Genomic DNA, 65,185 nt, shown 5'->3' with positions numbered 1-65,185 from the left:
GTGGTGAAGAAGTCCGGCGGAGCTTCGCTAAGCGTGCGGGAAGTGGAGGAGCGGGGCGGCTAGGGTTTGGGGAGAGGGGGGCGCCGGCCACTATAGGGGTGCGGCCACCTTGGTGGTCTTTGAGGTGGCCGGCCCCCTCCCCCTTATCCCTCATTATATAGGTGGAACCCCAAGAGGTGGTGTCCAAGTCTTCGAATAAGACCCGAACCAAATCCTTCCATAGGAGGGGGCAATCCTAGCCCAACTAGGACTCCCACCCAAAGGTGGGATTCCCACCTCCCATGTGGGGGGTGGCCGGCCCCTAAGGGGAGTCCACTTGGGACTCCTCCCCCACTAGGGTTGGCCGGCCATGGGGGGTGGAGTCCCTTGTGGACTCCACCTTCCTTGGTGGTTTCTTCCGGACTTTTCTAGAACCTTCTAGAACCTTCCATAGAACCTTCCGCGACATTTTATTCACATAAAATGACATCCTATATATGAATCTTATTCTCCGGACCATTCCGGGACTCCTCGTGATGTCCGGGATCACATCCGGGACTCCGAACAAATATTCCAACTTCATTCCATATTCAAGAACTACCATTTCAACATCCAACTTTAAGTGTGTCACCCTACGGTTCGAGAACTATGCGGACATGGTTGAGTACTCACTCCGACCAATAACCAATAGCGGGATCTCGGAGATCCATAATGGCTCCCACATATTCAACGATGACTTTAGTGATCGAATGAACCATTCACATACATTACCAATTCCCTTTGTCTCGCGATATTTTACTTGTCCGAGGTTTGATCTTCGGTATCACTCTATACCTTGTTCAACCTCGTCTCCCGACAAGTACTCTTTACTCGTACCGTGGTATGTGGTCTCTTATGAACTCATTCATATGCTTGCAAGACATTAGACGACATTCCACCGAGAGGGCCCGAGTATATCTATCCATCATCGGGATGGACAAATCCCACTATTGATCCATATGCCTCAACTCATACTTTCCGGATACTTAATCCCACCTTTATAGCCACCCATTTACGCAGTGGTGTTTGGTGTAATCAAAGTACCTTTCCGGTATAAGTGATTTACATGATCTCATGGTCATAAGGACTAGGTAACTATGTATTGAAAGCTTATAGCAAATAACTTAATGACGAGATCTTATGCTACGCTTAATTGGGTGTGTCCATTACATCATTCATATAATGATATAACCTTGTTATTAATAACATCCAATGTTCATGATTATGAAACTAATCATCCATTAATCAACAAGCTAGTTTAAGAGGCATACTAGGGACTTCTTGTTTGTCTACATATCACACATGTACTAATGTTTCGGTTAATACAATTCTAGCATGATATATAAACATTTATCATAAACATAGAGATATAAATAATAACTACTTTTATTATTGCCTCTAGGGCATATCTCCTTCAGATGGCATTCTCATGCGCAATCTGCTGAGAAATTTTGTCGCGCAAAGCATTTTCAGCATTTTGGAGCCTTTTGCGAAGATCTTCAACAGGAGCAGCATCTTGCTCAGCCTTCTCGCGAGCTTTTTCGCTTTGCTCAAGCTTAATAGCCAAAGCATTAGCGCGTTGTTCGGCTTTGTCAAGGGCCTCTGAAAGGAAGGTCAAAATGCGAGAATCCGCTGTCAGAACACAAAAAAGGCTTGCCGAGAAAAATGGATTACTAAGAGTAAAGCGAGACTTACCTCTCAAATCTTCGGCTGCGTCGCGAAATCCAATAAATTGGGTGCCAAGTTTGATGAGATGCTTCATCACAGGCTGTAAAGGAATTAGTGGGAATCAAGTTCAGCAAAGGAAAAACTCGACAAACAAGCAAACATAGACTGGTAGAACAAAATACCGAATCAAGAAGGAAAAAGAACTTACATCATTCAAAGAAGGAGTCGAGGAACCCCCAGCAGCAATCTCATGGCTCTCTCCAGCCCTAGTCCTTTCCCTCTTCGGTGAAGGGGCTCGGGGGATGGTTGTAGGAGTCGACGTTTCCACGTTTTGTTGAGGGGGAGGGGAGGATTCCTCGGCAACGCGGAGTGCTTCGGAAAGAACCACAGTGTTCGACGTGCTCGTTGGAGCCGCGCCATGAACTGCGGTTTCTTTTTCCTCCTCTTCGCCACTGTAAACATAGAGAAGTGAGCAGGCCAAACAAACAAGAGTTACGCAAAAAATAGCAACAAAGAAACTTACGAGCTAACGGAGCCCGCGTCATCGTAAGGGTTGAAGGTACCATCTTCTTGGGGCGACATTTCTTCGGCAGCTGGTTCAGTGGGCTTGGAGCTGCCGGAATCTTCGACTTCATCCCTCTTCCTCTTGTTCCTTGGAGAAACATCGAGAGGAGGAGATTCGAAGCGGCCGGATTCAGAAGCTTCTGATTTAGTTTCTTTTTTAGAGGAAGCCGCGGATTTGTGAGATCCCGCGACTTCACTCTCAGGACGAGAGGATTCTCGCGACTCGTCATTAACGATGGTTCGCTCATCCACCTCTCCACCTTTAGGGAGGGGAGGAAGATAAGATAGAATTTGATGGTTCTATCGGATGAAAAAGCAACACCAAGGTAAAAATAAGGAAAAAAGAAAGCAGTCGAAAAATAGCAGTACAACTCGAGAGAAAAGTTACTTACTTCGGGAAGGGCGTGGCTGCCACTGTATGGCTCCACGCGACAAGAGGTTGGAACCTCATGCTTCTTGCTCAGCGAAGAAAAGCGTCGAATAAGCCTCTCCAAGTCCTTCACGGAAAGGTCCTTGGACACGCGATCAACATCTTCCTCGCCAGCATACATCCAGAGGGGGTTTTTGCGAGCCTACAGAGGCTGCACCCTGATCCTAAGAAATAAGCAGTGATTTGAACACCCGACAGTTCTTCGCCGTGGGTGTTCTGGAGCTAGTGGATGCGCTTCATGAGAGCGTCTGTGGCTGTTTTTTCTTCGGCGGACACCTCAGCGTCCCAGGATTGGCGCCTGAGGATTTCTGCGGCACCATCAAAGGGAGCGATGTCGTACTCCTGGTTGCCGACGTATTCTTCTTGGATGTACAGCCACCTCCTGCGCCACCCTTGGACGGAGATGCAAACGCCGCCCACATTATAGACGACGTTGCGAGAGTTGTTGCGCCGGAGATAGAAAATGCGCTTCCACAAGCCCCAGTGAGGATGGGTCCCGAGGAAGCATTCGCACAGGGTGATAAAAATCGAGATGTGCATGATAGATTTAGGGCCAGCTGATGCAGCTGAACCCTGTAAACAAAGAGAAGTCCACAGAAAAACTCATGGATGGGGGTGGAAAGGTCGCGAATGATGTGGTCGATGAAAGTTACCCGGAATCCAATCGGAGGGCTCGGGAAGCTTTCGTTGCCAGGGAAGATCAGCGAGTCCTTCTTCATTAGGCCTAGCTTCTTGAGGGTCTTATGGTCTTGGTTGGAGATTTTGGATCTCTCCCATCCAGAGATCTCTAACTTCTCCATCGGTGTGTTGGTCCGAGGAGCGGTGTGCTTGGTCAGTTCGTGCGCGGCGGCATGGAACTGAGCTTTGGTGGAGGGAAAAGATGAACGGAGGCACGAGCGCGGAGAGCTTGGGGATGACAATGACGGAAGAGGAGATAGAAGAGAGATGAACGGCGCAATGACGGGGGAGAATGAGGACGAAGGCGCAGCTTTATAGCAAGCCACCGAGCCGTCGCGCCGTTGGATGAAAAGGAAATGGATCTGGCGCCCTACGCGTGTTGACAGGGGTATAATTGTCTTTTCACTTCGAATTAACTGGACAGGCGTTACAGCACGCGTGCCGGAAATTGCGGAGGACGTGTGATGGCGTGTAACACACACGTTCGTTGGGAACCCCAAGAGGAAGGTATGATGCACACAGTAGCAAGTTTTCCCTCAGAAAGAAACCAAGGTTTATCGAACCAGGAGGAGCCAAGAAGCACGTTGAAGGTTGATGGCGGCGAGATGTAGTGCGGCGCAACACCAGGGATTCCGGCGCCAACGTGGAACCCGCACAACACAACCAAAGTACTTTGCCCCAACGAAACAGGTGAGGTTGTCAATCTCACCGGCTTGCTGTAACAAAGGATTAGATGTATAGTGTGGATGATGATTGTTTGCAGAAAATAGTAAAGAACAAATATTGCGAGTAGATTGTATTCGATGTAAAGAATAGGACCGGGGTCCACAGCTCACTAGAGGTGTCTCTCCCATAAGATAAATAGCATGTTGGGTGAACAAATTACAGTCGGGCAATTGACAAATAGAGAGGGCATGACAATGCACATACATGATATGATAAGTATAGTGAGATTTAATTGGGCATTACGACAAAGTACATAGACCGCTATCCAGCATGCATCTATGCCTAAAAGTCCACCTTCGAGGTTATCATCCGAACCCCTTCCAGTATTAAGTTGCAAACAACAGACAATTGCATTAAGTATGGTGCGTAATGTAATCAATAACTACATCCTCGGACATAGCATCAATGTTTTATCCCTAGTGGCAACAGCACATCCACAACCTTAGAACTTTCTGTCACTATCCCAGATTTAATGGAGGCATGAACCCACTATCGAGCATAAATACTCCCTCTTGGAGTTAAGAGCAAAAACTTGGCCGAGCCTCTACTAATAACGGAGAGCATGCAAGATCATAAACAACACATAGGTAATAGATTGATAATCAACATAACATAGTATTATCTATCCATCGGATCCCGACAAACACAACATATAGCATTACAGATAGATGATCTTGATCATGTTAGGCAGCTCACAAGATCCAACAATGAAGCACATAAGGAGAAGACGACCATCTAGCTACTGCTATGGACCCATAGTCCAGGGGTGAACTACTCACTCATCACTCCGGAGGCGATCATGGCGGTGAAGAGTCCTCCGGGAGATGATTTCCCTCTCCGGCAGGGTGCCGGAGGCGATCTCCTGAATCCCCCGAGATGGGATTGGCGGCGGCGGCGTCTCAGTAAGGTTTTCCGTATCGTGGCTCTCGGTACTGGGGGTTTCGCGACGGAGGCTTTAAGTAGGCGGAAGGGCAGGTCAGGAGGCTTCACGGGGGCCCCACACAACAGGGCCACGCGGGCCCTATGCTGGCCGCGCCGCCCTGTTGTGGCGGCGCCTCGTGGCCCCACTTCGTGACTCCTTCGGTCTTCTGGAAGCTTCGTGTAAAAATAGGCCCCTGGGCGTTGATTTCGTCCAATTCCGAGAATATTTCCATTGTAGGATTTCTGAAACCAAAAACAGACAGTAAAACAAAGAATCGGCTCTTCGGCATCTCGTTAATAGGTTAGTGCCGGAAAATGCATAAATATGACATAAAGTATGCATAAAACATGTAGATATCATCAATAATGTGGCATGGAACATAAGAAATTATCGATACGTCGGAGACGTATCAACGTGTATCCCCCAGTTGCGCAACGTGTCAACGGCGCAGAGTTTTGGGCCCACAGATCAGAGAAATGGCAGAATTCTTGCCTTCCCAATACAAAGTTCGTGGCCATCGTCAGCCATGACGTCGCCATACGGAAAATATCTACTGGCCTTCTTTGGAAAAAATAGCGACAGGGAAATGTCGATGGTCCAAACAAAATAACTTCAGGAGCCTTTGATCAAATACAAGTATTTGTTCAAATGCTCGGGGGCTACTCTTATCAGGAGTATCATTCGTACTTCTGATAAGAGGATAATATGAAGGACAGAAATATATGGTTGTTCAAAGAAGACGAAAGTAGAGCCTACAGCCAAGTATAAATACTCGACTGTAGCCTCGGGGACTACTCCCATCGGGAGCGCTGGTCGCGCACCCGATAAGTTAAAGGTGGAACAGAAGTCGTGCTTTTAAAATATAGAGGGAAGCAACAATACAAGTTGAGCATACAACTTAGTATAAATACTCGGCTGTAGCCTCGGGGGCTACTCCCATCGGGAGCGCTGGTCGCGCACCCGATAGAATATGCAGAGGAAAAGATTGGCAGACAAAATACATGGAGAATGATTGTCGTCATACACCTTCGAGTTACATATAACTCGTCGTGTACTCCCATCGGGAGAATCAAGATATTATCATTATATGACTCGACAAAATTGGCTATTCCAACAGCCGGTAAAGGTACTCTACAATATATTCCTAGAGCGCGTCTGCCGCGATAAAACCTCTAGATGTCGTAAAACTTTACGAAGGTAAGACCCCGGGTTCTGTCCTGTGTGGCGTGGTATCGCACCCGAATGCGCTCTGCTACTTTTTTCCGTATCAACATATGCGAAGAAAATATTCCCAGTGGACGCGCTGTGGATTTTATAAATATGACTGGGATTCGATTCATGATTAAGTCGTGAAGCGGCACATGACGAATTACGCTAGTATTCCGGGGTCATGTCCATGGACTTGACCTTGAAGTAGGTTTTTGCGGGTTTCCCACAAGAGCAGTTAACTGGTACCTGATCCGTTAGATGAACCAGCCCCATCTACCATTATCCATGTACAAGATATATATCTCGAATAAATTGTTTATAAATAACTTGAAGAATTTATGGATGAATTTTATGATGGAGATTTTACTCGACTCTACGATTCAAGCAAAATCTCGGAGGCTACTGACATAGGCATCCCGGATGGGCCTGCCGAAGATGGTACCCGGGGTTTACTGAAGGCCCACGATCCTAAGTTCATAAAGCCCGGAAGCCCACTAAAGCATCGACTATGGTAAATAGAGATAGATTAGAAATAAAGAGACTTGTAACTTCACGGAACGAATTCAAAGAGTCTCCCAGCGTTTTGTAACTTGTGTAATACGAAATCCTCGGCTCCACCTCCTATATAAGGCGAAGTCGAGGGACAAAGAAAGGATCGATCTTATTATCAATACAACCCTAGCTTTTAGCAGTCGAGCACTTTTTCGGCTGAAACCTTCGAGATCTACTTGCCCTCTACTTCCGCGAAACACAAGTCTACAACTTGTAGACATTGACAAGTTAATCCATTGTCAGTTTAAGACACTACGAGGTTGTTGGAGATGAACGCCGCAAGGTTACGCCAGGTGGTTTCCAAGGATGCTATGCTCCATTGATTTTATGCACTCCAAGTGGAAGAACTGCCACATGGCATGGCACAAACGTTTCACGTGCCATGCCAAGGATCTAACCGTTATACTTGAGGCTGTTGCAGATCTAGATACATGATTTGGCATGCACATTTCGGTATGCTTGGATCTTGCAATGATATAAATGTGCCCAAGTAATCACCTCTTTTTGCAAACTTAGCCATGGGAGAATCATTGAAGGTGAAGTTTGAGCTCAATAGACATAAGTACAACAAGGACTACTATCTTATCAATGGAATATACCCATAGTGGACAATCAAACCCATTCGGGAACACCAAGGTAAGAAACAATCTCATTTTCATAGTGCTGAGTCTGCTGCCAGAAAAGACGTGGATATGGCATTTGAGATTTTGCAATCCCAGTTAGCTACTGTGCGTAGTCCAACTACTGTGCGTAGTCCAACTCAATTTTGGGATCAAAAAGTAGTAGGGGAGGATCATGATGGCTCTTGTGAGATTGCACAGTATGGTCATCGAGCATGAGAGCATCTTCAGTCGCGTCCCCCCAAACAGTTCCCCGAAACGGTGCCGAATTGAGCGTTTGGGGGATGTGTTTCGTTCGTCCCGTGTTTAGGGGACGTCGCTCTCCAGCCGCGTCCCCCAAATGCCGCCCCAATAATTAATTTTTTGTTTGTTTTTTTTTGTATTTTTATTTCAATAAAGAGAAGAAATATTTCAAAAACTAATACATAATTGGGAACATGGTTTACACGAAGACATAATTTGGAACATGGTTTTACACAAACTAATACATAGTTTGAACCATGGTTGACACAAATATAAAACATTGTAAAATAACTAAACCTAACTAGGCAGGGCATCGAAGGTTACGTGTGTTCGCTACCAAGAAAGAACCCTCGAGGGCACACCCAGTCACCCAAACTGGAAAATCCAGCTGGTGAGGCTGCCCCTGTTGGTTCTTCTGAGGAAGAACAACCAGAAATCTCCGTGCATATTTTCGTTGCGAAGAAACAACACTCGTCATTCGTCGTCCTCCTCGGCGCTGTCGCCACGGTAGTGTCGGCGGCATCGCGTATCGTCGAACACCTTGACGCTCATGTCCCTGTCGCCAAAGTAGGAGAACACGATCACGAAGCCGGCTTGGAGACGGTGGTAGCGCGCGAACCTATCTCAGCCGATGTGGAGGTACATCTTGCCGTGCGCGTCGTAGATCACGTCGACGATCCACCGGCAGTAGCCGCAGGCAGCCTCCCGCAGATGCAACGAGCCTGGGCACCCATCTTCGGCGACGAAGTCGGCGAAGGTGTCCGGCAACCTCTGGATGGCTTGTGGGTCACCCTTGAGGACGACGACGAACTCGATCAGCACGGGCCCCTCCTCGTCCTGCATGTCTGACGATGCAGACGACGGCGTCGCAGGCGACGGCGAGCGTGCAGCTCTGCGCAGCCACGACCACGGCTGCGAGCTTGGCCTGCGCCTCTACCAACCATGGCGTCGACTCTTGAGATGGTGGCGGCTAGGGTTGGGGAGAGAGGCGCTAGGGTTTGTGTGTGAGAGGGACGATGAGAGGCGGCCCTTTTTATAGGCTGGAGGGAGGCGGGGGAGCGGTGGCGCTCATTAACGCCGGCACGCAGAGCTAAGCGCGACGAGACGATTCGCTGCGCCTCTGCAGGAACTGCACCGTCGCTGCGCGCCAATAACTTCCGTCGCGAGGTAGGCGACGGTTAGGTTAAAATTCAATGTGTCGCTAACGCGTCGGTCCCTCCACTCACCGCCTCGCTTTTCGGTGTATCTGGCGTCTCCGGAGCGTCCCCTGTGTAGCGGGGACGGACTCAGGGTATCGGGCCGCGCCGGACGAAAAACGAGCTTGAAGAACGAGCTAGGAACATTTTTTTGTCCGACGCATCCCAAAATAGTAGGGGAGGATCATGATGGCTCTTGTCATACTGCACAGTATGGTCATCGAGAATGAGTAGCGTGACAAGGACTTAGACCATCGTTATGATTTCATTGATTCGAGAGAAGACCGAATCAACCACGTCCTCAAATACTCATCAGCAACTTAAAAGAAGATTTGGTTGAGGAGGAGTGGAAATGGAGTGGTCAACAACACACTTAAAAAAACGTTGACCAACGGGGGAATGATCCCTCCCTTGGCTATACGTTGTTAGGTAGGATGAGACTTTCCCGGTTTATTCGCTCCTGCAGCGAAATTATCGCGCATGGGGCAATCGAACCCGGGTGGCTGGCTGCGCACTCGCTTGCCTTGCCACTGAGCTAGAACTCAGTTCTCACACTTGATTTGCCATGTTTCCTGTTTCGGTTTATATAAATTTTGTGATTTGCTTCGTTGAAACTACTCGTTTCATCGATGGACATTTTGATGTAATAATTATGTACTACCTATTTCTTATTTTTGGGATTCAATTTACTTAATTTAAATTTATTATCGAGTAGGGTGATTAGACTACATATATATGCACAAAAGAAGTAAGGCTAGCAAGCAGTTTTTTTTTTAAAAAAAATTGCTTAACATTATTTCTATTCTTTCTATACCAAGTTTAGCAATTTAAAATATAGCAATGATATTGAAGATGCTCTAGGGACCATGTGTGAGAAAGAGGACTGTAATTTCTCTGAGACACAGATTAGCAGGTTTTCCTAGAAGCAGATTATGTCTGAATAAAAAGTTGCCAACATTTCCTGCACGACTGGATCGTTTGCGTGCGCCGGTCGCCGGTCGCAGCACCTGACAGGGCCAATTAACCGATATCCAGTCCGTGCGATCTTTCCGCCCTGATTCAACGGAAACGCAGAGCAGGGAAAGGCTGCAACTGCGGCAACTTCCGCTCCGCTTTCCGCAAACGTGGGCAGGCCGCCCGCCGTGAAGTCGCCGCCGCTTCCTCCAGCTCACTCTTCCAAGCTCCAAAAGTCGCCGCAACTCTGACCCGAGACCTCGCCGCGTCCGCCCATTCCAGCTCGCAATCCCAGCCTCTATCGCCCGCGCCGCCGGCAGCTCCGCCCGGCCCCTAAATCTCATCGTTGGCACCGCTAGATGCGAGAGTGATCGCCTCGCGCGCGTCGCCCCCGAGGCCCGCCGGCGTGATCGATGGGCAACACGTGCGGCGCCACCCTTAGATCCCAGTACTTCTCCAGCTTCCGCGGCGCGTCGCAGCGCCGCGACCCGGAGTACGCGCTCGTCGCCGCCGCCGATGCCGACACGCCGGCAGGCAAGCGGCCCTCGCGCCCGGCGGCGGCGGCGGATGCGGCCGCGCCGCCTCCCGCCTCCGGCATGCGCCGGGGCTCCCTCGCCCCCGCGGAGCTGACGGCCAACGTGCTCGGCCACCCCACCCCGAGCCTCCACGACCACTACCTCCTCGGCCGCAAGCTCGGGCAGGGCCAGTTCGGCACCACCTACCTCTGCACCGACCGCGCCACGGGGGCGGACTACGCCTGCAAGTCCATCGGCAAGCGCAAGCTCATCACCAGGGAGGACGTCGAGGACGTGCGCCGCGAGATCCAGATCATGCACCACCTCGCCGGCCACCAGAACGTCGTCGCCATCAAGGGCGCCTACGAGGACCAGGTATACGTCCACATTGTCATGGAGCTCTGCGCGGGCGGCGAGCTGTTCGACCGGATCATACAGCGCGGGCATTACAGCGAGCGCAAGGCGGCCGACCTCACGCGCATCGTCGTAGGAGTCGTCGAGGCCTGCCACTCGCTCGGGGTCATGCACAGGGATCTCAAGCCTGAAAACTTCCTGCTGGCCAACAAGGATGACGACATGTCGCTTAAGGCCATCGATTTTGGCCTTTCCGTCTTCTTTAAGCCTGGTCAGTCACTTCAGGCTTCAGTGTTACTAATGTTCAGAGTTTTCTTCAGCTTTTAATGTGGCTTTCAGAAGCAACCATTTCATTTGAATGGTCAAGAAGCAACCAATAGGATGTGGCCCTCCTTTCTCTTGACGTACCCGTTCACTTTATTATAGGCTGTTGCTGTATTCGGTTAAGTAATGCACTGTAGTAGTACATGTTATGGACCAGTTCTTGTATTCATTTGATTCATAATATTCTTATGAGCAATTCCTTTTCTTTTGTTTTATTACTTTGTAGGTCAAGTTTTCACTGATGTTGTTGGAAGTCCTTACTACGTTGCTCCAGAGGTGCTGCGCAAACGTTATGGACCAGAAGCTGATGTATGGACCGCTGGTGTAATTCTTTACATACTACTGAGTGGTGTACCGCCATTTTGGGCAGGTACAGCTTTATGTTTCATTTCGTTACTCCTATAAATTTTGGAAATGGTTACTAACTTTTTACTGCTTTCATATTTTGATTTTTTCTGAATGTACTTGTTGCAGAGACACAGCAGGGAATTTTCGATGCAGTATTGAAAGGCGAAATTGATTTTGATTGTGATCCCTGGTCTGTGATTTCTGACAGTGCGAAGGATCTTATAACAAGAATGTTGAATCCTCACCCAGCAGAACGTCTAACAGCACACCAAGTTTTATGTTAGTTACTTTCACCAATACTCGAGCTATTTTTTCTCCTCCATTAGTTCAGGTGCTTGGCTGAATAAATTTTTCTACGTGGTGCAAATAGAAGTATGCTGTAACTGCAATGAATGATTTTACTTTATTTTCTTGTAATGCCTTGATACAAAAATATCTGCTCAAGCACTACATTGCTCTTATTCTTAAGAAATAAGATTAGTTTGAGAGGATCGATTTCTCCTGCCAACTCATGAAAGCCTAAATTTCTAGAAATCTTCCATTTGGGATTTTTATTGTTCTCAGATATGTACCAATCAGCTCATGTTTGGTCAAAAGGGAAATGTAAAAACTGTAGAACCATAAAATATATATTTATAGCAGTTTAAGAAATATTTGTACAGCACAACACATTTACAAGTTTAAATCGTATATAAAAGAATCATTTTCTTGTTCAGGTCATCCTTGGATTTGTGATCATGGAGTTGCTCCTGATCGGCCACTGGATCCGGCTGTCCTTTCTCGCATTAAGCAGTTCTCGGCAATGAATAAGTTGAAGAGGATGGCTTTGCGAGTGAGTACCTTGACCTTTTTCTGTCGTTATTTTACCATTGTCGTAGTAAATTATCATGCACATGATAAAATTATGTCCATTCGCTGATTCGCTTCTACTCTCTATAATGTTCATTGCTTCTTCTCACCCTGTGTTACTTTTACCATTATAATTGCCTTTTGTAGACGGAGGTGGTGTTTTGGCTCGTAGGTGCATATGAAAAAAATATTTTTTCTCAAAAATGTTGAAAAAATCGGAAATAAAATTTCACGTGTACACGTGCACATTCTATGTTCTCACACAAGTTTTCGGGGAAAACAAACATTTTACATGGCTTGTGTACAAAAGACAAAAAATTTGTTTAGTGAATAGTTCTGTTAAAGCATCAAAATTTGTCTTTTTTACACGGGACACAAAAAATGTTCTTTTTTTCCAAAAATTTGTGTGGTAACATGGAATGTCTAAATATACATGTGAAATTTTATTTCAGAATTTTTTGACATTTTGAATTGTGTTTTCACATAATGGGTTCATATGCACCTATGACCCGAATTGCATTTCCGTTTGTAGACTAGTCTTTCTAATGCATTACATGGCAAAAACTTCTGATTACTCTTCTTAACATGATTAACTTTTTGTAGACTTCAATTGGATCCCCTTGTTTATAGGCGTTATAATATTTTCCGAGATAACTGATGTACTGATGTTACCCCCAAATTACCAGTCTGCCCGTTATTTACTTCCTTTTCTATAGTATACTTAGTAATCTGCAGTGCAACTCTTAATTCACTCCATTTTATTGTCTTATGGGGAAGTTTGCTTAGTTTAGTATTAATAGAGGATTTGTGTTTATTCTACCAGGTAATTGCTGAGAGCCTATCAGAGGAGGAGATTGCAGGATTAAAAGAAATGTTTGAGGCAATGGACACCGACCACAGCGGTGCAATTACATACGATGAGCTGAAAGAAGGCATGAGAAAATATGGTTCAACACTAAAAGATACTGAGATTCGTGATCTTATGGAAGCGGTAAGTTGAACTTGTTGCTAGCCTAGGTCCCTTTCCTGTTTGTTTTTAGTTCCTCTATGGGGCATCTTATATGTACCTTTGTGGGGCATCTTTAGCTTGTGAATATGAAAGGCCCTTAATATTTGGCCACTTGGTTCCTGCATATTCATATTTCATCCTATTTTTGGACCTGTCAGCTGAATAGGAATTAGGAAACATGCAATGCCGTTCTGCTTCCCCAGTTTTGCAATAGTTTGCAACTTTAGAAAACTATTATCAGCTTGAATGAATTGAATATAAGCGTCTTTGTTGACACAAAACTAATTCATTTAAGTGATGTATTCCAGAATTTTGAAGTTGACCATACTTTTCTTATTTTATGTTTACTCTGTTTGTCTTGTGATCTCCCAATCCATATGGGAACCATATATATGTTTCAGGCATTTTACAGCCAAAACTTATTTTTCTTTGAAATCTGTTTTTTCCCGAACAAACATGTGCTTATGTGCCTGTGAATGACTCATCTTCAGTCCAATATTGTCTCAGTGGTGGCTCGACCCCAAATCTTTCCTGAAGACCGTTTTTTTTCTTCAGATGTTACACATGATTATGCTCTGGAAATTTTAGGTAGTGAAACAACAGTTCCCAGGTCCTGGCACTACCACTGTTCTGTAAACCAATTTACCATCTCTCTTTTATACTCAGCATTTGTTTATGGTGTAGGATTTTAGAATCACTCCTAAAAGGAGTAACCTACACTAACCTTACATGTTCTTTTGGTTTCATTTGATTAACTTCAGGCGGATGTGGACAACAGTGGGACCATTGATTATATAGAATTTATTGCTGCTACATTGCATCTCAATAAACTAGAGCGCGAGGAGCATCTAGTGGCGGCCTTTTCTTATTTTGACAAGGATGGTAGTGGTTACATTACAGTGGATGAACTCCAGCAAGCTTGCAAAGAGCATAACATGCCAGATGCTTTTCTTGATGACGTCATAATAGAAGCTGACCAGGATAATGTAAGTAAATTTATGCTTGTAGTAGGCTTCAGTGAGCTCTTTTTTTAAACATCTCATGTACATGTGCGAATACACTATGGATAAGGACAATTTCATCGGAAATGATAATTTCACGAGTTGTACATAAACAGTTTTTTTTTTTCAAAATGGAGTTGCACACTAACAATGAAAATGTGACGATCTATAATTATAAATAGTGCAGCCACTGTTCCCTATTTTAGATGAACAGTTTTTTGTGCAGGCCATGTTTGAAAATATGTCCCCTTGAACTTTAGCGGGCTTATAGTGTATTCTAACATGCACGTGTTAACTTTTTTTTGTCTGATAAATTATTGGGTTGAGTGTGCTTTTTGTATGTGTGTGTGTGTGGCTCAAAGGCCGCTACATTTGGGCCACACATAGTGTATTTGCATTATGTACAGATGTACTCATACCCGTAGCTATCAAGCACGAATAGAGACTTCCAAAAATTCGTCCCCGAAAGAACACATAAGTTTACCTTTTTGAGTTCAAAAGCTTACTGGAGCTCAAGAGCTAAACATCTGAACTCATAATAGTCTGTTAGTTTCTTGTAACCCACACATGAAGTAGGATAGAGATATACTGAATCTTAATCATCTGTCCTGCATAAACTATCATATATTCTTTGTTAGAGTTTGGGATTGATATATACGTTTTTAGTGTGAAATGATATATAAGTATATAGTGTTAATTTGTTACTGTAATTTCTAAGCCTACTGTAGTTTGTGGTGCTGCTTCAAGACATATTTAATCAAAATGTTTGTGATTATATTCTTTGATCTAACTGCCCTTATTTTCTTTTATTTTATTTCCACCAGGATGGTCGCATTGATTATGGGGAGTTTGTTGCTATGATGACAAAGGGCAATATGGGGGTTGGGAGAAGAACAATGAGAAACAGCCTGAATATAAGCATGACTGCCTAAGAGATTCACCTGACGCACCCTGAACATCCATGAAGCACAGTTTGTGGAGCTTTGTTTAGGGCCAGCTTGGATTAGAGGTATTTTGTGTGTGTGCTTCGGTATTTAGCTTAGATTTAAACTGAATACCGGAGCACACACAAAATCCATCACAAATCTCCCTGCTAACGGACGCCTGCCTGCAATTTTTGCACGCTATCAGTTGTACATGTGGGTATGTGTTTCAGGGGATTCTAATCGCTGTTTCTTGTGTTCTAACTCGCGTTACTTTGTCGATGAAATGTGAGGGGGGAATCTCCCATGTCAAGGCGCTGTGGCATTTCGCTTGTCTCCGCAACGCTTGGTTCGGAGTTAGAGTTGGTCCACATTGTTTGATTTTTGGACTTCTGGACCCAAGCCCCGATTGCAATTCAGAAGCTAGTTAACCCCGTCTGCAATGCCTGCATGCTTTCTGCAACCGTTTATCTTGTTACGATACGAGCTACGTGGGACATGCTCTGTTCGTGAGGTCTGCAATATACACTTATACAGCCACGTTGATCATGGAGGCATACACAATCGCAATTCCATGTCGCTCTCGTGATGCCATGGAATCCCTGGAGCGATTTATATATGATCGGACCTTCTGCTGGGACCATATAATCAACTCATTTTTTTTTTATTTGGAAATCATACAACATGCTGGTATATGTTTCCATAACATACCTACAGCCCATATCTAAATCTCCAAAAAAAAAATCATTGTGTGATAAACCCCTTCTAGCCATCTGTCTGCCATCCCAACCCTTCCCCTAATGATCAGCTCGACTCCAATTTTGCATTTAAGGGGGGCCCAAGGTTTCCAAATAGGCTCGGCCCAGTAGCACAGAAACTTTGTTTCAAAATGGGCAAGATAAACATGTGCCACCCTTAATGGCATATGTTCCTTTCTAAAGGAAAGCCAACCTAATCTTATCAATATATTTAAAAACGCAAGGAGGTGGATCCAGCTATATCAAGCGGAAAATGGCGATGACATTCAAAACAGATTGCACTAAAATCAATCTCCCCCTTGAGTCAACATATAGGTCTTCTGTATTTCAAAAAAAAAAAGGGTCTTCTGTGCAGGATAGATCACCCTTTCTTCATTGGGTGTTGGAGATTAGAACTCTTTGTAATCAAGAGCATGAGTGTGTTTTTATAAAAGTGGAACGATCACAGGTTAGGGTTAGTCATGATCTTGCAAATATGCAAGGTTGGAACATCTTACTGATCTTTGGTTAGGTTCGCAAGCCGACTCTGAATTTTGTCAATCAAGATTTGAAAATCCACCTCGCCCTTTTTATAATGCGGGGGAAGACCAAGATAAGTGATTGGAATTTTTGCTACATTGCAATTCAAGAGCAGGCTGATCTCATTTGCACTTTCTTCATTGCCATAGAGAGGGGAAAGGGAGCTCTTGTTCATGTTGCATTTGAGTCCCGAAGCGTCCCAAAAAATATCCAACAAACGCTTAACCGACAAAGACTTATACGAATCAGCTTTGATGAAGAAGATCACGTCATCAGCGTAGACTACTAGCAGCTGTGGTATGATCTACACCTACGGAAAAGGAGCAGGAATTCCATTTTCTTCGGCCTTGGAAATTAAAAGGCCGAGAGCATCCATGACTAAGATGAAAGCCATGGGAGATAGAGCTTCTCCCAGTCTCCCTGCCTCCAACCCCCCAGCATGCCATATACTTTGGTCCTGGAACTCCACTGAGAAGGATACTAGCTGAAAACGAGGTGAGAACCATCGAGATCCATTCCCTACATCTTGCTCCAAAACCTTTTATCTCTAATGACATCTCCAGCGGCCGACGCAATGTCCGGGCTGTTAGCGGTGACACAAACACGACCCAAATTTGGGATCGAAATGCATCGGCGCGGACGCATTGCGTGACCTTGTATTCCTAGCCGACCCCGCATGTTAAGGACAACGAAATCAAACAGTGTTCGCTCGTGTCTCCCGCCTCTTCTTTGCAGCCCTAGGGCGACATCGCCACCCCACCGTCACCATGCCATACCGCCGTAGTCGACCAGGTCTCTCCGTGCCACGCCTCCTCCTCTGTCTAGGCTCGGAGCTAGGGTAGTGGAGAGGACCTACCCGCATCGCTCACGTCCTTGTAGGCCGCGCATCTGCAGGGAGCGCCTGCCGCCCTCGACGTCTAGGACATGTTCGGTAAATTGCCGGTATGATCCCGATGCACTTTTCAGACGCCACTTTCGGCTATTTTGTGCCAACTTGACTTGGTATTGATGCACTGTTGGTGCCTCACAGATGGACATCAGGAAATCACTCGAGAGGCTGCGTAGGGAATGCATTGACAGCTCTCCCGGTAAAGAGTCCAACGAGATGTCGCAAATCATGGTTGATGCGGCCTCCATCCTCCACGAGCACCATGACAAGCAAATGACAGGGTACCGGGGCTCGACGAAGGGCCTCCAGGGCAAGGTGTCGCGCAACCGAGTCGGCGGACATGCCTGGCTCTACAAAGATTACTTCCACCTCACCTATCCAGTGTACAAGGGGCACATGTTCCGGCGTCGGTACCAGATGCCAAGAGACATGTTCATGGTCATTCTACAGGCTACGATACCCTACTTCCAATGCAAGCCCGATGCCACTGGTAAGCTAGGTTTCACCTCTTACCAGAAATGCTCCGTAGCTATTCGCATGCTTTCGTATGGAATGTCTGGTGATATCTTCGATGAATACCTGTGAATGAGGGAGAGCACCTGCCATGAATTCATGTAGCGGTTTTGCCGAGCCGTGAATGGGGTGTTAGGTGAACTGTACTTGAGAGCCCCAACTGTTGATGACACTAGATGACTGTTGTCGATCAATGAGGCTAGAGCCTTCCCAGGCATGATCGGTAGCATAGATTGCATGCATTGACAGTGGAAGAACTGTCTATTTGCATGGTAGGGCCTGTACAACGGCCATACCGAGGGATACACTGTTATTAGGCATTGGCATCGCTAGATTTATGGATTCGGCACTCTACCCACAATGACACCAATGTGCTCAAGTGCTCTCTGGTGTTCAACGGGCTTATGGAAGGCACTGCTCCTAAGGTGAGCTATGAGATCAATGGCAATGCATATGACAAGCCATGTTATCTTGTTGATGGCATTTATCCTGACAGGATGACATTAGTGAAAGCAGTCTGTAATCCTCAAACAGAAAAAGACAAGAGGTTTGCCAAGGGGCAAAAGGCGTGCAAAAAAAGATGTCGAGCGGGCATGGTGTGCTTCAAGCTCGGTGGGCTATTGTTCTTCACCCAGGTAAAACATGGTCTCTTCAGACCACACATAACGTGATGACCTATTGTGTGATCATACACAACATGATCATCGAGACAGAGCGTTCTGATGGCCGTAATGAACACGGATGGGACTTTCGGGGTGAGTTGGTTGAGCCAAACCCAAGGGAAGGTACCTGGGAGGAGTTCCTAAATATATGAATGTTGCAGTCTCTAAAACATTTCCAAACGCCTCCAAAAGAATTTGATTGACCATCAGTGAGCATTAGTTGTGCATCAATAGATGGATGAGTAGCCTACTTTTATTTGTGGATTGTGGACTACACTTTATATATTGTAATGCTTGATGCATCTAGACTTCCACATTTATTTGGTTGTAATAATAAAGTATTGAGATACTCTATTTCACTGTTTTGTATAATTTTTTTCATATATTGCACATTTTCAGTGAAAATAAACCCTAACCGGCCTTGCTGGACATAATACATCAACCCGCTGGGTACCCAGAAGGAAATGGACAATCATGGCCAAAAGTACATTTCCGCGTCCGCGGCCCGACGCAAACAGATGCGCACGGTCATTTTTTTTTTGACCGAAATGCATCGGGCCATTAGGGATGCCCTAAAACCTCTAACACAAACTACATGCGACCGTATTGAACGCCTTACCAATATGAAATTATCGTGAATAGAACCTTGTAACGATCTTGAGTTAATCTTGAGCTAGTTTCGAGCTAAGAAAATAGTAAAATTTTCAATTTTGCATCCACATAAATAACCTTCCATATTCACTTAATCAAATCTCATCAAAATCAAAAGGAAGAAATCTCATCCACATTCTTCAATTATATATGCTCCTCCGTCCCACAAATGTTGTCCGAGATTTTTCAAAATTTGAATATATCTAGATACTAAATAGCAACTAGATATATTTAAATTTTGATAAATCTGAGACAAGCTTGATGCGACGAAGGGAGTATTCAAGTTGCCAAGCCAAATAAAGCGAGATAAGGTTGGCTCAAGATCAACTCATGTTTCAATCAAGCTAACTAATACTTGGCTCATTTGTTTTCGAGACGATCTCGGGATGAGCTAAAATAGCAAGTGGACTTCTAAAGAGTCGCCACTCCCACACAAATAGGGCCCTGGGCTGAATGCCTGAGTAGTTGTCGTCGCTGCCACACGCCTCACTCACTGCTCCCACTCCCACAATCACGCGCCACCTGCATGCCCGACGTTGACCGCGGCAGCTGGCCAACTTTGGGCACGCACAACACGTTCATGGCCTTGGACTTCGAGCGACGCGGCAGCCGCCAGTTGACCCCGGAAGGCAACTCGCACCAGCCGGGCCACCGCTGCAAAAGCGTGATCGGTAGACGATCCACGCGCACCTCCCGCCACCCCCTCAGCCTCAATAATACGACGAGCTCGCTCCATTTCTGTGGAGCGATCGAGCGAGATATGATTAACAATCTCGGTGCGCAGGTCAAAATCGATTGCCGATAGATCGATCAAGTGGCTCAGGCCTCGAGTCGGGCTAATGCGGCCGGCAACACTTGCAAGCATGGCCCCAGGCGAAGCTTCCGCTCCGACCTCCCGGCGCCTTTCGTGCCGTACGTCGACGGCGACGGCGACGCCTTCTTTACCCATCGGCGAGGAAGCATCCGGTCGATCCTACCGGAAGGGGCCTGGAAGCTTCAGGAATATCTCGTTGTTCATGCCGCGCGCCAGATATCTGGTGCTGCAACTTTATAAGATGTATTTTACGATCTAAAGATTGGATGGCATTGTGCCAGGTGCAAAGGCCATTGACGATGCGCGGACTTCGTTCCGCCATTGCGTAAAAGCAAGAGCTTGGCTTGCTCCAGGTTGGGACTGGGCTCCAGCCAGCCCACCTCACCTGCAGCCTCACCCTACCCAATCTCGCCACTTCGTCCACTGCGATTAATAGGTAACAAAAGTGCTATGGAGAGACACACGATCATGGATTAGCAATTTTGTATTATCTTATCTGAACTAGATTGCTGATTTGACCAACTGGCGCAGAGAGGCGCAACGGTACTGGTTGACTCCGAATAAGGTAGTGGCAAGTGTTCATGTGGTCCTTTTGCTTGCTCGCTGGCTGGACAAGTTTGTTCTTTTTCGGCCCGTTGTGGCCTTGTGCGTGCTTTAACTACCGAAACATGTGCTTATTTGTTGACATCAGGGAATTCCACTGGCTTACATAGTGCATTTGTTTTGGTCATGTGCCCTCTTCAGCCAATCATGCTTCAGCAATCACGAATAAGGCAGAGGTTCAGAGTCCAGGTGAGTCGACTCCTTTTGGAGCACAGGTGGGCAAGAGCCAGATACATATTTGCCAGTACTGGCATTCTACTCCCGCCCACATACATAGTAACTTTGAAGTTTCAGGGGTACTATGTTTCATATCCCTCCCTATTTACATGATGTACGCGTATCATTGCGGTGCAACTTTCACCATCAACTTGGCCAACATGTGCTATTGTTCTACAAGAAAATGTAGTGTTTAATTCATATTCAAACAAAGTAGACCATATAGTTGTGGACTTTTAATTGTAAGGATTCTCCTGCACTGTATTAATAGGACTTTCCACCCGCTCAATCCTCAAGAAGAAAAATCATTTGCTTCTTCTTTGGTACAAGCAAGCAATTGTTGGTGCGAGTAAAATCTTGCAGAACTCAAATGGCCGTGGCGTTTCAATCATGTACTTACCTAACCCTAGCTTTTCAAACCTTACAAATTAAAGACGCATTGGCAAGGTATCGGCTAATATTGTATTCGCTGTAGGAATGACAACTAGCTTTTACAGGACTTTGTAACATTTTCATGGGAGGAACTATTTGTTGGTTAAATTCTGGAAGTTGGTATATGCATACTTAGCATAATGGATCTACTATCTTTTTTTGAATCAATCAATATTTTCCACCAGTACTAAACATCGCTCCCTTGGTTGAAATTGGTGGCCCCAGACTTCTGGCCTAAAAACTCCACCAATAGGCAGCCCAACGACCCATCGGTGGAAGTTACAACCCTTAGTGTCAACTCGTCGGCGGAGATTCGTCCCAGTGGAGTGGACCATTAGGGTTTGGCTGACAATTCCAACGATAGACCCCTTAACACCTAGTAGTTGAAGTAATTTCAACATATGCCCGATCTACTTTCATTGTAGCAGTTCATGACCCGTCGGTGGTTATAAACATCAATTAGGGGGAACCAGTGACCTCAATGGAAGTCAATCACGAGGGGATATTTGTTCAAATATTGCTTGAACTTGGCATCATTGTTTGAGTCTGAAAATAGTTCTTTCTCTCCATTCATATGGTTTGTTCAACCGCTATCGATTCTACAACATTCTCCACCGGAGGAATATATAGTCCCATAAAACAAGGTCCTCTACTTATTTGTTGACATATGGCTTACATAGTGCACTTGTTTTGGTCATGTGCCCGCTTCAGCCAGTCATGAATGAAGCAGAGCTTTCATAGGGGCAAGAACAAGATACATATTTTTCAGTACTTGCATTCTTCGCATAACTTTGTAGCTTTTGGTATAATATTTCGTACTATGTATGTGGTATCTGTATGGTGCAACTTTCACCTACAACCTGGCCAACATGTGATAATGTGTTATATAAAATATAATGTTGAATTCATATTCAAACAAAGTTTCTGATGGATAACATACATCACATATTTTTCATGTATTGTTGGTCAACTTGATTATCGAAGTTCACACAAAACACCAGGCCATATTATTGTGGACTTTCCTCCGTAAGGATCCCCCTACATTGTACTTATAGGATTTTCCACGCGCTCAACCCTCGGGAAGGTAAATCATTTGCTTTTCCTATGGTACAAGTAAACAATCATTGGTGCAAGTAAAATCTTGTGGAACTCAAATGGGTGTGGCTTTGAAATATGTAATTACCTAGTCCTAGATTTAAAATCCTAGATTTTGAATCAATCAATCTTTTCCACCGTCAATGGATCGAGCCCGATTACTAGAAGTTTGTAGCTCAGACTTCCAGCTAAAAAACCTCCACTGATAGGAAGTCTAGCGGCCCATCAGTGGACGTTGCAAGCCTTAGTGTTCCTCTTAATGGAAGTGGCCCGTTAGGGTTTGGCTGGCAGTTCCACTATCAAGACCCCTAGCACCTATTAGTTGAAGTTATTTCAACATATGCCTTGTCTACTTTCATTGATGACAGAGGTTGACCCATTAGTGATTGTATACATCAATTAGGGGGAACCAACACTAGTAGGAAACTAGCTATAGGTGGGATGCTATTCTGTGGCGCACCAGTTTTGCGTGCGCCACAGCACCAGACAATGTGCGCCACTGAAATAGCGTACTTTTGTGGCGCACCTCACTCATATAAGCCACACAAATAAGTGGGCCTCATCCTCAATTATTGGTTTCACTATTAATGTGGCGCACGGGACCATGTGCGCCACAGAATTAAGACATTTTGTGGTGCACCGGGATGGTGCGGCACAGAAAATACACATTTCTGTGGCGCACTGATGGCGTGTAACTCACACGTTCGTTGGGAACCCCAAAAGGAAGGTATGATGCGCACAGCAGCAAGTTTTCCCTCAGAAAGAAACCAAGGTTTATCGAACCAGGAGGAGCCAAGAAGCACGTTGAAGGTTGATGGCGGCGGGATGTAGTGCGGCGCAACACCGGAGATTCCGGCGCCAACGTGTAACCCGCACAACACAACCAAAGTACTTTGCCCCAACGAAACAGTGAGGTTGTCAATCTCACCGGCTTGCTGTAACAAAGGATTAGATGTATAGCGTGGATGATGATTGTTTGCAGAAAACAGTAGAACAAGTATTGCAGTAGATTGTATTCGATGTAAAAGAATGGATCGGGGTCCACAGTTCACTAGAGGTGTCTCTCCCATAAGATAAATAGCATGTTGGGTGAACAAATTACAGTCGGACAATTGACAAATAGAGAGGGCATGACCATGCACATACATGATATGATGAGTATAGTGAGATTTAATTGGGCATTACGACAAAATACATAGACCGCTATCCAGCATGCATCTATGCCTAAAAAGTCCACCTTCGAGTTATCATCCGAACCCCTTCCGGTATTAAGTTGTAAACAACGAGACAATTGCATTAAGTATGGTGCGTAATGTAATCAATAACTACATCCTTAGACACAGCATCAATGTTTTATCCCTAGTGGCAACAGCACATCCACAACCTTAGAACTTTCACGTCATCGTCCCGAGATTTAATGGAGGCATGAACCCACTATCGAGCATAAATACTCCCTCTTGGAGTTAAGAGCAAAAACTTGGCCGAGCCTCTACTAATAACGGAGAGCATGCAAGATCATAAACAACACATAGGTAATAGATTGATAATCAACATACCATAGTATTCTCTATCCATCGGATCCCGACAAACACAACATATAGAATTACAGATAGATGATCTTGATCATGTTAGGCAGCTCACAAGATCCGACAATGAAGCACATGTGGAGAAGACAACCATCTAGCTACTGCTATGGACCCATAATCCAGGGGTGAACTACTCACTCATCACTCCGGAGGCGACCATGGCGGTGAAGAGTCCTCCGGGAGATGATTCCCCTCTCCGGCAGGGGTGCCGGAGGCGATCTCCTGAATCCCCGAGATGGGATTGGCGGCGGCGGCGTCTCGATAGGTTTTCCGAATCGTGGCTCTCGGTACTGGGGTTTCGTCACGGAGGCTTTAAGTAGGCGGAAAGGCAGGTCAAAGGGTGTCACGAGGGGCCCACACCACAGGCCGGCGCAGCCAGGGCCTGGGCCGCGCCGCCCTGGTGTCTGCCCACCTCGTGGCCCCACTTCGTCTATCCCTCGGTCTTCTGGAAGCTTCGTGCAAAAATATGACCCTGGGCGTTGATTTCATCCAATTCCGAGAATATTTCTTTGCTAGGATTTGTGAAACCAACAACAGCAGAAAACAGCAACTGGCTCTTCGGCATCTCGTTAGTAGGTTAGTGCCGGAAAATGCATAAATACGACATATAATGTGTATAAAACATGTAGATATCATCAATAATGTGGCATGGAACATAAGAAATTATCGATACGTCGGAGACGTATCAGCATCCCCAAGCTTAGTTCTGCTCGTCCCGAGCGAGTAAACGATAACAAAGATAATTTCCGGAGTGACATGCCATCATAACCTTGATCATACTATTGTAAGCATATGTAATGAATGCAGCGATCAAAACAATGGTAATGACATGAATAAACAAATGAATCATAAAGCAAAGACTTTTCATGAATAGTACTTCAAGACAAGCATCAATAAGTCTTGCATAAGAGTTGACTCATAAAGCAATAAATCAAAGTAAAGGTATTGAAGCAACACAAAAGAAGATTAAGTTTCAGCGGTTGCTTTCAACTTATAACATGTATATCTCATGGATATTGTCAATGTAAAGTAATATAACAAGTGCAATATGCAAGTATGTAGGAATCAATGCACAGTTCACACAAGTGTTTGCTTCTTGAGGTGGAGAGAAATAGGTGAACTGACTCAACATAAAAGTAAAAGAAAGGTCCTTCAAAGAGGAAAGCATCGATTGCTATATTTGTGCTAGAGATTTGGTTTTGAAAACATGAAACAATTTTGTCAACGGTAGTAATAAAGCATATGTATCATGTAAATTATATCTTACAAGTTGCAAGCCTCATGCATAGTATACTAATAGTGCCCGCACCTTGTCCTAATTAGCTTGGATTACCGGGATTATCATTGCAATACACATGTTTTAACCAAGTGTCACAAATGGGTACCTCTATGCCGCCTGTACAAAGGTCTAAGGAGAAAACTCGCATTTGGATTTCTCGCTTTTGATTATTCTCAACTTAGACATCCATACCGAGACAACATAGACAACAGATAATGGACTCCTCTTTTATGCATAAGCATGTAGCAACAATTAATGTTCTCATATGAGATTGAGGATATATGTCCAAAACTAAAACTTCCACCATGATTCATGGCTTTAGTTAGCGGCCCAATGTTCTTCTCTAACAATATGCATGCTCTAACCATTTAAATGAGTGGTAAATCTCCCTTACTTCAGACAAGACGGACATGCATAGCAACTCACATGATATTCAACAAAGAGTAGTTGATGTCGTCCCCAGAAACATGGTTATCGCACAACAAGCAACTTAATAAGAGATAAAGTGCATAAGTACATATTCAATACCACAATAGTTTTTAAGGCTATTTTGTCCCATGAGCTATATATTGCAAAGGCGAATGATGGAAATTTTAAAGATAGCACTCAAGCAATTTACTTTGGAATGGCGGAGAAATACCATGTAGTAGGTAGGTATGGTGGACACAAATGACATAGTGGTTGGCTCAAGGATTTTGGATGCATGAGAAGTATTCCCTCTCGATACAAGGTTTAGGCTAGCAAGGTTATTTGAAACAAACACAAGGATGAACCGGTGCAGCAAAACTTACATAAAAGACATATTGTAAACATTATAAGACTCTACACCGTCTTCCTTGTTGTTCAAAACTCAATACTAGAAATTATCTAGACTTTAGAGAGACCAAATATGCAAACCAAATTTTAGCAAGCTCTGTGTATTTCTTCATTAATGGGTGCAAAGTATATGATGCAAGAGCTTAAACATGAGCACAACAATTGCCAAGTATCAAATTATTCAAGACATTTTAGAATTACTACATGTAGCATTTCCCGATTCCAACCATATAACAATTTAACGAAGAAGATTCAACCTTCGCCATGAATAAGTAAAGCCTAAGGACATATTTGTCCATATGCAACAGCGGAGCGTGTCTCTCTCCCACACAATGAATGCTAGGATCCATTTTATTCAAACAAAAACAAAAACAAAAACAAACCGACGCTCCAAGCAAAGTACATAAGATGTGATGGAATAAAAATATAGTTTCGGGGGAGGAACTCGATAATGTTGTCGATGAAGAAGGGGATGCCTTGGGCATCACCAAGCTTAGACGCTTGAGTCTTCTTAATATATGCAGGGGTGAACCACCGGGGCATCCCCAAGCTTAGAGCTTTCACTCTCCTTGATCATATTGCATCATTTCCCTCTCTTGATCCTTGAAAACTTCCTCCACACCAAACTCAAAACAACTCATTAGAGGGTTAGTGCATAATAAAAATTTATATGTTCAGAGGTGACATAATCATTCTTAACACTTCTGGACATTGCATAAAGCTACTGGACATTAATGGATCAAAGAAATTCATCCAACATTGCAAAAGAGGCAATGCGAAATAAAAGGCAGAATCTGTCAAAAACGAACAGTTCGTAAAGACGAATTTTAAAATGGCACCAGACTTGCTCAAATGAAAATGCCCAAATTTAATGAAAGTTGCGTACATATCTGAGGATCACGCACGTAAATTGGCATATTTTTCCGAGCTACCTACGAGAGAGGCAGGTCGAAATTCGTGACAAGCAAAGAAATCATTACTGCGCGAGTAATCCAAATCTAGTATGAACCTTACTATCAAAGACTTTACTTGGCACAACAATGTACAAAACTAAGATAAGGAGAGGTTGCTACAGTAGTAAACAACTTCCAAGACTCAAATATAAAATAAAAGTGCAGAAGTAAAAACATGGGTTGTCTCCCATAAGCGCTTTTCTTTAACGCCTTTCAGCTAGGCGCAGAAAGTGTGTATCAAGTATTATCAAGAGATGGAGCATCGATATCATAAGCTCCCCCATCTGTAGTGGTACTAAGGGATTTGTCAATTTTAGGCCTATAATAATATTTTTTTGGTTTAGGCACTTTAGAAACATACATAAACTTTTGCTCCTTACCCACATAATCTTTCTCCTTAAACTTAAGAGAAGAAAAAGTTGAACCCAAAGTTCCCATAGCTTTTTCAAGTTCGCCAATCCTATTGATTTGATTATCATGGACAACACAAGTTCCTAGGACACTAATTCTTTCATCAATTCTTCCTAAGGATTTATCAAGTTCATCAGTTTTATCAAGTAACATTTCCAATTTAGTTTCAACACTTGGGAAATTTTTCTCTATGGTTTCCAATTTTTTCATAACATCTTCAAGAGAGGTTTCAATTTTAACTTCATTAACAGGTGGTATTTCAAATAAACTCTCAATAATGCAACTAGCTTCTAAAACAGGAGCGCCTAGGAAGTTACCTCCCGCGAGACAATCAAGAACATACCTATTCCAGCTAGAGATACCAACATAAAAATTCCTGAGTAGGATAGTGGTGGAGTGTTTCTTAGTGCACCTATTATGGGCATCACTAATTCTATACCAAGCATCTTTTAAACATTCTCCCCTTGTTGCTTAAACGAACGAACTTCAACTTCAGGATTACTCATTTTAGCAAGTAGTAAATAAAGCAAACTAGATAAAATAAATGCAAGTAACTAATTTTTTTGTGTTTTTGATATAGAGTGCAAGACAAGTAAATAAAGTAAAACTAGCAACTAATTTTTTTGTGTTTTGATATAATGCAGCAAACAAGAAAGTAAATAAAATAAAGCAAGACAAAAACAAAGTAAAGAGATTGGATTGTGGAGACTCCCCTTGCAGCGTGTCTTGATCTCCCCGACAACGGCGCCAGAAAAAGAGCTTGATGACGTGTAACTCACACGTTCGTTGGGAACCCCAAGAGGAAGGTATGATGCGCACGCAGCAAGTTTTCCTCGGAAAGAAACCAAGGTTTATCGAACCAGGAGGAGCCAAGAAGCACGTTGAAGGTTGATGGCGGCGGGATGTAGTGCGGCGCAACACCAGAGATTCCGGCGCCAACGTGGAACCTACACAACACAACCAAAGTACTTTGCCCCAACGAAACAGTGAGGTTGTCAATCTCACCGGCTTGCTGTAACAAAGGATTAGATGTATAGTGTGGATGATGATTGTTTGCAGAAAACAGTAGAACAAGTATTGCATATTGTATTCGATGTAAAAGAATGGACCGGGGTCCACAGTTCACTAGAGGTGTCTCTCCCATAAGATAAATAGCATGTTGGGTGAACAAATTACAGTCGGGCAATTGACAAATAGAGAGGGCATGACCATGCACATACATGATATGATGAGTATAGTGAGATTTAATTGGGCATTACGACAAAGTACATAGACCGCTATCAAGCATGCATCTATGCCTAAAAAGTCCACCTTCAGGTTATCATCCGAACCCCTTCCAGTATTAAGTTGTAAACAACAGACAATTGCATTAAGTATGGTGCGTAATGTAATCAATAACTACATCCTTAGACATAGCATCAATGTTTTATCCCTAGTGGCAACAAGCACATCCACAACCTTAGAACTTTCCGTCACTCGTCCTGCATTTAATGGAGGCATGAACCCACTATCGAGCATAAATACTCCCTCTTGGAGTTAAGAGCAAAAACTTGGCCGTAGCCTCTACTAATAACGGAGAGCATGCAAGATCATAAACAACACATAGGTAATAGATTGATAATCAACATAACATAGTATTCTCTATCCATCGGATCCCGACAAACACAACATATAGAATTACAGATAGATGATCTTGATCATGTTAGGCAGCTCACAAGATCCGACAATGAAGCACATGAGGAGAAGACAACCATCTAGCTACTGCAATGGACCCATAGTCCAGGGGTGAACTACTCACTCATCACTCCGGAGGCGACCATGGCGGTGAAGAGTCCTCTGGGAGATGATTCCCCTCTCCGGCAGGGTGCCGGAGGCGATCTCCTGAATCCCCCGAGATGGGATTGGTGGCGGCGGCGTCTCAGTAAGGTTTTCCGTATCGTGGCTCTCGGTACTGGGGGTTTCGTCACAGAGGCTTTAAGTAGGTGGAAGGGCAGGTCAAAGGGCGTCACGAGGGGCCCACACCACAGGCCGGCGCGGCCAGGGCCTGGGCCGCGCCGCCCTGGTGTCTGGCCACCTCGTGGCCCCACTTCGTCTATCCCTCGGTCTTCTGGAAGCTTCGTGCAAAAATAGGACCCTGGGCGTTGATTTCGTCCAATTCCGAGAATATTTCTTTACTAGGATTTCTGAAACCAAAAATAGCAGAAAACAACCAATCGGCTCTTCGGCATCTCGTTAATAGGTTAGTACCGGAAAATGCATAAATACGACATATAATGTGTATAAAACATGTAGATATCATCAATAATGTGGCATGGAACATAAGAAATTATCGATACGTCGGAGACGTATCACGCACATGAGCTCCATGCGCCATGGTTTTTTTTTTTTGCTCCCCACGCAACTCCATCCCCCTGATCGCATTTTTTAGCTCTGTAAAATACAAAAGAAATGGATAGAAATTTCAAAAAATAAAATCATTCGGGGTGCCCATGTATTATGTCATCTAGTACCACTGAGAATTAACAAACATGAATTTCGACAAATTTGAAAAGGGTAAAAAGTTACGGCAAAGTAAAGATTTTTGCTGCAAAAATAGAAAATTCGGAAAAAAAAAATTATGTGGCGCATGGAGCTGCCCATGCGCCATAGAATGTTACTCGTAAATTTGAATTTTCTGGCGCCCTCCTCCTCTCCTACACTTCACTTTCCACTTCTCCTTCTCTCCTCCACTTCTCCTCCACTTCTCCTCCTCCACTTCTCCACTTCTCCACTTCTCCTCATCTCCTCATTTCCTCCACTTATCAACTTCTCCTCCTCCACTTCTCCACTTCTCCACTTCTCCTCCCTCCTTTCCTCCATCCGACGACCCCCTCCGGCGACCTCCTCCTCCTCCGGTGACCTCCTCCGGCGACCTCATCCTCCTCCTCCAGCGACCTCCACTTCTGATCCTCCTCCACCTCCGGCCGGCCTTCTCCTCCTCCACCCAATCCGGCCGGCCTCCTCCTCCTCCACCCAATCCGGCCAGCCTCCTCCTCCTCCTCCACCCACCTCCGGCCGGCCTCCTCCTCCTCCACCCACCTCCGGCCCACCTCCTCCTCCTCCACCAACCCACTCCGGCCGGCCTCCTCCTCCTCCACCCACCTCCCATCCCATCCCACCCCAACCCACCAACCTACCCACCTCCAGCGACCTGCAACAATTTTTGTAAAAAAATCCGGCGACCCTAGATCTAGATCTAGATCTGGCCGCCATTTTTTTGAAATTAAAAAAAATTATGTGGCGCACCATCGCCGGTGCGCCACAGAAATAAAACTTTATCTTTCTGTGGTGCACCTTGCCTGGTGCGTCACAGAAATAAGACTTTCTGTGGCGCATGAGCAGGTGCGCCACAAAATTCTCGCCACACAAAAATAAGAATTCTGTGGCGCACCAGCCCATGCGCCACATAATATGGTTTTAGATGCGCCACACATGAGCTTTTTCCTACTAGTGCAATGCCCTCAATGGATCAATCAGGAGGGGACTTTGTTCCAATGGTGCTAGAACTTGGGGTGACATCATCGTGAGATTTTGAAAATATCTTCTTATCTACATTCATATGATTTGTTCGACAAATATAAATGATACATCATTCTCCACAAGAGGAGTCCTACAAAATGAGGGTCATGCACTGATCTTAATCAGAAGGGTCTTACAAACCCACACAACATGTGTCGTGATCATTTTACATAAATAAGAGACCGTATTTTGCATAAAAAACATTGTCATCATTGATCCTACATTGCACAGAGGAAGAATCAAAGGTGTCATATGGCTCACTGAGAGGGATGTACCTCTTTGTGTCAAAAAAAGAGAGGGATGTACCTCATATTAGTATGAACACTCAAAGTTGTTCAAAGTAACCAAGACGTGGCCTAGAGGGGGTGGATATGCAATTTAAAAAAATACAATTTAAGCTTAAATAAATGTAGAATAAAACTAACATTTAATTTAGCAAGCACAAAAACTATATATGCTAGACTCAACTATATGCACCAACAACTTATGCTAAATAAGCAATAAATTCATTGCAAAATATGTAACTTCAAACACGATAGTTATCACAAAAGTAGCTGCATAAATAAATAGGCACGGGTGTAGAAATAACTAAGTCATAGAGAGATGACAATGTATCCCAAAGTTCACTTTCCAAAGGAAGCTAATATCAGTTGGAGCAGTGTTGATGCACAATGCTCTCCAAACTCCATGATGGCTCACCGTATTCTGCGTGCGCTCAAACACAATTCAAGATGCCAGGGTGGTAACCAAACCTGTATAACAAGCTTGGGATAATCTCCACAACTTAATTAGAGGCTCCAAAAAAATTCCACCAAAATTTACACCACAAGATTGAGCTCTCCGGAAACACCAACCGTCTAGGGTTCCAAGTAACCAAGAAGAACAAGCCCTGGTAAAATCACCCAAGAGTAATAAGCTTCTTACTTTCACCCAATCAAATTTACATCGAAAACTCAAACGGGTGCAATCGATAGTGGCAAGAATAAAAGTTCAAGTCCTTGTCTTAAAAATCCCAACAAAGATAACACTATGAAGAAATGTGAGAGGAAGAACAAAAAAGGAGAACAATAAATTTATCCAAGATCTGGATATAACGATTCCCTTCACATATAGTATATCTTGATTGGTGGAAATGTAGATGTAGATATCCCCTCTCTTTTACCTCAAAAAGATGCAAGAAACATGGGAGGAATAAGAGAAAGTTAAAGCTATTAAAGGTCAAAAATGGAGGAGATAAAACATCTCACCCACTCTTGGGGAAGGAGGACTTTAATAGCCCCGCCCCCCATCTAGCCATCATAGCCATTTTACTCCGTAGTTTTTGACTTAGAAAGGTAGGAGTTTTGGCCTAGCCTGAATTTTGAAAACTTCCAGACCAACCTTTGGCCATATTTCTGGACCGGTTATAGAGAGTTGCACCACACGAGTGCAAAGAAAAGTAAAAAATTTGGGGTTTGACCCCAAAAGATTTGGTGTTTTTGCACACCGGAATTTCTAATGTAAACACATCGAAATTTCCATCCTCAAAAAGGCAGAAATAACTAGAATAAAAAATGCAATATATATGGAGCATCCGAACTCTTAATAAGATGCAACTAGGTTTGCTAAAAAATATTAAGAACCGTCAGGGGAGAAAAAACAATAAGGGGGAGATGTTACCTTCCCAAACGAAGAACCAGTAAAATCCCCAACATAAAAAATGCAACAAGTTTTTCATTTGAAAACAGTTTTATGAACTTGAGATTATCATGAAAATAACCACAAGCTCCGGCTCCTCACAAGGAACTGATCCAAATAACAACAACAAAATATGATGCCAAAGATTCAAATGTTTGAGCTCTCTACAAGCACCGACCAAGATACTCACTTGAGAGCCCTCTTGATATTATGACTATCGAACCAATAACTCGGACTGTCGCCAACCACTTTGAGACCGGTAATAGAAAAAACCTATCAAGATCATACATTTATCTTGCACATATTCCACTTGAGATAGGTGATGATGACCATGCATGCCTAAGTTGGGCCTCCTTTCTTGATTGCGCTTTTTTGGCGAAGTCTTGTGAAATATTCCCCCATATTTCACTATAGAAAAGCCTCACTTTGGAATGTCTTCACATGTCCATCATCACCAAATGGACGAAAAGCTTCAAGCATGTGATCTCTCCAAGATGGCTCATCTTGAACACCACTTATCAACCTTGTATCATTTCTTGTTTCTTCATTATATTGATGTCTCGAAGGTACACATCAGAGCTCATGCGATATTCTAGTTCAAGACATACTTGGCGTAGGCTCAACTCTCTTGTGACCAATCTTCAGATAACTCCTTGAAAAACGCATTGTTCATTACTTAATCTTCTTCTCGATAATTTCAAATATGCCAATTTGAATCAATGATCTTTATGCCAAATACTCAATCCATATCATTATCTTCATGGCATCCTACCTTGAATCGGTCTTCAAGCATTGGCATGAAATCTTGAATCCAACACATGGTCTTCAAGAAATGCCTATGGACAAACCTTTCATGAATAACACAATGCAAACATTCGTACACATAGATTGTCATTAATTACCAAAACCATACATGGGGTGGGGCATGCATACTCTTTCAATTGTCATCAACAATCACCTTATGTCATCCTTGCACAAATTGAGTTTACACCTATTCATGGGTCAACCATGCCTTTTCTTGTCTACGAAATGGGGGGTGGGGAATCCAATCGCGAGTCATCCTAATTTAATGCTGGTGACAATCGCGAGTCAACTTTAATAAAAAAAAGCGGCAATTGTTTTCCAGGTGGAGGAGACCGATGTGTCCCGTCGTCGTTGAGGCTTCCACACATGGTGGCATTAATGCACGCCAGTGATCCCGCCCTTTTCTTTCGCTTCCCATTTACATTGCCCGTCTAGATCGCCGGCTAAGATGGGCCATTGTGCTCCAACTCTAGAAGTTTTCACTTCTGTAAGAGCAAGATCTATGACCCTTGTTTTGTGTGTTTGATAACAACACTCGAACAATTCTAACCGTGCACAAAGATTATCTTTGATGGATTTGTAGGTGTACGGTGCCCTCGCTGAACACACTATGATCGGAAGACTGAAGCGTAGATCTTAGGTTTTCTGGTTTTGTGTGTGTGTCGTGAGGTAACATGGTAGGAGAGGAAAAGAGGAAAAAGCTGTTTTAGCCATAGCGGTACTACCGGTACCAGCAGGGGTAGTACCGCTACCCTAGTGGTACCGCCCGAGATACCGCTCTGAGGATTACATATGGAGATGTCCCACAGAACCCGTTACGGTACCTTTACGGTACCATGAGCGGTAGTACCGCTTGAGAGCGGTAGTACCGCCCACGGTACCGCTCAAGTACCGTAACGCGTTACGGTCATACCGCTGTGGTACCGTAACGCGTTACGGTCGTACCGCTGTGGTACCGCTTCGGTACCGCTTCGAGTCCAGTAAGCTCTGGACCCTGTTGCGGTACCTCGAGCGGTACCGCAAGCGGTAGTACCGCAATGTGTCCACGTGGACAAGTTCTGTGGGGATTCGAACTCAGAGCGGTAGTACCGCTTCCAGGAAGCGGTAGTACCGCTTAGGCAAAAATAGCACATAACGGTTGGATTTTGGAGGGACCTATATAAAGGCCCCTTCTTCCCCAGCTCCTTTTCAGCTCTTCTCTCTCCCTCTCCTCCATTGTTGCTGAGCTCAAACTTAGTGGATCTCTCTCCCTACCCAATCAATCTTGCCCATACTTTGAGGAGTGGTGGAGGAGACCCCGATCTATCGTTCTACCGAGAGAAATTTCACCAATTCGTGGTAGTCCTTAGTGGATCTTGGTGGTAGAGTTCCTATTGTGGAATCTTGAAAGAAGTGCATCCATGGAGGCTAGCTTGGTGTTGTACTAGCTCCATGGGTTTTTGGGAGCCTCCTTGTGGTGTGGAGCTCGCCCCAACCTTGTGAAGGAATCACCGCCTCGACCGGTGCCTTAGTGGAGAAGGGGGAGCACCTTTGTGGAGCTCTCTCGAGGAAGAAGGTGAGGCCTTCCTTCGTGGTGTGGCCGTCTAGTCTCTTGTGTGAGGCTAGCACCTCCTCAACGCAGACGTACTCCCTTTTGTGGGAGGAACTGCAGGAAACAAACCTCGCCTCGTCTCCGCGCCCTCCGGTTGTCCCGCTCCTTACTCTTACTATCTTGTGATTGTTCATTTGCTTGTTGTGCTTGTCTAGGATCATTGTAGGAACACCACCATCGCTAAAGCTATCATATTTATCTTCCGTTGCACTAAAAATTGAAAAAGGCTAAAACTTGACGTAGCGCCCATTCACCCCCCCCCCCTCTTGTTCGCTATGATCCATTCAATTGGTATCAGAGCAAGGTTTTCTTGCTCGGGCTTTACCGCCTAAGAAATGGCCGAACAAGAGAATTGAGAGAATGGGTTCCTTCCCGGTGAGCAATCACCTCCACCATCAATTGTCGATAGCACTCCGGCTACTTTGGATGACCTCAAGAAATTGGAGTCATCCATTGTATCTCAATTGAAGGCTATGATGATGGAGTTGATTGCTCCCAAATCAACCCCCAAGGCAAGTGTCGATGTTCCTCCATCACAAGTCAACACTCTTCCTCTTGTTGATTTTGTCGCGCAATCGACAAAACCACCTCGAGAAGGGGAACTTGAGGACATTGGCACTTCATCAAAAGGGAAGGATGAATCACCGGTTGTGGGACAATTAGGAGGCTATCATGCGGTGCCCCCACCAAGTGATTACTCCCTAAATGTCCCAATACCCATGCCTCGCATCTTGACTCATGGCTCACCACCGCTACTTGAATCCAATAACTTTGAAAATTGGCAATTCTTGATGAAATCTCATGTGCGCAGTGCATCTACCGAGCTTTGGCGCATCATTGAGGAAGGATATTCACCAAGAGACCCAAAGAACTTGACAAGAAGAGAGGTCGTGGATGATCAACTCAACACCACCGCCATCAACATGATTCACTTGGCTGTCACACCCAAGGACCGTGCTCATATTCGCTCGCTAAAGACCGCCAAGGAAGCATGGAATAAACTTGACAAGCTCTTCCTCGGTAATGAGAGCATCCAAAGCTCTCGCTTCGATGAAGTGAACAATATGGCCGACAATTTCGTCATGATTGAAGGAGAGACCCCCGAAGAAATGTACCGGCGCCTCATTGCTCTCGCCGTACAAATGCAAGATCTTGGAGCAACGTTCGTGGATGACTGATACGTCCAATTTGCATCACTATATTATATCATAATTTGCTGTTATTCATTGATATATTTCATATTGGGACACAATACTTATGTTATTTCATCTATTTTGCATGTTTCATCATTATTGGAGGATGAAGCACCGGAGCCAGGATTCTGCTGGAAAAAGCACCGTCAGAACGCAATATTTCGGAAGATCAACTGTGGAAGGAAATTATACCAAAAATCCTATTTTTCAAGATGACGAAGGAAGCCAGAAGGAGGAGCCAGCTGGACCCAAGGTGGGCCCAGACCATAGGGCGGCGTGGCCCATGGCCTGGCCGCGCCACCTTGTGGTGTGGGGGCCCCACAGCCCCTTTCGCCTCCTTTTCTTCGCGAAACCCTTCGTCCCGAAGACCTAAGCCACAGAGGGTACCTCACGAAGAGTTACAGCCGCCTCTGCGGGGCGGAGAACACCAGAGAGAAAAGAGCTCTCCGGCGGGCAGGAATCCGCCGGGGAAATTCCCTCCGGGAGGGGGAAATCGACGCAATCGTCACCGTCATCGAGCTGGACATCATCTCCATCACCATCATCATCATCCCCACCATCATCACCGCCGTCTCCACCGCAGCACCTCATCACCGCTGTAGCAATTTGGGTTTGATCTTGACTGTTTGATAGGGGAAACTCTCCCGGTATCGATTTCTACTTGTTGTTGATGCTATTGAGTGAAACCATTGAACCAAGTTTATGTTCAGATTGTTATTCATCATCATATCACCTCTGATCATGTTCCATATGATGTCTCGTGAGTAGTTCGTTTAGTTCTTGAGGACATGGGTGAAGTCTAAATGTTAGTAGTGAACTATGGTTGAGTAATATTCAATGGTATGATATTTAAGTTGTGGTGTTATTCTTCTAGTGGTGTCATGTGAACGTCGACTACATGACACTTCACCATTTATGGGCCTAGGGGAATGCATCTTGTGCTCGTTTGCCAATTGCGGGGTTGCCGGAGTGACGAAACCTAAACCCCCGTTGGCATATCGATGCGGGGAGGGATAGCGAGGATCTCAGAGTTTAAGGCTGTGGTTAGATTTATTCTTAATTACTTTCTTGTAGTTGCTGATGCTTGCAAGGGGTATAATCACAAGTATGTATTAGTCCTAGGAAGGGCGGTGCATTAGCATAGGTTCACCCACACAACACTTATCATAACAATGAAGATTATTTAGCCGTATGTAGCGAAAGCACTAGACTAAAATCCCGTGTGTCCTCGAGAACGTTTGGTCATTATAAGTAAACAAACCGGCTTGTCCTTTATGCTAAAAAGGATTGGGCCACTCGCTGCAATTGTTACTCTCGCACTTTACTTACTCGTACTTTATTCAACTGTTACATCAAAACCCCCGAATACTTGTACGTGAGCATTTACAGGTGAATCCTTCATTGAAACTGCTTGTCAACACCTTCTGCTCCTCGTTGGGATCGACATTCTTACTTATCGAAAATACTACGATACACCCCCTATACTTGTGGGTCATCAAGACTATTTTCCGGCGCCGTTGCTCGGGGAGTGAAGCGCTATTGGTAAGTGGAATTGGTAAGGAAAACCTTTACTTGTTTGTGCTGATTTTATTTCTGCCTGCTGCTATAAGTCATTATGGAGAGATCTTCTCTTCAATTTCTATTTGGGAAATCTACTACTACTGCAACGGTAGTGGATGAAGCGCCAGGTGAGGAAGTGATACCATATAAAATACCTATGAAAATTATTGAACGTGTTATGGATAACTGAAAGATCGAGATGTCGCCTAGAGGGGGGGGGTGAATAGGCAATTACAAACTCTTGCGGATTTTGTCTTGTAAGAATGCGGAATTAAACTATCGTTTAGTTTACAAGCACAAACCCTAAATATGCTAAGCTCAACTAAGTGTAACAATAGCAACTAGAGCTAAGCAAGATAGGCACAAGATATATGTAGCACAAGTGATAGCAAGATATATATATATATATATATATATACTTCAAGCACGATGGCTATCACAAGGAAAGAGAGCTCGGGTATAGAAATAACCGAGGCACGCGGAGACGAGGATGTATTCCCGTGTTCCCTTGCTTTGCAACAAGGTACGTCACGTTTGGAGGAGTGGAGGTCCCACGAAGGATTCCCCGCGCCACGAAGGCTCACCCTATTCTCCGAACCACACCCACGAAGGATAATGGCCCTTTCCTTATGGTTAGCTTTTTCTCCGCTCCGGAGATGGCAAGCTCCACAACCACTTCACAAGCTCCACGAAGGAGAAGCCCGGGCCTCTTCACAATCTTCTTGAAGAGATCACCGGAGCACCAATCACCAAGCCAACTAGGAGGTCACCCTCCAAGAGTAACAAGCTCACGGTCTCTCACTCGAACAAATCGTGGTGGAGAGCTCAACACTATGCAATGATGCAAAGCAAGAACACCGGAGGTGTTCAAGTCCTTCACACTCAAATCCCACCAAAGCAACGAATGCTAGGATGAGATTGGAGAGGAAGAACAAGGGGAAAGTCAACCAAAGACTCCAAGATCTAGATCCCAAGAGATTCCCTCACTTAGAGAAGAAATGGTTTGGTGAAAGTGTAGATCTAGATCTCCTCTCTCAAATCCTCAAATATGAGCAAGAATGGTTGGAGGAATCAAGGGGGAGAGCAAGTTCTTCAAATAGCAACAATGGAGGTGAGAGAATGGGAAGAACTAACTTGCTCAAGGTGGAAGAAGAGCTATTTATAGCATGGGGGCAAATAAAACCGTTGGGGGAAAAAGACAAAAGAAATAGGCAGAAAAACGGGCCAAAAAGTGGCCCAGCCGGCCTGGCAGCCGGCTGACCGGGTGAGCTGCTGAGGAGGCCGGCCAGGCGTCCGGTCGGGCCGGCCCACCGACCGGACGGGGCGGCGAGCACGCACGGGCGGCAGATAGGCTTGGGAGGCGCGTGGGGCAGGTGGGCCACGCGGGGGCGAGTGAGGCCCAGCCGGCTGAGAGGCCGGCCTGGCCGGGGCCAGCGCCGGGCGGCCCGGTAGGCGACCGGAGCCTGGGCCGGGTGAGGGCGGGAGCGGCACAGTATGCCGCCCGGTCGGCGTCAGCGCCCGGGCCGGTTTCGGCCGGGTGGGCCGGCGCGTGGGCCGGCAGGCCGACCGGTCGGCCGGCAGCCCCTCCCCTTTTTCCTTTTCTTTTTCTTTATTCTTTTTATATGCTTTCTCCTTTTCTTTAATAACTAATGCTCCCGAACTCCGATTGTCATGAAACCAATTTTGTTGGAAATATGGAGACTCCTCACAGAACATTTTAGAAGATTTTAGAGAGGGAGTCTCCCACCATCAAGAAACGGTGAAGACGTCCAAACTCGAAAACGCAAAAGAAAATGCATGCGGATTCCGTTTTCGATGAACTTGGGCTTGTTGTAAAGCTAGCAACAAGCTCAAGAACCTCACACAGATAAACACCAAGAAGCAATAAGGATATGCAAAGTATGCAAAGGATTGAGCTCCCTAAGACGATGTGATCAAGTTACCCAACCGAAAGCCCCTCTTGATAGTGCGGCTATCTATCCTATAATCCGGTCTCCCAACAACCACCTTGAGACCGGTAAAAGGAAAACCTAGCAAGGCCATACCTTTGCCTTGCGCATCCCGCTTGATCTTGATGATAGCTCTTCTAGCTCTTCTCAAACCGGAATGCCTCAACTTGATCATCGTTGCTTCGTGAAGACTCACAAATGCTCCCCCATACATCATGATGGGAAAGCTCCATTGATGCACATCTTCACATGTCCATTATTACCAAATGGACGGCAAGCTTCAAGCATGTGATCCACTTGAGATGCTCAACTTGAACTTGCACGACTCAACCTTGTATCTTCTCATACTCACTTAAGATAGAGCATGGCTAATATTGAGTTCCACATAAGAACTCCATCTTCATTTCTTCTTGTTGATCATATCACATATTTATCTTCAAACCGATGATCATGATGCCAATACACAAGATATATCTTTATCTTCATGGCATCCATACTTGAATCCAACACATGGAGTACAAGTAGTACCTATGGAATATTCCTTCATATAAACTCAATGAAAACATTAGTCCATAGGGGTTGTCATTAATTACCAAAACCACACATAGGGGCAATGTACCCTTACAATAACCGCTATGAAGGGGATGGAACTGTCCACCCCGGAGATCATTTATTGTTCTTGCATGAATTATGCGGTTTATTCAAGTGTGCAGGTATTGCTATGGATGAAGTAAGGAAGAAACTATTCTCTTTATCGCTGTCTGGTAAGGCGGCGCATTGGTATAAATTACTGGATAATGGGGACTCTCTTGAATGGAATGATATTGTGCCCCGGTTTTATTCTAAGTTCTATCCTCCAAGTGAAATTCACAAGGATCGGAATCGCATATATAATTTTTGGCCTCATGATGGAGAGAGTATTGCCCAAGCTTGGGGGAGATTGAAGTCTTTAATGCTCAAATGCCCCATTCATGAGCTTCCTGGTAATGTTATTATTGATAATTTCTATGCAAGACTTTCTTTTCAAGACAAGACCTTGCTGGATACTTCTTGTTCCGGATCATTTACACGCAACAAAGAAGAGTTTAAAAAGGACCTTCTTGATCGGATCCAAGAAAATACTGAAGGTTGGGAGAACGACAAGGATAGAGAATTAGGTATAATTTATGATTATAAATGCATTGAAGCTTTTATGGATACTGATAAATTTCGTAATATGAGTGCTACATATGGTCTTGATTCTCAAGTTGCTGCAAATCTTTATAAAGCTTTTGCCTCTCATTATGAATTGCCAAAGAAGAATTTTGATAAGTATCATGAACCTTATAAAGATAAAATTGATTCATCTATTAATAAATGCGTTGTAGTTGAAACTGCTGATCATGTTATTCCTGAAGTTTATATTGAAAAAACTCCTTTCCCTGCTAAAATGAAGGAGTACTCTGTTATAAATAGTGTGGTTCATAAAAGTGAAAAGAAACCTGTAGAACCTGAAGAACAAATAAAAGTTGAACCTCGCTGTTGCAATAGTTAAAGATCTTGTGACTCGAAAATGTGGAGGATGGTCATATTATTTTCTGTGAAGATGCTTCTAATATTGTTTCACATCCTAATAAACCCAAACAAGTTAGTGTTCCTATGCTATCTGTTAGAATTGGTGATCATTGCTATTATGGTTTATGTGATATTAGTGCAAGTGTTAGTGCTATTCCTTATGAGCTTTACACGGAGATTATGCACGAAATTGATTCTTGTGAACTTGAAGATATTGATGTGGTTATTCAGCTGGCTAATAGAGAAACTATTTCTCCAATTGGTATTGTTCGAGATGTGGAAGTTCTATGTGGTAAGATTAAATATCCTGCTGACTTTTTGGTACTTGGTTCTGCTTCTAGTGATTATTGTCCTATCATTTTTGGTAGACCTTTTCTAAATACTTGTGGAGCTATTATAGATTGCAAGAAAGAGAAAATTTTGACTAAATTTGCTGGTGAATCTTATGAGTTTAACTTCTCTAAATTTACCAAAACTCCTTATAAAGCTGATTTGCCTAGTGATGATTTTAAAATGGAACAGTGTGCATCTATTGTTCTTGTTCCTAACAATCCTTTGCAGCAACATTTGGAGGATAGCGAGAGTGAAGTTTTTAGGAAAGAAAGAGATGAGCTTGAGGAAATTTTTCTTCGCCAACCTATTCTTAAGCATGATTTACCGGTGGAAGATCTGGGTACAACACCGCCACCAAAGGAAGATCCTGTTTTTGATTTAAAGCCTTTGCCTGATAATCTTAAATATGCTCATATTGATGATAAGAAAATATATCCTGTTATTATTAGTTCTAAGCTTTCAGAGTTTGAAGAAGAAAGGCTATTGGAAATATTGAAGAAACACCGAGGAGCTATTGGCTACACTCTTGATGATTTGAAGGGGATTTCTCCTTCTATTTGCCAACATGCTATTAATATGGAAGATGATGCAAAGCCTGTTGTTGAACATCAGCGTCGTCTAATTCCGAAGATGAAGGAGGTGGTAAGGAATGAGGTATTAAAACTTCTTGAAGCTGGTATTATATATCCTATTGCTGATAGTAGATGGGTTAGTCCTTGTGCATTGCGTTCCCAAGAAAGGAGGAATGACTGTTGTGCCTAATGATAATGATGAGCTCATCCCTCAAAGAGTAGTTGTAGGGTATAGAATGTGCATTGATTTTCGAAAAGTTAATAAAGTCACTAAGAAGGATCATTACCCTTTACCATTTATTGATCAAATGCTAGAAAGATTGTCTAAAAATACTCATTTTTGCTTTCTTGATGGTTATTCTAGGTTTTCACAAATTGCTGTTAAAACTAAAGATCAAGAGAAAACCACTTTTACTTGTCCCTATGGAACTTATGCTTATAGACGTATGCCTTTTGGTTTATGTAATGCTCATGCTACTTTTCAAAGATGCATGTCTGCTATTTTTCATGGTTTTTGCGAGAGTATCGTAGAGGTATTCATGGATGATTTTTCCGTCTATGGGAATTCTTTTGATAGTTGCTTGCGAAACCTTGATAAAGTTTTGCGAGAGATGTGAAGAAACTAACCTTGTTCTTAATTGGGAGAAATGCCACTTTATGGTTAATGAAGGAATTGTATTGGGACATAAAATTTCTGAGAAAGGTATTGAAGTTGATAGAGCTAAAGTTGAAGCAATTGAGAAGATGCCCTATCCGAGGGATGTTAAAGGTAATCATAGTGTTCTTGGTCATGCTGGGTTTTATAGGAGATTTATTAAAGATTTCTCCAAGATTTCAAAGCCTCTTACTAATCTTCTTCAAAAAGACGTACCTTTTGTTTTTGATGATGATTGTAAGGAAGCTTTTGAAACTCTAAAGAAAGCCTTAACAACTGCTCCTATAGTTGAACCTCCTGATTGGAACTTACCATTTGAAATTATGTGTGATGCTAGTGATTTTGCTATAGGCGCTGTTCTTGGACAGCGAGTAGATAAAAAACTGAATGTTATTCATTATGCTAGTAAAACTCTTGATGCTGCTCAAAGAAATTATGCTACTACTGAAAAGGAATTGTTAGCTGTAGTCTTTGCTTGTGATAAATTTAGATCTTATATTGTTGATTCAAAAGCTACGATTCATACTGATCATGCTGCAATTAGATACCTTATGACAAAGAAAGATGCTAAGCTGAGACTTATTAGATGGGTACTTCTTTTGCAAGAATTTGATTTACATATTGTAGATAGGAAAGGTGCTGATAATCCCGTTGCTGATAATTTGTCTAGATTGGAAAATATTGCTTATGATCCTGTTCCTCGTTAATGATAGTTTTCCAAATGAACAATTGGCTGTAATAAAGGTGAGCTCGCGAGAGCAGGTCCTTGGTATGCTGATTATGCTAACTTTATTGTTTCCAAGTACTTGCCTCCAACCTTTTCAGCTCAGCAAAGGAGGAAATTCTTTTATGACTTGAGGCATTATTTCGGGATGACCCACACTTATATAAAGAAGGAGTGGATGGTATTGTGCGAAGATGTGTTCCCGAATATGAACAACAAGAGATATTGAGTAAATGTCATGGTAGTGCTTATGGAGGACATCACGCCGGAGAAAGAACCGCGCAAAAGGTTCTACAATCAGGTTTTTATTGGCCAACTCTCTTCAAGGATGCGAGAAAGTTTATTTTATCTTGTGATGAATGCCAAAGGGTTGGTAATATCTCCAGACGTAATGAAATGCCTATGAATTATACTCTTGTTATTGAACCGTTTGATTGTTGGGGATTTGACTTCATGGGACCTTTCCCGTCTTCAGAAGGTAACACTCATATACTTGTTGCTGTTGATTATGTTACTAAATGGGTGGAAGCCATACCTACAAAAAGTGCTGATGGTGAGACCTCTTTAAGAATGCTTCTAGACATTATTTTTCCTAGATTTGGAGTGCCTAGATATATTATGACTGATGGAGGTTCTCATTTTATTCATGGAGGTTTTAGAAAAACTCTTGCTAGGTATGGTATTAATCATAGAATTGCTTCCGCTTATCATCCTCAAACTAGTGGTCAAGTAGAATTATCAAATAGAGAGATTAAATCTATTTTGGGAAAGACTGTTAATAAAACTAGAAAGAATTGGGCTAGTAAATTGAAGGATGCACTATGGGCTTATAGAACTGCTTATAAAAATCCCATGGGAATGTCACCTTATAAAATGGTTTATGGGAAAGCCTGTCATTTACCTTTAGAACTAGAGCACAAAGCTTATTGGGCTGTTAGAGAATTAAATAAAGATTCTAAACTTGCCGGTAATAAGAGGTTGTTGCAATTGAGTTCTCTAGATGAATGGAGAAGTGAAGCTTATGAAAATGCTAAACTCTTTAAAGAGAAAGTTAAAAAATGGCATGATAGAAGGATTATTAAAAGAGAATTTAATATTGGGGATAAAGTCCTATTGTATCGGTCTCGTCTCGGACTCTTTGCGGGAAATTACTCTCGAAATGGGAAGGACCATATGTTGTCGAGGAGGTGTATCGTTCGGGAGCAATCAAAATTAGCTCTCTCCAAGGCAATGCCACGCAAGTGGTGAATGGACAAAGACTCAAGCATTATATCTCGGGTGATTCTTATAATGTTGATGTTGATATTATTCAAGTGGAAACACCGGAGGCTTTCATCAAAGGGCAAATTGACGAGTTCGCGGAACTCGACTTTGAATAGGTAACGATGCGGTAATGAAAAGTACGCAATTTACTTTCCGAACAATATTTTCGCTGTTTTTGGAAAATATGAAAAATTACGAGTTCGAAACGGAGTGGAAAGGACGCACGAGGGCGTGCCACCATAGGCCGGCGCGGCCTGACCTGGGCCCGTGCCGACCTATGGTCTGGCCGCCTCGTCGCCCCTTTCCGACTCTGGTTCGATCTGGTACTTTCCGTTTGTCGTGAAAATTTTTGCTATATAATCCCCCGGACCCCTGGAGGCCCATATATCGTTTTCTCGACGTGTTTTGTTTCGAGCTGTTTCTGTCAGGATCTGTTTTCAGTTTAGAAGCACCATGGCCTCCAACAACAAGGGCAAGGGGCTTTCGGAGGAAGAAGTGAAGAGGGTGCCATCAAGACAAGAGCAGCAAGCCGTTGGGAGCAAGCAAATCTTGGTGGGATCTGTTGACACTCGACGTTCTTTTTCTCATAACTTGCAGGGACCTTTACCACCCGCTCTTAGCCTCGACTCTTTCCCTGAGTTGGAAGAAGCTCTACGAACTACCGATGAGTTTTGTGATCAATATCGGGCTCTAAGAAGAGAAGTGGAGATACTCCAGGAGGAGAATTGCCGTCTCCAAAGAATGCTGGAATACCACTCGATTCACATCACAAGGTCATCATCGCCAACTTCAGATAACAATGAATCTCTTCGAGTCTTAGTGCAGAATTGCCAAGCTGAGAAACTAAAGCTGAAGGAGATCTGTAAGAAGCGCGGGAGGGGTTCATCACCACCATCGCCAAAGGAGTAATTCATCATCGGTATTGGCATACCCTTGGTTTGTTCCAAGCTTGGGGGAGTGCCGCGGTATCACATCATCACTACCTTTTACTTTTTATTGTCAAGTAGTGTCATATCATGAGTAGGGAAGTTATCATATAAGATGGGTTGCAGTTTGGAAGTATCTCTCCTTTAGTTGGTTATCTATGTATCCCTTGGTGTGAGTTATCGTTATGGAATATTAATGAGAAGTCTTATCATTTACATATTGCACACCTTATTTTAGTTTGCAATCTCTATTATATGATTTATCTTGTTGTTAGTATTGGTATCACTTTGGGAGCATTGAATAAATCTATTTGGTTTTGGCAAACTTAGCATTGGTCAATAGCAACAACACTTTGAGGTTTAAGTAGAAAAGAGAAATACATGTAGTTGTTTCATTGTCTTTCTTTCTTGTTAGCTCATAGCTTATTATTCTGAAGTTAAAATTGTTTGTGCTTACAAGGAAGATGCATGATTGTTTCTATCACATGTATATTTGTTTGTTTCCCTCAACTCTTATGCTTGTTAATTAACCTTGCTAGCCAAAAACTTGTACTGAGAGGGAATACTTCTCGTGCATCCAAACCTTAGCCCAAACCTATGCCATTTGTGTCCACCATACCTACCTACTACATGGTATTTTCTGCCATTCCAAGTAAATACTTCATGTGCTACCTTTAAACAATTCAAAACTTAGTATCTCTTATTTGTGTTAATGTTTTATAGCTCATGAGGAAGTATGTGGTGTTTTATCTTTCAATCTTGTTGGGCAACTTTCACCAATGGACTAGTGGCTTCATCCGCTTATCCAATAATTTTGCAAAAAGAGCTGGCAATGGGATTCCCAGTCCCAAACTAATTAAACTAAATAGACACTCCTCCATGGTATGTGATTGATGGACGGCACCCGAGGATTCGGTTAGCCATGGCTTGTGTAAGCAAAGGTTGGGGGGAGTGTCATCATCATAATAAAACTAAAATAAAAAGGCACTCCTTCATGGTATGAGATTGTTGGCAGGCACCCGAGGATTCGGTTAGCCATGGTTTGTGAAAGAAAGGTTGGAAGGAGTGCCACACAAAATAAAAATAAAATGGGAGCCGCTCTTTGAAGTTTGTCTGGCAAGAGGGCTAGAGTACCCGCTACCAGTCGTTGACAACAACAGACACCTCTCAAAATGTTACTTTTATTCTCTTTATATGATTTTAAAACTGAAAAAGCTCTAGCACATGATTTAATCCCTGCTTCCCTCTGCGAAGGGCCTGTCTTTTACTTTATGTTGAGTCAGTAAACCTATTTCCCTCCATCTCAAGCAAGCATTTGAGTAGTTGTGATCAAACCATTATATTGTGATTTGCTTCATCATGTCTTTTATTCTTCCTTGTTTAGTACAAGTTTTATCTGAATGAATATAGCTTTGCAAGTTATCAATGATTATGAGGAGACTATTATGATTGAGTATGCAAGTTGTGCAATATAAACTTTAACATGAGAGCATTGCTCCATAGATAAGTATAACCTGTTAATTGTTCTCTGACCAAGAACGAAGTTTGCCATCACCAACTATGATTTCTTATGCACCTTTATTTGTGATTACCTTATACTAGTTTCAAGTTGAGTTATATGAGGAGGTTGTTTACTAGAATGTCTTGTGTGAATGAGTATGATGCTTCTTGTCCGTATTTTATTTATCGACTTCTCACTCCATAAACATGTGGTCCTGTTTACTGAGTTCAGTTTCGCTTGGGGACAAGCGAAGTCTAAGCTTGGGGGGAGTTGATACGTCCAATTTGCATCACTATTTTATATCATAATTTGATGTTATTCATTGATATATTTCATATTGGGACACAATACTTATGTTATTTCATCTATTTTGCATGTTTCATCATTATTCGAGGATGAAGCACCAGAGCCAGGATTCTGCTGGAAAAAGCACCGTCAGAACGCAATATTTCGGAAGATCAACTGTGGAAGGAAATTATACCAAAAATCCTATTTTTCAAGATGACGAAGGAAGCCAGAAGGAGGAGCCAGCTGGACCCAAGGTGGGCCCAGACCATAGGGCGGCGCGGCCCATGGCCTGGCCGCGCCACCTTGTGGTGTGGAGGCCCCACAGCCCCTTTCGCCTCCTTTTCTTCGCGAAACCCTTCGTCCCAAAGACCTAAGCCACAGAGGGTACCTCACGAAGAGTTACAGCCGCCTCTGCGGGGCTGAGAACACCAGAGAGAAAAGAGCTCTCCGGCGGGCAGGAATCCGCCGGGGAAATTCCCTCCGGGAGGGGGAAATCGACGCCATCGTCACCGTCATCGAGCTGGACATCATCTCCATCACCATCATCATCATCCCCACCATCATCACCGCCGTCTCCACCGCAGCACCTCGTCACCACTGTAGCAATTTGGGTTTGATCTTGATTGTTTGATAGGGGAAACTCTCCCGGTATCGATTTCTACTTGTTGTTGATGCTATTGAGTGAAACCATTGAACCAAGTTTATGTTCAGATTGTTATTCATCATCATATCACCTCTGATCATGTTCCATATGATGTCTCGTGAGTAGTTCGTTTAGTTCTTGAGGACATGGGTGAAGTCTAAATGTTAGTAGTGAACTATGGTTGAGTAATATTCAATGGTATGATATTTAAGTTGTGGTGTTATTCTTCTAGTGGTGTCATGTGAACGTCGACTACATGACACTTCACCATTTATGGGCCTAGGGGAATGCATCTTGTGCTCGTTTGCCAATTGCGGGGTTGCCGGAGTGACAGAAACCTAAACCCCCGTTGGCATATCGATGCAGGAGGGATAGCAGGATCTCAGAGTTTAAGGCTGTGGTTAGATTTATTCTTAATTACTTTCTTGTAGTTGCGGATGCTTGCAAGGGGTATAATCACAAGTATGTATTAGTCCTAGGAAGGTGGTGCATTAGCATAGGTTCACCCACACAACACTTATCATAACAATGAAGATTATTTAGCCGTATGTAGCGAAAGCACTAGACTAAAATCCCGTGTGTCCTCGAGAACGTTTGGTCATTATAAGTAAACAAACCGGCTTGTCCTTTGTGCTAAAAAGGATTGGGCCACTCGCTGCAATTGTTACTCTCGCACTTTACTTACTCGTACTTTATTCAACTGTTACATCAAAACCCCCTGAATACTTGTCCGTGAGCATTTACAGTGAATCCTTCATTGAAACTGCTTGTCAACACCTTCTGCTCCTCGTTGGGATCGACATTCTTACTTATCGAAAATACTACGATACACCCCCTATACTTGTGGGTCATCAATGACCATTGGATCAAGCGCAAGTTCTACAACGCTCTCCTCCCTTATGAGGAAGTGAAGTTGACGGCCATCCGCCAAAACGCCTCCTTCCGTGCTATGACATCCGATGAAGTTCTTAAAGAAGTCATCGCTTTGGACATCTCCAAGAAGAATGCGGAGGATCTTGTTGCTCGCGCCCACAACACACGCAAGCCCAACCTTGCATTGAAGATGAAGGAACATGAAGCTAGTGAGAGTGATGAGGATCCCATCGAGTGGGGTCCGGATGATCTAAAGGCCAACTACCATGAGCACATGGCTCTTGCCGCCAAGAACTTTTGGAGTGGGAACAAGACACGAGGCTCAAGGTTAAGAAGATACTCATCTCATGACTCCTCAAGATACTCCTCAACAAGTCCAAGAGGGAAAGCTTGTTACAATTGTGGCGACACAAGCCACTTTGTTGCCGATTGTATCTTTGAGAGGAGGGAAGAAAATGGTGGAAAGCTTGTACGTAAGGACAAGTTCAAATCTCCCTCAAAAGGTTTCTCCAAGTCCGGTGACTCCAAGGCCTCCTTCACCAAGAAGACTAGAGCTTTCATTGTCCGTGAGGAATATTCCTCCGATGAAGGTGAAGAGCACAAAAACAAGGAGGAAAGGGAAGTGGCCGCCATCGCCATCTCCACTTCCTTCACCTCCCTCCTCGACTCTCCAAACGAGAACCTCATCGTCAACAACTTCCATTGTCTTATGGCAAAGGTATCTTCGGAGACTCATGATGAAGAACTTGTAACTCAACTTGAAGTGGCTCAAGATCGTGTTGAAGCGGGGTTGGAAATTATCTCTCTCACTCAAGCTTATGAGGAAGAATGGTGCATGCGCATGTTCTTGAAACTAGTGCCATGGTTCTTGAAGATTCAAACAATTACTTCGTCTCCCAACTCATCAAGGATCAAGATTATGCTCTAGGTTGGTTGAGAAGACATAATGCAAGACTCTTGGATATCATCTCTCACCAAGAGGAAGCTTTGGATGAGTACTTTCGTTTGAGCAAAGAGAAGGTGTCATGTTGCGACCATATAGAAGAGATTGCCGCTCTAAAGAGACACAAGGCCAAGCTAGTTGAAGTAAATGATAGGCAAAATGAGTCCTTGATGGAGTACTTTCGGTTGAGTAAAGGAAAGGAAACTTGTCGTGACCATGAGAACGAAATTGCTACCCTCAAGAGAAGAAATGACAAGCTTATGGTGATCAAGACCATGTATGAGGAAGCCTTGATGGAATATAAACGGGCTAGCAAAGACTATATTTGTCGCAATCATGAAGACGATATTGCCACCTTGGAAAGACAAAAGCGCTCACTTTTGACCATGAATTCTCTTCAAGAAGAAGCTTTGTTGGAACATTTCCAAGTGAACAAGGAGAAAGAGGCTCAAGAATTCAACAACACTCATCCTCATCCGGAAGATGTTCATGAAGTCAACCGCTTGAAGTCCAAAATTGAAAGACTCCAAATTCAAGCTCAATTCTTGGAAGGAGTTATTGAAAATAGAGATAAGTCCAATGATGCCTCTTGCAATGAAGGAGGAGTGGCTATAAGGCCAAAAGAGAAGATAAGAAGGAGGATCAAGATAAAGAGGAGCATCAAGATAGGGCCCATTGTAAAATGGGTCCCTATCTCCAAAGCTTGATCCATGGAGGTCTTTGCTTCCGGTGGTGCTTCATTGGTGGAAGATTGAAGCCACATTTCTCTCGACCGGAAGCAAAGAAGCTGTTGTCGCCTTTGTGCTATCTCACTCTATATCTTCTTATGGCGTCAACACAAGCGAGCTTAAAGGTATTGGAGCCTTGACAAGGTGGTGACCAAGTCCTATCTTGTCAAGACTCTTGCATTTTTTTCTTTGTTCATTGCATTACACGCTTGGGTGTTTGTACCTACTATTATGAACATGTAGTGGTTCTCTTGTGGAGCTAGTCTCTTCAAGAGGCCACGGCCTAGGACTAATGGAATTTGCTTCTTTGTGTAGAGATTGTGTTTTTGTAGGGTTTGTGTTGAGGAAAATGAACCATGATGAAGTTTCTCAAATAATCTCAATACAAATTCTAGAACATGATCATTGCAAGAATAAGTAACAATGGAATGGAGTTTATACTCAAGATCTTGGATGCCTCCATTGGCAAAGGAGGAATCCTCTATATTCTCCTAGCCATACTCTTACCCTCACCCCATGGGGTTGCCGGAAGTGAGAATCAAACCTAAGAAGACATTCAAACATGATGATGGAGTATGAGTCTATTGTGTGGTTGGTGGTATTGTGTGATGAGACTCATTCGATGAATATGGAAGTTCTTTGGAGGAAGCGAAGTGCTTCTTGTGAGAAAGGAGATGCAATTCCCCCGATTACCATAGGAAGGATGGGTGTTGGCACTCGCCAATCTCAAAAGCTACCTTCTATGAGTACCGGGGAAGGACGAAGTTCCACCCATGTGGAGCCATCTACACCACAAGGCCAAGACTCTTCCATTGGATAACCAAGTGCTAGATCATCTCTACCACAACCTCAAGTTCGACATCAACAACAATGGGGTCAAGGCGAGGACCTAAACCATGATGAAGATCAAGTGACCTCACAAGAAACTATCCTTTGGTCCATTCTCGCCGGGGTGCTAATGCGTCAAGACCCTTTCATAATTCAAGCAAAGTACAAGACATTCTCAAGAGCAAGATATGAGGGGGTCCAACGGTATAGCAACCCCAAGTCACAATTCTTCCCAAATGAGTCCAACAAGACGATGGCCTCACTCTCTACCGATAGTCGTCAAGGTTTGCTTCTCTACCTTTGTGCGCTTCATCCGGACATTGCATCAAATGTGGCCATCATACCACCTTCATGCTACATGTCTAGATGGATAGCACGCATGGATATAGGGGGAGTGCGGTTTAAATTATTGAGCTATCCCTCCCCCCATGATGCACAAAGAAACCCAAAACATATGCTATTCGTCAACTAAGTGACTAATGAGCTTCATGTTGAGTTGTAGCCGTGAATCCTAGATATATCTACGCGATCTCACACTACTAAACTCTTACACGGTGGCTTCGTCCACCAAACCTCCTCCTCAAGGAGTTTGTGTTCCTTTTGTTTTTCTTTTCTCTTCTTGTTTTTGTTTTTCGTTTCTTCTTTTCTCTTTGTTTCTTCTCGGGAGATTCACCCAAGCTTGGCTCTTCTTGCTTTGATTCTTGCAACCTTGGTTGGGTAGTACCTTAACAGTTCCACCGTCTAATCCCAAGCCATGATCTACCTCTTGAGCCAACTCAGTCTAAAAGCACAAGTCTACACCAAAATCTGAAGTTTTTGAATTTGGAGGACGGTACTACCGCTTCTTGGGCCGGTACTACCGCTCTGGGGCAGTTCTCTGACGAAACTGAACAAATTCCTAGAACGGTACTACCGCTCTAAGTACCGGGCCAGTACCGGTAAGTGGTACTACCGCTTTTACGAGCGGTACTACCGCTTGCATCTTTTGACAAGAGGTACCGGTTGGGGTCGGGTTTACCCCAAATCACCACAACTCCTCTTCCACCTCAAGTCAAAAGCTCCTCCAAGCTCAAGACCTTGAGGAGATCGGCCCCGATCTCCTTTTCCAGCCGCCACCGGCCAAATCTCCTCCGTGGAGAAGCTTCCCCAACCCCTTCTCCGCCATGTCCTCCGGTATGAACCCTAAATTCTCTCTCTAGGGTGTGTTGAACTCCCTAGATGCATATGCTAGGGTTTGTTGGAGTTTTGTGGTGGAGAAGCATTCTTGGAAGCTATTCATGTCCAGGGATACTAGCTAGCAACAATGTGAGACTCTAGATCCATTTTTGCCTTGAACCCAATCTCGATTTGGTGGTGCGGAGCTTAAGCGGTAGTACCGCTCATCCTCGAGCGGTACTACCGGTCAAAGCGGCACTACCGGATTGAATTGCGGTACTACCGCTCTGTCTAAAGCCACCAATGTTGCTTGTTAGTGTCCTCTTTGATCCTTAATTTCTCGGCTTGTGCACTTATCCCCTATTCCCTCCCAAACCTTTGCTATTCACAGGAGCACCCAGTACCCGTGGTGGCAAGGTCAAGCCATCCTCTCGTCGTCATCGAGAGGAAGACGAGCAAGAGGAGATTGTACCGGCAAGGACCACCAAGCGTCAGAGAGAGGCAGCAGCTAGAACCACCCAAGGTCCTCAGAAGTCCATGATTGAGGTCAAGAAAGCCCAATTCTTGGAAATACGAGGGGCCAATCCGTATTTATTACCAAGGAATGCCCGTCAATGCCCCAATCCCCTCTTCTACCATGTCAATCAGGAAAGGATCTACAACGAAGTGTATGGGGCTAAGGAATTCAACTGATGTCCTCAATACTCCATCAGCATGGATAAGCTCAACTCCAACCTCGAGTATTTCGGAGAAGCTTTTGAGATTTGTGAAGAACAAGGACTGACACCTCTGATGACCTTCTCTCACAACTACTCAAATGAAGTGATATGCCAATTCTACGCCACAGCTGTTTTCCTTGAGGATGAAGGAGGTTTTCGCTCGTTGAAATGGATGACTAGGGAGCATGTGGTGGAGGCAACGTGGGAAGAGTTTGCTAGAGGTATTGGATATGAGCTTCATGACTATGACACCAACATCTTCAAGATTCACCTTCAGCCCAAGCCAATGGCCAAAGAGAAGATGGCCGACCTCTACATTCCCGGCAGGATGTTGTGTGGAAGTGCTTACAACCTCCTCCCCGTCTACGACATCATGAATCGGATCTATCGCAGCACCATCAATCCCAAGCACACCAACCATGATGAAGTGCATGGGTTTCTTGTGAACCTTCTTGTGCGTACTCATGAGATGAGGGGCCGCGGCAAGCAATTGGATGTCATGGATTATATTTGGCATGAGATGCGTGATTGTGCATTTCTTCGCAAGCTCCCTCAATATGCCCCCTACATTATGAGACTCATTTGCCTCAAGTGGGAACGAGCGGGCTGTGGAGATCTTCTTGAACAATGCCGCCCCAACATCACTATCCATAAGGAGAAGAGCCCTCTTGTCAAGAAGCATGACCCTCCAAGGTATGGCAAGAATGCTCCCAAGGACAAGGACGAAGACGACGCCGATAGTGATGATTCCGACTATGTGCCCAACTCCGTCAAGACCAAGGGCCTCTTTGCCAAGCTCACCGCTCGCCTCAAGAAGTCCTTTTGCTTCAAGAGGGACCTTGAAGATAGGATGTATCAAGCTCACCATGACAACAAGAAGATCCGCCAACGCCAAAAGGCGATGATGAGGCATATGCGGCTTCTCGTCTCCGAGGGCTCCGAGGACAACATCACTCCTCCCGGTGAGTGGAAGTCCAAGCTTACTTGGTCAAGTTCCGAGGACTCCATCCCCGAGCACATTGTTCGTCCATCTCCACCACCTCATGGCAAGGGTCTTGCTCAAGATGGAGACGATGATGATGAAGACGAAGATGAAGAGGAGGAAGATATTGAGAACGAGGGTGATGAGGACGATGAAGATGAAGACGACGAGGATGATGATGACGAGTGATTCCTTTGGGACGTTAGTATGCTCCTTCTCCCTTTTTGGTGTCTCGATGCCAAAGGGGGAGAAGTTGATCTATTAGGACGGGAATTTGCATGGGGATGCCAAGGGCTTGGTGCTTCATTTTGCTTCTTTCGGCCTTGGCATCAAATCTTCCCCTAGTTATTTGGAACTTTATTCATTTGTGTGCTTGCTACTCTATTTGTGGATCTCCCGATCCCCCGGTTTGTATTAAGACTTAATCGTTCGTAGCTTAATGGTCTTCACTATTTATCCTTGATTGGCTACATCAATTCTATGGAGGCTTTTATTATTATGAGTTTGGGTTTTCTCTCAAGGCAAAGGTATGAAAAGTTTCACCCAAACTCTCCTATATGCACTTATACTTGCCTTCATAGTGTGCTTGTGGTATATGATCTTGTCATATGTTCTTCTTAGCACTTATGCTTGGTTTGTAGAATCTAGGGGGAGTTTCTCTCTAGGATGTGTGCATTTGTATTCAAATGCATATTCTAAAGATGCACACATCTAGGGGGAGTTTCGTCTACTCTTACAAATCATATACCTTATCATAATATCCTATGAATTATTGCAAATTTGTGTGTTGTCATCAAACACCAAAAAGGGGAAGATTGTAAGAGCAAGATCTATGACCCTTGTTTTGTGTGTTTGATAACAACACTCGAACAATTCTAACCGTGCACAAAGATTATCTTTGATGGATTTGTAGGTGTACGGTGCCCTCGCTGAACACACTATGATCGGAAGACTGAAGCGTAGATCTTAGGTTTTCTGGTTTTGTGTGTGTGTCGTGAGGTAACATGGTAGGAGAGGAAAAGAGGAAAAAGTTGTTTTAGCCATAGCGGTACTACCGGTACCAGCAGCGGTAGTACCGCTACCCTACTGGTACCGCCCGAGATACCGCTCTGAGGATTACATATGGAGATATCCCACAGAACCCGTTACGGTACCTTTACGGTACCATGAGCGGTAGTACCGCTTGAGAGCGGTAGTACCGCCCACGGTACCGCTCAAGTACCGTAACGCGTTACGGTCGTACCGCGGTGGTACCGCTTCGGTACCGCTTCGAGTCCAATAAGCTCCGGACCTCGTTGCGGTACCTCGAGCGGTACCGCAAGCGGTAGTACCGCAATGTGTCCACGTGGACAAGTTCTGTGGGGATTCGAACTCAGAGCGGTAGTACCGCTTCCAGGAAGCGGTAGTACCGCTTAGGCAAAAACAGCACATAACGGTTGGATTTTGGAGGGACCTATATAAAGGCCCCTTCTTCCCCTGCTCCTTTTCAGCTCTTCTCTCTCCCTCTCCTCCATTGTTGCTGAGCTCAAACTTAGTGGATCTCTCTCCCTACCCAATCAATCTTGCCCATACTTTGAGGAGTGGTGGAGGAGACCCCGATCTATCGTTCTACCGAGAGAAATTTCACCAATTCGTGGTAGTCCTTAGTGGATCTTGGTGGTAGAGTTCCTATTGTGGAATCTTGGAAGAAGTGCATCCATGGAGGCTAGCTTGGTGTTGTACTAGCTCCATGGGTTGTTGGGAGCCTCCTTGTGGTGTGGAGCTCGCCCCAACCTTGTGAAGGAATCACCGCCTCGACCGGTGCCTTAGTGGAGAAGGGGGAGCACCTTTGTGGAGCTCTCTCGAGGAAGAAGGTGAGGCCTTCCTTCGTGGTGTGGCCGTCTAGTCTCTTGTGTGAGGCTAGCACCTCCTCAACGCAGACGTACTCCCTTTTGTGGGAGGAACTGCGGGAAACAAACCTCGCCTCGTCTCCGCGCCCTCCGGTTGTCCCGCTCCTTACTCTTACTATCTTGTGATTGTTCCTTTGCTTGTTGTGCTTGTCTAGGATCAGTGTAGGAACACCACCATCGCTAAAGCTATCATATTTATCTTCCGTTGCACTAAAAATTGAAAAAGGCTAAAACTTGACGTAGCGCCCATTCACCCCCCCTCTTGTTCGCTACGATCCATTCAACTTCTCTCCCTAACAGGAAAATACCTCGCCTCCTAGCCACGACATGGGCCATGCTCTCCCATGGTGCGTGCGAGCTTTCCCCACCGCCGAGCCCAACTCATCTTCCTTCGAATGACAACATGGAGGGGGAAATGGAGGAGGACGTCAAGGAAGAGGAGGCGGATGAATTTATGATGGGACAATGGAGAACCCGGCCACCATCCCCGCTTTCTTTGAAACCGTTCACCGGCAAGGTTGCACGTCGTCATCCTCAAGCATATGAATGAGGTCATCAAAGACCGCATCATCGAGATCTACAACGAGAGAGAAACAATGGAGGAAGCCGACAGCCAACTCATGGCCGCTACCCACACGGCAATGGTGGAGGCTTACCACGTACCACGCGCGAAGCGGCGGAGACAAGAAGGTCAGCGAGGAGGAGTCGGGAGAACACGACACGGGCAGAGAACAGAGAGACGTACGCCATCGATCTCAGCAAAAACAACAAGTAGATCTAGGTTTTAATTAAATTTCATCGAATTTGTTAAATTTTTAGAAATCTGAATGAAAATCATATTTTTTTTCCTTTAAATTTACTCTCTTTGTTCCTTAATTTTTGTTGTGATTGTAGGAAAAATTTAATTAAAAACAATAATTATGGAATGGAAGAAGTATGTTTTAAATTTAGTTTCAAATAACCTATTGGGAGCGCCGTCGTGTAGTGTCAAACGTAGTAGTTAGGGTTTTTGGGAGTAGCACGACACCAGATCTGGGTGTGGCCTTCATATATAGGTATACACAACATGTACAAGTACCGATTACAAGGGTATAGACATCTACCTCGTGCAGTTATACAAAGTCTAGAACAAAGGCAACGACAAATGCTTCGAAAACCCTCAAACAAAGGCAACGACAAATGTTTCGTGAAGATATTAGCAAACTGATCTTTAGATGATTTGAACTTTGTCTGTGATAGCTTCCGTGCAACATGTTTCCTTAAAAAATGATAGTTAACTTTGATGTGTTTTGTTCGGACATGAAATACCAGATTCGATGAAAGGTATGTGACACCGATGTTATCACATCAAACTACTGTCAACTGATCTTGGGAGATCTCCAACTCTCGAAGCAAAGATTGCACCCAAATAAGCCTAGTTTTGGAATTGTTAACCGCTTTGTACTCAGCCTCAATGGGACCAAATAATATTGCATATACTCATGTGAATCGTCTACCATCAGGACTACCGGCCCAGTATGCATCCGAGAAAGCATAAAGCATGCCAGAAGTGGCAGGCCGAAGGTGCAACCCATATGAGATAATGAGGCACACATTGCGTAAGATATGCTTAACAACTATCCAATGAGTGTCATGCGGTGCATGTAGATATTGACACGCGAGATTAGCTGCAAAGGAGATATCGGGCCTGATGATCGTCAAGTGCTATAGTTCACCAACAACTTTCAAGTACTTAGTGGTATCATACAGAGGTAGAAAATCACCATTACGTTGAAGCAAATCTAACGAATATTTCTGCCGAGTGACGCTCAAACCACCATCTTAATAACCTCCAATCCAAGAAAGAAATGCAGTTTACCTAGATTTTGACATTGACTAAACACGCAAAGCATAAACCAGATGATCACCATTAATGACTGAAGAGTTAATAAGAATAATATCATTAACGTAGATCAAAAGATACATAGTAACCTCAGAATGTTATAGAAGAAATAGCGACGTGTTAGATGTAGATGGTGAAAACCCATGTGCACGAAGAGCAGAAGCAAACCATGCATGCATGCCAAGCACGAAATGCCTGCTTAAGACCATAAAGAGCCTTGACCAGTCGACACAGATGATGAGGACCAGGAGGATCAACAAAACCATGGGCTAACATATATACACCTCTTGTTCAAGAATTGCATGAAGAAAGGTATTCTGAACATCCAGCTGGCGAAGAGGCGCTACGGGAAAGCAGGACTTTGGCACCTTAATTTTACTGTTTTTGCTGTTTTTCATTATTCCTTGCATACAATTCAATATATATGATATAATTCATAACAACAATATATGTAGCACTTCAACAACACATATCAAGTGCATAGAGTCGAATGACGACATATAACAAGTGCATACAAGTGCATAGAGTCCATACAAGTACATATAGAGTCCATACAAGTCCATTACAACACAGAATTCAACGACGACAAGTGCATAGTCCAAAGGGCCTTGTCCATCATCTCATGGCATGCATCTCATGGCATCAACCTTGTCCTTCTCCATTGCTTCCCATGGCTTGCTTTGTCCTTCTCCTACAAGGTGAAAAGAAAAAGCATGACATGAGATGCATTTTCAACAAGTATTAGCATGACTACATTTTCAAGTCTAATGGCATGAAAAGAAAAGTCATGATTTTGGTACAATTTCTACAAGTCTAATGGCATGGCTACATTTTCAACAAGTGATGGCTAAAATTTGCATATTGACATGGAATTGAACATGATGGCACATAATGGCTAAATTTTCAAGTTGAAAGTTTACAAGTGGCATGACATGGCTAAAAATAAAGTTTGGGCACAAGTGTCATGGCATTCTACAACCTAGAAGCGCGTTGAGCACAAGTGTAGAAGAACTCACCTGGAATCAGGTTCCGGATAATGTTCGTGTTGTTGACGGTGAAAGGTGTCACCGGGCTCTGAGTGGGCAAATAGTATGGGTATATACACATTGTCCTAAGTAAAACTAATAAATAGTCAAAAAAGTAAAACTAACTGAAAAAATAAATATAAGTATTAGATGAAATAAAATAGAAAGGAAAAAAACAAAGGAAAATGTCATATGGCGCACGTCAAAGGGAAGAATGCATGACAAAGGCGACGTTGCTGTGCGCCCCAGCTGCGCGCACGGCAAAGGGTGAGGCACGGCAATGCCCAGCGTCGTTGTCGTGCATCAAATCTTTGTCGTGCGCTATCTTGGTCCATTGCCGTGCGCTGTCTTCCGCCATAGCCGTGAATCGTTTTTTTGCCGTGCGCTCATGTCTGTGATTGTCGTGGTCCAGTTCTTTGCCGTGGGTTTTTCTCTGTGCGCACGGCAAAGAATCTTTGTCGTGCGGGGGTGCACGGCAAAGATTGGCTGCACGGCAGCGCCCGTAGTGAGGCCAACCTTAAATAACATCCAACGAGAGCAGAAGTCGAATGGTTGTAGGATTAACAACATAACTGAAAGTGTCCTCATTAGCTAAAACCATAACGCTGCTTAAAGCCTTTAACAATCAATCGTGGCTTGTATCACTGGATGAAACCATATGCAGAAGTAGTAGTTAAGGTTTTGGGAATAGCTGCGACACCCAATCTGGATGTCGCCTTCGTATATTTATATAGGTGTACACAACGTGTATAACTACAGATTACAAGGGTATACACATGAGCTGCGTACAGTTAGAGCCGCTCCAAATAACCGGACAGTAGCGTCGGTGTCCCCCAGGTGTGATCCGACGTTGTTGCCAGATGGAATATGGCGCTCGACTCAAGATGCTCTAAATTTTCATGTTCCCAATTCAAGCTAAATTCATGTTTAATAAGAACTTCCACCGTTCCACATCTGTACAAACTGGTTACAGTCACAAATTCCCCCATAAAATATGCACACCCGGGCACACATCGATTCTGAATGGTTACCTTCCCATTCCCAAGTCCCAACTAGCTAGTAGCTAGCCTAAATCACAATGACACCTAACTAGAAGCCTAAAAACCCAAGAGAAAGGTAAACGAGAAGTTAGCCAATAAGCTCATGCAGTGGCTACTATCCCTGAACACACTTTTCTCCTGGCTTTTATCGAGAGTGCGCCCGCCACTAAGCTAGGCCAGGAGCGACGCCAGGGCCCCGCCGCTGCAGGGCCCCTTGAGGAGCGCGCCAATGGCGCCAGGGCGCGCGCCGCAGCGGCCGCACGGCTCGCCCCGCGGCAGCTCGGCGGCGACGAGCACGCGCCGGCACGAGGGGCAGGAGGAGTGGGAGCGCAGCCAGGCGTCGACGCAGGGCGCGTGGAAGCCGTGGCCGCACTGCGGCAGCACGCGCATCAGCTGCCCGTCCTCGAACTCGGCAAGGCAGATGGCGCACTCGTCCGCGTCCGCGCCGCCGTTGGGGACGGCGTAGGCGACGGTGGGGAGGGCGCGCAGCACCTCTTTCTTGACGCCCCTGTTCGCGCCGGGAGGGGAGGACGGCGCCGCGGCGCTCGCCCAGCGGCGAGAGCACGCGCACCGCGCCACGAGGGCGAGACCGAGGACGCAGACCAGCGCGCAGAGCAGGCCGGCGAGGATGAGGACCAGGTCCGAGCTGAGCGAGTCCGGTTGCTGCGTGCCGGCGGCCGCCGCCGCCTCGAGGAGGAGCCTTCTTGCCGCCATGGCTGGAACTGGAAGTCTGGAACTGGGACGAAGGAGATCGCGAGCTGCGTGCTGCTGGCTCGTGTCGAGAGGTAGCTGCGCACGGGGTCGAGCTTGGGAGAAGTGCGGAAGTGTGTGAGCTTAGGAGGGGTGGCTCGCCTGCTTATATAGAGCTCCCGCGTGGTGCTGAACTGCTGATACGCGCGCGACTTTTGGTTGGTCTTTGGAAATTCTGAAGAATAGGCACGGGGTCACGGTAGGTCGTCAGTGGAGTGGCTGTTTGGGAAGTTGGGACTTGAAAGTGGATCCTCCATTGGGCTCGAAATTAGGAGCAGTTCTTCACCGTTGCATCACGCGCGCACGACTTAGAAATTAGAATGGGTAGCCGCAGTGCTCTCTTTCAGCACATGTCTTAACCAAAAGTATCTACGTGTTCTGTCAAAAAAAAAGTATCTACGTGTGACTTTTATGTAACGGTGTAACTAATTCTGAATTTTAGTGAACGAAGCTCGTGCTCCAGTAAACTAGTACAATGTTGGGTTGTAACTGATATTCTTTTTAGATGTAAGTGGTGTTGCAACTGATTTTTTAGTTGCGTCCTGTGGTGGTTGCTGCTCCCTATTTGCCGTTCTTCCTGATGCGTTTTCGTTCGTCGGCTTGCGTGTTCCTGGTGGCGGTGTTGTGGGTTGGAGGTGCTTGTGGTGTGTTGTCTGACGCAGCAGCTGATCTTGATCTCTTCAATGGACCTCAACTCTGCTCTGAAGTGTTCTTGGGGGAACCTCTCTGATTCTTGACGATGCGGCGCTCTGCGATCCTGAGCGAGAGGGATGGGATCCCTCTTCGGAGTCAGAGACCGTGAGCGGGTGGATTTTGTTCATCTCGAAGTGGTGTGAGGTTTTCTTCCGTTGATGCTGCCTCCTATGGTCCCTCCTCCCCTGTGTCGGCATTCCGGAAGACGATGGTCTCGGCGCTTCAAGCAAAGCTTCTTTCTTATCTTTCGTTTGCTTGTTTCTTTGAGGCTTGTAAGCTGTGTAAGCTTTGTAATGCACTATGTATCTGCCGGAAACGGCCTTATTAATTTAAGGCGGGGCTATGGCCTACTCTTTAAAAAAAAAGTTGCAACTACGCACAATTAGATTTGGTTCGTGATCTGTGTTAATGGTGAGTTGCAACATGAGATTTGACGATGTCATTATACTGAGAACGAAGTTAGTTCTCAATGGATTGAGAACTAGTCGCATCCAATAATATAAGGTGTACATCAATACATGTATGTAAAATAGGTACATCAATAGTTCAATACATGTATGTTTTAGTTTCACGGTGAAATAAACGCGGAAATTGGTATGGAAGCCGAAAACTGAGGACTAGCAATGGAGGTTTGAGTCCTGGGGTGATGAGATTCTAGCTTGGTGATTTGTGACTTGAAGCAGTGGCATTGGCAAGTGGGGATGATAGCATGGAAGAAATTCAGTGTCTAAACTTGCATGGTGAAAACCCAAGGTCTTCAATTGGTTGTGTGTGACAATGGACTTGATAACGATATTGTTTTGTGAGTGCGAATTTTCCCTGGGGTGAAAACATATGGTTATTGATCGGGGCGATGACGACGCTTGTGCAATATTCTCTTCTTGAAGGCGTCGCTTTTGGAGATAATGGGTGTTGTCTTGGTGGTGTTTGGTCCGTTGTTACAAGGAATATGTCACTCTAGTGCGATTTTTCTTTTCTTTTCTTAATTTTTTTTTTTTTTTGGGTTATGTGCATCTAGGATACTGTTGTTGCAAATGCTGAGTGTAATTGGTAAATTCCCGATTTTAATATAATTCTTTTATCGAAGAAAGTTTACTCACTAAATTCTGTTATCATATAGTATGAAGTGGGAATGAAATGCAAAGCTAAAATTACAGAACCCCAGTACGTATGTGTATCAAAGTCGTACCACCTTGCAGAAAACAAGATCAAAACCTTGATTGACTTGACTTATCCTAGCAGGATACATCAGCTTCCAACTAACTAATCCTCAGACCAGAGCCGGCGAAAACACACCTTGTTGATCGATCAACGCGGTAGAGGAGGGACAGGTGGCCTGGTTGGGAGCCGCACGAACAGCACTTTGGGAACGGTACAGCGACTTTCGGTTGCTGTCTGCTACCTGTCACTCAGCTACGGCCTCCATGTTCCGTCGCGTACGATTGACCTTTTGCATTAGGGCACTCAGTGGTCGCGTTCCTGGCACACCCCTTCGCCTCCGTTCTTTTCAGGCTCGTATCTATGTGCGCACGGTGGCCGCTGGTCCAAGCTCCGAGATCCCATCTCGCATGCATGAAGCCATTGTTGTTCCCAGCCTCCCGCCTTCAGCCGCAGAAACTCCATCAAGATTTCTTGATTTTCTAGTTCAGCAGAGAAACATCGTAGTTCATGTCAAAGCTCTCAGAATCCGGCGAGCAAACCACACGAACGCCGACGTGTGTCAGCTCGCCGTAGGACGACGGGAAGCCGGGCGGAGACGACACGGTGATTCTGCAGGTTGCCGCTGCGGGGGAGAAGGAGCTTACCTGAAACGGCCGGAGACGCCGCGGAATCGGCTTTGCGGGAGGCGCTCGCGGACCTGCCTCTTTTAGCCGGCGGTAGTGGCGAACCGACGCACCCACCGGCGTCGCACATGGCTGCCGCCCGCTTTCCGCAGCACTTATCACATGGTCGAGTCGAGCAGGTAACCAACGGATCGCAGACATGCACTACTCGCCGCGACGTGTAGAGTACACGGGCTAGACACGACGAAAGGTGGTACTGTTGTGGAGGTAATGGTGACTCGAACGATATGATGTGAGGAGGAACGGATGCTGCATTTCGAGACTGATGAAGACATGTTCTGTAGCCTGTTACCTGTAGACCTCGTGGTGCGGTTTGCGGTTGGTTTCGTTCTGAAGTGAGAGCAAAAGCGTTGGCAGCTTTGCCGTCTGTTGTAGCACCAAAATATCCTGTAGACAAGGCATGGAGGCATCATTACTGTTTGTATATACTCCTCCGCTGTCAAAAAAAGATATGGCAAGAACAGAGGACACCGTAAACATACTTAAGAAAATAGTTATACTACTAGGTACGAGTGTCCTTTGCATCGGTTCAAATCTGCAACTTCATCTCTGCAGCGTACGGAGAACCGTGATATTTTTACGGCGGTGTCTACATGGTTGGAAAACACAACAAGTGAAAACACACGTTTAGGGTTTCGTGGATGGAGCAACGTGCTCCCCACCTCTTCTATTTATATACTTGGCAGGATTACAATACAAGGCACATACGATACAAATACACACGTATGTGAACCGATCTCTTAACACTCCCCCTCAATCTAAACTACTACTACATACAAGGTTTAGATTGGTTCGAAATCGGTCTAGCATCTGCCGTGTCGCTGGCTTAGTGAAGATGTCAGCCAGCTGATCATTAGAAGAGATAAACCTTACCACCAGAGCGCCATCAGCCACCTGCTCTCGCACAAAATGAAAATCAATCTCAATGTGCTTAGTCCTGGCATGGAAGACTGGATTCGTTGTTAGGTAGGTAGCACCCAAATTATCACACCATAAAATCGGAGCTTGCCGCTGGGTAACACCAAGTTCTCGAAGCAATGAACGAACCCACATAGCTTCGGCTGCACCATTTGCAAGAGCCTTATACTCTGCCTCAGTGCTAGATCTGGAGACCGTGGGCTGCTTCTTCGAACTCCATGAAATAAGGTTCGGACCCACGAACACTGCAAAACCACTCGTAGAGCGTCGATCATCAACATCTCCAGCCCAGTCTGCATCAGTAAAAATACTAATACTTTGCTGCAGTGATCTCCTAATGCGAAGCCCTGTATCCAATGTTCCCTTGACATAACGAAGGATACGTTTTATAGCCTCCCAATGCACTTCAGTGGGTTGAGACAAAAATTGGCAAACCTTGTTGACAGCAAAGGATATATCTGGACGTGTGAGTGTCAAATACTGTAGACTGCTAACCACACTGCGATATCTGAACGAATCCTCTGGACCAAGAAGTGCACCAGTATCTCGAGCAAGCCGCTCAGTGGGCACCATCGGAGTGGAAGTGGGGTTACAATTCTCCATATTAACCCGATGCAACAAGTCTAACGCATACTTGCGCTGCATAAGTGTCATGCCCCCTGAATTGTACGACGCTTCCAATCCAAGGAAATATTCCAGAACTCCAAGATCCTTGATAGGAAAAGTGGCAGACAAAGAGCGAACAAGACCCTCCACAACAGCAGTAGTGGAACCAGCAATGACAATGTCGTCTACATAGACCAACATGAAAACTTGAACACCACG

The 65,185-nt window shown here is 44.6% G+C and overlaps 1 protein-coding gene and 1 pseudogene across 1 annotated transcript; one reads left to right on the top strand and one right to left on the bottom strand.

Annotated features, from left to right (window-relative positions):
• Positions 1-10,193: 10,193 nt before the first annotated feature.
• Positions 10,194-15,145, top strand: LOC124690178 (annotated as a pseudogene).
• A 45,181-nt stretch (positions 15,146-60,326) lies between these two features.
• LOC124690177 (RING-H2 finger protein ATL8-like) lies at positions 60,327-60,966 on the bottom strand. The gene has a single exon (XM_047223601.1). It carries the CDS (start codon positions 60,867-60,869, stop codon positions 60,327-60,329), a length of 543 nt encoding a protein of 180 aa, XP_047079557.1. The 5' UTR covers positions 60,870-60,966.
• Between the last annotated feature and the right edge of the window lie 4,219 nt (positions 60,967-65,185).

This window comes from Lolium rigidum, chromosome 2 (assembly GCF_022539505.1).
Source record: "Lolium rigidum isolate FL_2022 chromosome 2, APGP_CSIRO_Lrig_0.1, whole genome shotgun sequence".
NCBI classification, from domain to species: Eukaryota; Viridiplantae; Streptophyta; class Magnoliopsida; order Poales; family Poaceae; genus Lolium; species Lolium rigidum.
The sequence above is the reverse complement of the archived record's forward strand: the minus strand, read 5'-3'. Positions and strand labels throughout refer to the sequence as shown.

Coding starts and splice junctions, on each gene's coding strand:
- LOC124690177 (XM_047223601.1), bottom strand. CDS start 60,869: ATGGCGGCAAGAAGGCTCCTCCTCGAGGCGGCGGCGGCCGCCGGCACG.